General features: G+C 45.3%; 1 long non-coding RNA gene across 1 annotated transcript; it reads right to left on the bottom strand.

The window, feature by feature from the left end:
* Positions 1–27490: 27490 nt before the first annotated feature.
* On the bottom strand, positions 27491–49726 carry LOC146173053 (uncharacterized). Its single transcript, XR_014702359.1, has 3 exons — positions 49460–49726; positions 32430–32792; positions 27491–27818 (listed from the first exon to the last, which is right to left on the bottom strand). It is a non-coding gene; the product is annotated as an uncharacterized LOC146173053 (long non-coding RNA).
* Positions 49727–60417: the final 10691 nt, after the last annotated feature.

Here is a 60417-nt window from a genome sequence, read left to right as displayed (position 1 = left end):
ACGCATGACGCGGTATACTTCATGTCTCGGGCATTCAGTGCCTCCTTGGAAAATTCTGGATACCGATATTTTCGTTTCAAGCCGAATTTCGAATTTTTTTTTTTACGGCGTACTACTATAGCATTTTTTTTTTTTTGTTCGTACGGAATACAGCAACACCCTTGTAGCAGTTTTGTGTAGCAGCGCGAACAGAAGGCGGAAAGGACGTTGACAAAGACACGTGGAAAAGAGCGCTGACTTTCATCTGTTTATTTTGATGAATATGACATTTAGGTACAAAACGAAGCGCTTGCAGGAAAGGGAAAAACTAGGAAGGTAATAAAATAACACTAATGACACAGGATGCATGATAGAAACAGGGTGGGGATGGAAAGATGGAGAAAACACGAAACAGAACCTGATGTGCTATGAATATATTCCAGAATAGTGGCTTGTGTAGGTTTCTTACTTTCAAAACCTTTTTCCCTTTCGGGCTGGCACCTAGTTTTGTAATTAAGCGCGGTATACTCAACAAAATAAACAGATAGATGTCAGTACTCTTTTCAGTGTGCTTTTGCATCGACCTATGCGCACACTGTCCGCGTTGCTGCTACATAGTATACCATTAATGAACTAGCCCAACAAGGAACTATAGCGGAAACGTACGCGAAAGTGCGTTTGCAAGCCTCTCTACTTTTATTGGACAGGGCGGCAGTAACAACCCAGCTCGCTGTATTAGTTCACTCAGGAAACCTTAATTTCTTTCACTGTCTTTTTCTGTCCATTTGTAGTCATTGTGTGCATCCATTTTGCTAGCAGATGTTCGGGCGCCAGCCCAGCATAAGAAACAAAGGAAGGCACACGACTGCAACTGATGCATCCCGGGAAGAGGCGCAAAATGCACCGGAGATCTCAAGAACCATAACTGGGTTAATGGAAGTCGTTTCTTGGCAGTTGCCGTTGTGGTGTTGGCGAACTTGTTGAATATCACGTGATCAGCCAATTTCTACGCCAGAAGCTCGGCTTCTTCAGAGCGCTTTCAGGGCGGTGAGGCCGGAATCCTTCGTTTTCATTTACCAGCTATAATGTTTCAACCAATGCTTGAAAAACAATCGACATCAAGAAATGGAGGGAACCTCCTTCTGGTTTTGCGGCAACCTTATGAGGTTAGAAGGAAGACGTACTCTGTTCTCCTATCTTCGAAGACGCGTGGGTTGCTCGGAGAGATGGCTAGTCGACGTGGGCGTTCTGATGCTTACTGGATAAGAACGAGGGTTATACGGAGAATAAGGTCATGTATAAAAAATAAAATCCCCAGGTTTATCCCAGTTAAATGTCGTTATCTGAGTGTAAGCTCTGTGAAGCATGGCTAAACATCAGCCTGATGGCGGCGCCGAATCCTTGATGCATTCGGATCGACGCGCACCTAATGCATGGCGAGACTGTGCAACCAAGCGCCTAGTGACGTGGTGTCAGAGCGGAGAACATCCGAGCAAGCGCCGGAACTGCGCCTCTCCGCAGCAGGTCACGTGGAGTGACGTCACTAATAGCGCCTCCGCTCGGCATCCTGGACTGAGTACCGACCACGGCTCTCAAGTGTCCAGAAACGGTCACAAACACATCGAATCTGTAGAAAATAAAGTTTTTTGTTACGTTCCATTCCATTCCGCTCAGGCGACTCGAGGTCAAACGCGCGAGTGAATGACCTTGAGAGTTGCAGTGCGATAAGCAGAGCTGACGTTTTAAACTACACACTCTCGTCTTGCCTCAGTGGTGATTCTTTGTGTTTCCTAGAGGGACAGCGTAACCAATGCACCTATAGTGACGGCGCGTGGGCATTCAGGGCTCAACAGAAGGTCCAGTCGCACAATTTCCGCAATATATGTTTTATACTACTACTACCAGTAACCCCCCCAAAAAAACGTAGCATGATATAGCTGCAGTTATCCATCGCAGCAATCACTGGAAAGAGAGCAAAGCGTTTCATTACAAACCCGCCACTTCCACTGCTTCACAGTGTGCTCCTGAGATATCAAGAGTTTAATTCTACGTTATTGCTTTTTTTTCTCTAGTCACGAATTTCTGGTAGCTGGCCTAAGCCCTTGATGGTTGTACGTTCGCATGAAATTGCTGACAATTTTTGCCAAAGTGTTGAAACGAGTTATCCTAACGTTATGTTTCCGATCAAGCCTTTCCTTAAGGTTTATCTGGAAAATTAAAAAAAAAAGCTAAAATAGCCTTTTTGTCTTAAAACGACTTACCTCGGAGGACGTGCGTGTACAGTATACAAGCCAAGAAAACTTCTCTCAACATTTTTATGTAGCAAAATTCACAATGCCACAAAAACGTCCCTTTGTTACTCTTGAATGAGGGCAGATGCAGAATTTTCTCTTGCTGCTGCAGAACCACTACAGTCAAGCCGACCAACCACACGCACGGCTTTTGAACAGAGCAAATGAACTTGAAAACAGGCTGGGAAAGCCTTCCAGGAAAATGCTAAAACTCCGAAAGTTCAGTTTGGATTTCCATTTACGTATTTTCTCTGCGTGCACAAATGTCAACATCATTCAAAAGCATTAAGCAAAACACATTTTATTTTCTCTTTTTTAAAATGTATTAAAAGCGAAACTATCACATCGTAGTTTGTTAACGCTGCAATGTCGAGAGCAGTGCGTTGACGCAAACAACGCAAACGTTCATTAGGGTGCCTCCCCCGTCACCTAGAGAATTGGCGTGAACTACAGCTGCGGTAACCCGGATTCCTCTGCTTCGTCGACAACTTAGAGCAAAGGTCTTCATGTCAGATGAACTGTAGGACAGTTTTAGTTTTAGAGCGCAGCTCATTGGCGCCCGTTCCTGGGTTTTGCGGCGTCGGCGTTCTCCCTCGTAACCAACTACACTTTCACTCCTTCCTTCCTTCCTTCCTTCCTTCCTTCCTTCCTTCCTTCCTTCCTTCCTTCCTTCCTTCCTTCCTTCCTTCCTTCCTTCCTTCCTTCCTTCCTTCCTTCCTTCCTTCCTTCCTTCTTTCGTTCCTTCCTTCCTTCCTTCCTTCCTTCCTTCCTTCCTTCCTTCCTTCCTTCCTTCCTTCCTTCCTTCCTTCCTTCCTTCCTTCCTTCCTTCCTTCCTTCCTTCCTTCCTTCCTTCCTTCCTTCCTTCCTTCCTTCCTTCCTTCCTTCCTTCCTTCCTTCCTTCCTTCCTTCCTTCCTTCCTTCCTTCCTTCCTTCCTTCCTTCCTTCCTTCCTTCCTTCCTTCCTTCCTTCCTTCCTTCCTTCCTTCCTTCCTTCCTTCCTTCCTTCCTTCCTTCCTTCCTTCCTTCCTTCCTTCCTTCCTTCCTTCCTTCCTTCCTTCCTTCCTTCCTTCCTTCCTTCCTTCCTTCCTTCCTTCCTTCCTTCCTTCCTTCCTTTACTGCATGATTCAGATGTCCACAGAAGAAAGTGTCACTCAGAGAAAAACATCATATTTTGATGTAGTTCGCGTATATACAGCTAGTTTAATTGTCCGGATCTTTAGCCGATCGTCCCTTGGCTTTCGACGAAGGCCTGGCCCGGATCTAGTCCGCCCTCTTTTTTCTTTAAAACATATTGCTAGAGATTCGATGAGACATTTGCTAACTTTGGCTACCGCTTTTTCAAGTCAGTTTAAGACATTTGCGAAGGTTTTTTTATTCTCGTCTGCTGCTTGTGGCAATAGTCTCTTCGACGCGCAACGTTTCTACGTTGCGCGACGTTGCGCGACGAACAGATTGCAGCGACTGACTGATGCCGCTGACGCCGCTAGCGAGTGAAGAGAACGTGACTCTAGGTTTCGGCTTGTGATGCACGCACCGTGATCCGCTGATAGCGAGCCGGCGTTTAGGCAACCGGAGAGCACCCTCGCCACCACGCAGGAAGGGGGGAATAATCAATCAATCAATCAATCAATCAATCAATCAATCAATCAATCAATCAATCAATCAATCAATCAATCAATCAATCAATCAATCAATCAATCAATCAATCAATCAATCAATATTTATTTAATGTGCGCTGGAACAACCATGTGGTCTTCGTGCTGCAGCACAAATAAAAAAAGAAACAAAAATGAAAATGCACAAACATATTTACACACACAGAGAGAACACAGACAAGAAATTACACATGAAATTAAGACGAAAATTATCACGGAAAGAAAGCAACCAATGAGTAGCGTCACTTATATACACAGTCAGAGAATTGTTGAGCACATCACGAAAGAAAAAAAAAAAAGAACGGTAGATAGAGAGAAAAAAACAAGAAATAACTGACATTGATTATAGTAATATAGAAATATACATAAAATAAATAACAAATCCAGGCGCAACAAGTGCGTGGTACATAAAACACAGGCTAGAAATGCAGAATAATGCAATAAAGAAATAGAATTGAACACGGGACAGTAAGATTCGAATATGAAGTTTAAAGTTGAAATATAAGTAAGAAACGGATAATAATAATAATAATAATAATAATAATAATAATAATAATAATAATAATAATAATAATAATAATAATAATAATAATAATAATAATAATAATAATAATATTATTATTATTATTATTATTATTATTATTATTATTATTATTATTATTATTATTATTATTATTATTATTATTATTATTGGTTCACAGGGAAAAAAGGCGCAGTATCTGTCACACTTGTTCTGCGAACACCTGAACCGCGCCGTAAAGTAAGGGAGGAAGGTGGGACTCTGCTGCCGTCTTAAGTCATCCCGGTGTATATAAAATGTCTATTGACTATACGTTCTTAACCCACCGTTACAAAGTTCGCTAGTTACACTGACGATGTAGTTCATTCCTGAAAGCGTGCCAACCCGTCTATACCAGAGGCCGAGAAGACCGCGGCATAGCGACGACCATCGATGTTGACGATTTCCGCATGCTGTTGGTAAAATGTTCCATAAGTGTTTACTAAGGACGCGGGATCGAATTCCGGCTGTGGTGACCTCTTTTTGATGAATACGCCCGTGTGCTGTGCGATGTCAGTGCACGTTAAAGAACCCCAGGTGGTCGAAATTTCCAGAGCCCTCCACTACGGCGTCTCTCAGCCTGAGTCGCTTTGGGACGTTAAAGCCCTAAACCAAACCAAGCCATAAGTATTTTCTTGGCGTATAAACTATGCCAGAGAATCAGTGAGCTACGCAAACAACTCCTTTGTGTTACCCTGAGGAATTTATCAGGCTTCGAACTCTATAAGCACATTTATCTGACTATGCATTTCATCATTCCATTTTATACTGACAGTCCACGATCCACCTTATAACACATTTAATGGTCGCATTTTATCTCCCCCTTCATTTCTTTTAATCTACTCAGAATTCTTTTTCAATCTTTTCCTCCCCAATTCCCCTTCTTACACAGAGTAGCATGCCAGCCAAATTTTAACTCCAGCTAAAATCTCTGTTCTTAATTAAAGGGTCACTCTCTCTCTCTCATTTGTGTTCGTCGCCCAATTTTGCCTGGCGAGTCTTCCTACAGCCGAATCGTCAGCAGTGACCTCTTAGCCCACATTTAAAGACTCTGTGTGGGAAAAGGTCGCCCGGCACCTTCCGTTCTTGGCTGGGGCGCGCGCCGGACGGCAGCAGAGGGATTCTAAAGAGCTTCGTCTGTAGTTTGCCTTGTAACTGCACAGCAACATTGGTTTGAGCTGCTACTTGTAACCGGGCCTTCCGCTGCTCCATCACTGAACTTTTGCTAATGTCTTCATTTCCGCCGCTTCCCACGTTTCATTAAGTCACTTTCAAAATTTTAAACAAGCCCTAACGTTTCACATCAGATCTGCACAATGCAGTCGTTAATAGCCCGTGAAAAAAAAAAAAAAAAAAAACAGTACCCACGTAGTACAGGTAAACGAGCGACTGTAAACAACCACTAGTAAAATAAAGTGATATGAGCGTTCCTTTCATGATGTGATAACAACTTTATTTTTCCACCAGATAAGGAGGCCCCCCATCCCCGCCCTCGGCACGCAGGACTAAGGGACGGGAGCCGAGACCTCCGCGATCAGAAGCAGGTAAAGAGGTCTTGGCTCTTCGCGGCTTCTTCCGCCAGGCGGATGGCTTGTAGCTGTAGAGCAGGGACCTCGCTCCGCAGCAGAGCTTCCCAGGCTTCTCTACAATTTATATTTGTTTTAGCCCCTAGGGAGCTAGCACATTTCCAGATTATATGGTCGAGAGTCCCTCTCTCCCCACAGTGCTTGCATTTATCGTTTCTCCTATCGTCCATCTGAACATAATGTGCCCAGACCGGGTTTACAAAGTTCTCAGCTTGCAAGCGCCGCCATGGGACTGCTTCCCTATTGTTTAGACTTTTATCCGGTGGTGGCACCAGTCTAATGCTTAACTTGTAATTTTCGAGAATCTCCGTATAATTTTGCAGACGCTCGTCTATGTTCCGGCAGTCGGGCGGCTCCACAGTTACCCGAAAGTAGAGAGCTCTTCCAGTGTGACGTAAGGTCTCACTTGCGTTACCTTATCCAACGACACGCGGTCGAATGAAAGGAAACCGAACTGAAACATTATGTATCATGGTAATTTGAATGGCTTGATTTTCGGAATTTTTTCCCACCTCTCCAATATATACAGGAAAAAGGCAGAGTCTTCAATGAAGCACTGAGGTCGAGGTTTTGGGAGACGATTGTAGAGCGCCGAAATGCTAACTGAGTTCAGGACTTGTTTTGAGAACTAAATGTGAAAAGTGAAGCCGCATATGACAGGTAGCGTTAATAGCTATAAAGGTAATAAAATATCAGTTAATTGAAATTCAGCGAATATATTCAGGAGCATAACGGAAGAAAATGTTAAAGTTAGTGGTGAAAATCAATGGCCGCACAGAGGAGCATACATAAAGTTCAGCGCACGGTAAATACATTGCAAGGGGTAGCAATAAGATCTTATGATTAGCCAACTAATGTAACGACCCCTGATAGGGGATGATGGCGCATCGCACGCCCGTTGTCGAACACAACCAGCATTTCATTGAACGCATCAAAGTTCACCGGCGTTCTACAATTCGTTTACAGGAAAGGCGCAGTATCTGTCACTCGCGGAATCCCGCTATCATCCTCACGGTAGACAAAAAGAATTTTGAAGAGCGTTTCACGATCCGGGGTGAGATGAGGTCAAGTCGGCCATTTGTTCATGACAGGGCCAGAAGTTTCCTGGCCCGGATGGTCTAAGTAGTCAGTTCTGTAAAACGTTTATGCCTACCTTAGCACCTGCCTTACTGGAGGTTTTCAGTGCAGCGTATGACATAGGCTTTTTGCCTCGCACGTTCTATACTGATCACACCATACTAATCCCGAAAACCACAGACGCATATCGGTTGAAAACTGTCGCAGGGTGCCGTCCGACATCTTTATGCAACGTGGATTATAAGATATTTGCGAAGGTTCTTTCTTCTCGCCTGCAGCGTATGGCATTATATTTATTATGGCGACACCAAGTGTGTGGGATGAAAAATAATATTCATATTGCACGTTCTGTGATAGAAAGTGTCAGATGAGGTCAACCAAGTGGCCCTAATTCAGATTGATCTGGCAAAAGCTTTTGATAAGGTGCGTCATGATTTTTGTTTGCTGTATTGGAGAGTGCGAGCATTGGTCATGTCTTGCTTAAAGGCATTCAACTATGTTATAAAGCGGGCACTACAAGAATAATTGTTAATCAAAGCTTTATTCCGCTTAAATGATCTGTACGACTGGGCTGTCCGCTATCGCCTTTGTTATTCGTATCATATCTTGAGCCCCTAGTACCATCAAGAACAAAGCAGTTCGTGGCTTCTCACTATCGCATTGTGAAATTAAGATTTTGGCTTATGCTGATGACATTACCATTTTCAGTACTGATAAAGAAAAAACTACAGAAAATTTTCTGATGTTACGACAGAATTTCTGTGCGGTTTTTGACGGGAAACCTGTTGTTACAACAGAATATTCTGTAGTAACATCAGAAATTTTTGTAGTTACAACAGGGAAGTGCCACAGAACTACAGACAACAGAAATATACTACAGAAAAACTACAGAACTACAGGAAAGTACTACAGAACTACAGAAAAGTCTGATGGTTGGGACAGAACTACAGGATATTTTGTCGTATTTTTTACAAAGTTCTGTAGTTTTTTTCGACTTGACTGATATTTTGCGCGTAAGTAACCGTTTTTGTGATAGTTTGGGGACGTCTCTTAACCTTGAAAAATCAAAGGGCTTCTGGATAAGTCACTGGGGTACAGAGCCTAACTTTCTTTTTCCGGCATCATGTGGGACTCCAAGGACTTACAGTATTTGAGGGTTCCTTTGCATAAATATCAATATCAATTCTCATATCTCATCAGTTAGGCGACAAACCCAGGCATAGATGGGTAGGAAGCTGTCTCTATTTGAACGAGCACAAGTTTGCAATGTCTTCCTGATTTCTAAGCTTATATATGTATTGCGGGTGTTGCATTATGCAAGAAACAAAGTACGGTTCATGCATAGAATTTTCGCTACTTTTGTGTGGCGCTCTCAATGGGAGCCTATGCGTCGAGACAATTTGTTTCTTCCTCTCGATGCTGGTGGAGCTGGCCTTGAGCATTTGATTGTTGATAAGCTTGTTTCAAGGCTTTTTTTTTTAAACAGCAAGCCATCCCTTTCTCCTAGCTGTGTTTAATATACTATTAAGTGCGCATTTGAATGATTTGTTTACGTCCACTGGTCATAGAAGTAAGGGCCCTTTTTGGGGTTTTCTTGAGGAAGTTGCCGATGCATTCCATTTCATCAACGTACGGTTTTCGTTATAATACCTATACAGTCTATCCAGAAGACAGATGACAAAAGTTGTTATTGAGAGATTATTCCCTGTACCGATGCATTGGCAGCCTCACCTCCCCTTTCTAGACAGTAGTGTATTAAAGCGGGTTCAACGAATGTAGATACAATCAGCCGCAAAGCCTTTCTTTTTTAAACTTCACACCTATCAAAACGTGGTTTCGTGCAAAAGGCACTTTTGTGCCGTGGTAAGTAGACTGTCGCCTGTGTCAGCAGCCAGAAACTATAGATCATTGCTTTGTGTATTGCCGTGATGCAATGTTTTTTTGGGACATTCTTCAACGGACTTTCAAAAAGGACATTGATGTTACGCCCTGTACTATACGATTTTTGCCTACAATTGAAGTTTCTGAGCAACCATGCGACCTTTTTGTGCTCATGGGACTTTTTAGCCTGTGGAAGAGCCGCATGACAGATCGCCACGCAGAGCCACCACGTTTATCGAAGTTTCTGTTCAGAGAACAATGTGCTATGGTGCGGGGGATATATGCTGCGCAGGATCGACCTCCTGCCTGGTTACGTTTACTAGATGCATGCATATGTCTCCCGGAATTCGGATGTGTGGCCAAAGTGAGAACTCGATGCTGGTGTAACTGTGTATCGACAGGTTGCGGGATGCGACCTGGTTAAATTGGCTGGAAGTACTTCCATGCAATGAAAAAAAAAAAAAAACAATCTGGGGTGTGGCGCAGTGGTAAAGCGCTCGGCATGGAGGTTTGATTCCCGGTGAAGACAATTGGTTTATTAATTTATTTTTAACTCTCGCTCTCGAAAGCGTGACACCTCTGCTGACAACCTTCTGTAGACAACGATGAGACATTAAAGGCTTTCGCCTTACCTGATCAGCAACGCATACGACACCCCAATAAATCTGATGAGCCTGAAGAGAGGCTTGCGAAGCCTGCTATAGAGAAAGGTTAAAACTACAAAAGCCCAACTTAGCATTTCACATGCGCACTATCGGTGTATGCGCACACTTTGGCCTTATTAGGGCGTCAATAAAGCCCATTGTGTTTTTGATTTTTGCCAACATACTAGTTAAAGCGAAACCTTTGACGTCTTCTTTTGTTGACATTGCAATGAAGAAGACGACAATGACGGATTACGGGTTCCCTTCAGGTAGAGCTTGTTATCCAGCGTTCCGCTGTTTCATTGATAACTTCGTGGAAACAATATTAATCTCTGGCGCATTCCACATCCCAAAAAACCAACCTAATTAGATAAAGGAAGGTGGGTGGGGAGGGAGCTTCGCAGTCGCATGATTCTCAGGGATCTGGAAGAGGTAAACCGACAACCTGCAGGCCCGTCGCAGAGTAGACACCTGCTACGTGTTGTCCGACAGTGAGGCCCTGCCGTTTTCATTGCATACGGTTAGCAGGACGTTGAACGTTGGTTGGTCTCGTACGAGCGGGGTAAGCGCCATAACAGCTGGGGCCAACGCATGAAGCTCAAAAATCTGATGTTCTGTTTGATCGGCGTAGAAAACCTCCAGTTTCTTCATCATTAATCCTACGTTCCAACATGGGATATTTGGAAGACCAAAGTGAGCCGGAGCTTTCGGTCGTCCTGCGTGGGGGAGCTGCGCGATGAGTCATGCTGGCGTAAACAAGCCCAGCGTATCGTTGAAAACGTCACCGGTTACATTGGAAACGTGGATAATTGCTAGAGGCTCAAAAGACCAAGCGCCTCACGAAGGGCATCGATGACTGTGTTAATGTACTGCCTGCTGCTGGCAAAAAGTCCCACGATCGCTACTCGGTACTTAACCTAAATTTGCTTGAGCTGCAGAGAGTTGCGCAAGAACATCTCTTCGTTCATTAGCATCACTAACCTGGCGAGTTTGCCTCTAAACCTTTCGCTACGTGAAATCATCTGGGCGAGAATTCGCCGGGTAGCTTTCATTATGCGGGCCACTGCGCCAGAATGGCACGAGCCCAATAGGGCGGTCGGCCCCAAATTTAGCCGATAAAATTGGTATTAAACTGTGTAATGGGATGTTGCATATATTGCGACAGAAGGCCTGGTCGAGAAAGCAAGGTCGTGATGGCAAGGCAAGGGATGCCGTGTCTAGCGGATGTAGAACCCAGGTGCGTGCAGGAGTGGCGCCGCGGGACGATGACGATGTTATGTACAATTGAAAGAAGAATATCATGGAAGGCTCACGCAATCTGCCCTGGGGGTCAGAAACAGCCAGCCTGGCCGCTCCTAACTAACCGATGCACCGCGGCGCACAAATGGCTTCAAGCAAGAAACGTGCACAATTTCAGTTCCCCGCTGGCGTTGATCTGCTGGGGGATCAACAGGCGTGACTTTGTAGTTCACTGGGGGAGTTTGGCTGATGCCCTAGTAGGGTCCAAGGTAGCGGTGGTGGAATTTGTCACTAAGGCCAGGGGTGCGCAGTGGAGTATAAAGCAGTACTTTTCCACCAGGACTAAAAGAGACAACGTGATGCGTAGAATCGTAACAAATTCTGTGGTCTTCCTGGCACGCTGCTGTGTTGAGGCGGGCAAGATGGCGTCATCTGGCCGCACGGGATAAGAACTGGGCAGGTATTGATGCGGAGTAGTCGGGCGTAGAGAAGGAGAAAGTGCCGAGAATTGTAGTGGGAGGACGGCCATAAACGAGGAAAAATGGAGAGTAACCGGTAGTCCACTGTACTGCTGTATTATAGGCGAATGTGACGAATAGTTGGATAGTGCCCCAATTTGGAGATCCGGTGTGATGTGCATTGATATCATACCGATAGGGTGCGAGGAAATCGCTGTCAGACCGTTATATTGGGGATGGTTTTATGGTGGTGGATGACGTGTGAAGAACTTCGGCAACGACTGCAGACAAGAACGCCGTCCAGCGGTCGCTTAGGAGCACCCGAGGAGCGCCATGACGCAATACAATTGATCACAAAAAGAAACTAGCTACTTATTGCGCGGAACCAGTCGGTACAGGTGCTGTCTCAGCGTAGCGTGTAAGGTGGCCGACAGCTGTTATAATCAATAGTTACCCCCATCGGAGAGAGGTAGGACACCATATGAGTCGATGCCGACTACGTCGAATGGAGCGGTGGGACAAGGAAGGGGTTGCAGGAGACCAGCGGGTGAAGAAGGCGGCCTTTTGAGATGCGGCAGAGGTTAGAGCCGCAAACGCCAGTGCATAAAGAAGTCTTAAATGTGCTATATTTCTAGCTGACGTGTGCTGCTTCAAGAGAGCTGTATATAGTTCTAAGTCAGACAATTTTCTTGGGGCATCAGTCAAGCGTACGCACTAAATATAATCAATGGGACAGGAGCTTAGCAACACAGGACAAGTAGCAGGCCCGGGGAGCGCTCGAAACGTACTAGCCTCACCGCCCACCACAAACGGACCAAAATGAGATAATGCAGTATAGGGCATAACCTCGGGTCGACGCTTGGGCAACGTTACGACGCACTAAACCGTCATTTGCCGACATTTCAATAAAGTTATACCTACATACAATACCACTGTTTGTCACTTTTGTCGCGTGCACCACAGCTGTGAATAGAGGGGCTCGCATGTGATGACCAACTCTTCCCGTAATGATAGACTTAGGGTGAACGCTAATGGCACTATTGAAAAAGAAAGTGATATATCTTAATCCTCATAGTTCTTAATCATTGCATTTTCGGCGGTATTTACTGTCTTAAGATGAAGAAAAAATGAAACTTTTTTTTATTGAAAGAAGTAAAAAGCAGTTGGCAGTCAGTGCTTCATTGTCGTTCTCCTGTGTTTTTGTTTTGTGTGTGCGTCATTAGAGTAGAGCAATGAACTACCTGGGCCAACTAGTTCGAATTGCTACCATCCATCATCTTGCAGAAGCTAATCAGTTATAATACTCCACTTTCATGGACAACATCGTGAACAATTTATACACACTTGTACAGCATTTGCCAAAAACAGCCAGACAACAGGATTTTCTTCTCAGGCATATAGTAGAGGTCTTACGGCACCTCTGAATGCAAAAAGTGTTGGAAAGTACTGCTGAGAGTTCTGTTTAATCTGAACAGAGTTAGAGAATGAGCGATGCCACTGGTGCTTTGTTACACAGATAAGAAGATCCGGCGCCCACTTGTTATTTTTGACAAACACAGCGCTTATAAGGGTGGCCATGTTACAGAGACAGCAGATACATGCGGAAGGACCGCTAATATTGTTATAGGATCAGCCATAACACTGAAATTTGTTTTGTCGTCAGTAGCTGTTTAGAATATTAAGCAAGTAGACCAAATTTCTCTGTTAAGTTGTTTCAAATAACTCCTACACTACTTCGAGACATTAAACCCTGCATGCCATTAACCTTGGTGGCTCATAGTAATGAGCGGCGCATATAGGCTTCTCGCATCTGTAGAAGAAATTGTAACGACTATTGCCTTTGTAGCACCGCAATGATCAGCGCATAAGGCCCCTACCTGCAAGCGATCCTTCTTCAGCTGCATGAAGTTGCCCTTGAAGAGTGCCGGCTCGGGCCCTGGGATGCCGTATCGCCGGAACAAGTCCTGCTTCCTCTTCCGCCGGAGAACCCATGCCAGTGACGAAGACACCACCACCACCAGGCAAGAAAAAAGTCCCTTGGCCCACATCTCCACAGACAGGTCCCGTCACCTGCGCGCAATGATATATGGTGGGTGGTAGTCTTTAGCGGCATTAATCGGTGCCTTCTTTCCAGTAGGAGCACTCCTTGATCACCCCTGGCTTCAAAGGTCACATTTGTAGCTATGCGCGAACCACGAGAAAAAGAATGGCTCAGCTAAGCCCGATTATGCAAATGAGAGCTTTTTTTTTATTTTTGGTTATCCTACGCTGGAAGGCCCGGTTAGACTCATATTGGCCTGAACCTAGTTTACCGAGCGGAGACTCGTTTAAACATGGCCAACCACGGTTTGCCGTGGTTTAACTCCTCCATGTTTATTGCTTTCCATGCGGTATTCTGGGGCTGTCGAGCACAGTTCGCAGATAACTGCTCAGAGGCCCTGATTTAGCACTCCGAAAATCTGCGTTTAGCTAAATTCTTAATTTTTTAAAAATTCTTTAATACTGTTTTGCACGTGCACGCAAATAAGAAACTGGTGATTGCTGCTTTTGATCAGTTCTATGTGCTCTCACGTGACCCATGATTTCTTAGTTTTTTTAGTTGGCGCTACAGTTCCCTACGGGAAATTACTATAGATATGCGCCAAACGCATGAATTCGGTCTATGTGTCATCCGCATTCGGGTTTTTTAGTACAGAAGACCAGTCTTGGCTGATGAGTTTGTTCTTGAACGCGTTTATACTTTCGGATGTATTGCATTTGACAAAAAAAATATTTATTTTTTCACATTCGTCTCCACTGAATCTAAGTGATGGGTTAAAAAGGTGGGACAATGATAATTTATGTCAAAAGCCACTGTGCCTGCATTATAGACTTCTATATCAACATTAGTAAAATAAGATCTAGCGAAGATAATCTAGAACAAGTATTTCGAGTTAGTGTTGTAATTAGACAAGTGAAACCAGAAGAAACTATATAGTTTTGCTTTAATGTCACGCATACTGTTATTTTTCTCTAGCATGGTTATTTTAAAATACCCGCCGTAGAAAAGCCGAATGTTATTTCTATATGCAAATTGTAAGAGATATTCATAAAATTCATTAATGTGTGCAACATAACCAATTGGCGGGTGACACATGACAGAAAATATTGCATGTTTAAATTTTATAATGTGCTGGAGTTGTACAATACCACAGGGACATTTCGCATTTATTGTCCCTCGCAACTGTAACTGCGGCGCCATAACCCTGGCTAATTTTACGGTTATGAAAACATTATTTTAACTATTCATTTGCAGCATATTATTATGACAGCAGCAGGGCAGTAATCTAAGAGCAAAATTGTTTCAGTAGAAAGAAAATGTTATCTTTACCCCACCGCGATGGTGCACTGGTTACGGTGCTTGATTGCTGTGTCTAGTGATGCGAGAGGCTGAGGTGGCCGCTTTTCGATAGAGGTCAAAAGCTAGACTCCCGTGTGCTGTGCGACGTCTGTGCACGTGAAGAAATTTTCGGAGCCATTTACTACGGCGTCTCACCTGATTTGTTTGGGACGTTAAGCCCCATAAACCAAAGCAAACCGTCTTCTTTACAGATAACTGGACGCGAATTGATATGCGATCCTGCTTCGCATAATGGATAATCGAATTTCACATCACACGGCAGAGCGACAACTTGATAACCTTTCAAGGCTTTAAAGGACGACGCAGATAGTCATATTAACATGGCACTGGCAATCACGCGTTATCGGCATCAAGATGCCTGCCACTGTCCAGCCTAAAAAATCCCGTGATATTATACACAGATTAATCCGTCACCTGCATAATAGGCATAACCACGGCCTGCTTGGCTAGGATTTTTCTTTTGTACACACTCTATCCGATTTGTCTAAGCGCGCGAGCAGTACGATATACGGAACTAATTACGCCAAATCTCAATGTAGCTACTTTGTCATGCGCGATGTGCTCGAGCCTGTGCGGTTCGTATGAATTTGCGGTTCTGTTAGAGGGTAAATATAATCATTTAGTGTCTTTACCTGAAATAGGATTTCATTTTCTTTGCACCGCACAACATCGCTTGAGCCTTCTACACAGGTACCGTAGCGGCCCGACCATATCAATTTCCAGTGGCACTCGTTTTTTTTTTCTTTTTTTTTCGCTGCATTGCTAGACGTTGCTTTAGTGCGGGACACAGGTGGCCATTTGGATACATTGCATCTGAGGGTTTCCAGTCCTGAGGAAGGCATCACCTGGGTCAATGTCCGGAACCGGGTCGACGACCGGTCTGACTCCCTGAACCTTGCTAAATAAGAGTTCGTAAAGAGGATCCTCCATACATTTCACCCAATTAAACATTTTTCATAAGGGGTGTCAACGTTGACGCGAGCCTCTGAAAGCACAAGAACTGACCGATCGAGGAGGTAAACGGGAGACGGAAGCAAGCGGAGATATATCATGAGATCGCCATCTCCGACCATGCTCGCCCTCGCTATCACTGTGTTGAACCCGATGTCTCTCAGTATTCGCACCCTTTATTTGCTCACCAAACCGGCGGTTACAGGAAGTATCTCCTTCACAGTTACTGCCTTTGTCAGGCTCAATATCTCCATCATCAATACAAAAAGATGTTGATTCGTCAGCTGTGCCGTTTATTTTATTCGTGGAGCCTATCTGACCACGCATTCAGCTAGTATACCTTTTTTGCTACACCTAGATCATTTCTACTCTTGCGTGCTTCCCGCCATTCTTCCAGCGCAGCAGTTTTAGGCTCAGTGGCCGATGCGCTATCAAAACAATTTTACACTTCAAAGTCATTCGGCAAGTCAGTCGACGTGATTCCGTCTTTACTTTGACCATTTTGTTCACTTTGCTGTACCTGGCAGCTCTTTTCTGTTAGACGTTTTCCCAAAACGTGCCCACCTGGGAGCGTCCATGTATATCGCTCTCCTCTTTCTACCATTTCATCAACTGAGACTTATCTCTTTCAGAAAAACTTACAAGGGCACCCATATTTAAAGGAAAGGTTTAAATGTGGTAGACATTCAGCTCAAGCAAGGTTTGAAGGGTGAAGGGTGGCAGTTCCTGGCCCTACGGGACTGATATGGTAGGTCAACGCCGCTTGGAATTTTATCTGTTGTAGGCCGTTATTGCACCCGCCACTGCTTCGGTGGTGGACGACGGCTGTTGTTGTTGCGGCACGCGTCTTTCTCTCCCTCTTCTTTTTTTCTTTCTTCTCTATTTCCTCTTCTGTCCGCACGAGGCAGCGGAGGTGGCTCAGCTACAGAGCCAGTAGCAGGCCCGTGCATTTTCTTTTCCCTCTTCCTAGAGCCACAACAACAAGGTTTGATATTCTTTTTTGAGTTGGAAAGCTCAAGCAACCGCTCGAGGCCGGTCAAGGCCGGTCACTTCATGCAAGTTCCAGGGCGTCGGTGAACGAAATGGAACTCGAGAGCGCGGATAATGTACAATGAGATTAATAGTTTGTATAGAAAAAACAGTGTAAAACATGTACAGGATGATTTAGAGTGTACGCAGGCTAGCAACAAAATTGCAAGACATCACACGCGACAAAGAGGAGGAATACAAAAGTAAGCTTAGCTGTTCCCGGGAGTCAGCAATGCATACAGTATGTAACAGGCAGTAAGATACGAGAATATACTCGCAGTCAAGAAAAGTTTTTGTGGGCAATCCACATACACAGATCGTGGTGAAAGGTAATCCTGTCTCGAAGGCGGCCAGGTCGTTGCAACGAAAACGCGCATGTCGGCCCGTGTGATTCGGCCCAACCAGCCGCAGACGAATCACGCATCCTCTTCCGCCGTTTGCTTTGCACCAATTAAGTTGGCGTCGTTCACTGCGCTATTTTTTATCCAAGCGCAGATGGTCGGTGAAGGACCGGAAGGGGAGAGACTCTGATTACTGCTAGACCCTCCCCCACCTTCATCACATTCCAGCTCGTGTGTTCTGCTCTGGGCTCACATGTGCACAGTCCCGACATGAATATGCTTTTACCAAGCCATATAACGTAGGACGTGACCTCGCGGTGTCGGAGTAGCATATATATGCCTTGTTATCCAAGGGCCTCAGAGGGTATCCCATCCTCTCATATCAAAGAAGCTACGCAAGCTAACAGGTCCTGCCATCTCGACCATGTAATGTGCTGTCCTATCTTCATATATAACCCGCAGACCAATCAGCTCCTGGCCATATCAGCTTCCAATTATAATCATGACTCCATGAGCATGCATTTGTCATGCTCGTGATTCTTCAGTCGCAATGCCGACGGCCCATCAAATGCAAATCGTTATCTCTTCATCTTCGAACCTTCTTCCTTAAGATTCTCAAAAAATGCGTTCAAAAGTGAAACACGTATGTCCATTACTTATTTATTTATTATTCAAAGCTGCATTATCACTAAAACATTCATTCGCTTGACATAAAAAAGAAAGTAACAGCGCCAGACAGCACATAAAACCAGTAAAAGTCAGAAAGTATAGCCATCGCCTATCTATTTCCCGTACGTTCCTGTCTGTTCATGATTTTGTTTGATGCTGTGGCTTTTTTTGTGACCACGGACTCAAGATTACTGCGTTTTCAATGATATCTAGGAGCTTCGCACTCATTACGTAGAATAGCCGGAGCCTTAGACAAGAACACTGACGCCACTTCAGGTGCAGCCGTTAGATGGTTTCCGGCCATCCTTTCTTGAGGTCTGTTTTCGTACCGGTGATGTTCTACGAGACCAAAATGTGACCCAAGTTTCATCCTGGAACACTGCAATGTCGGCCTCTAAAGGATCCTCCGCAGGTAACCCTGTTAAACGAGACGTGATAACGCAGTCGGAGCATTTGTGTTGAAGTCGTTGTTTTGGCGGCAGGGGATGCGCTGGAATATGTACTCTTAGAACCTCCACTTGGCGCGGTGAATAATAAAGCTGAAAGCGTGCGGGGATTCCGATGCATACGCGGCGACCAGATGCGCGCTCAAATCAAGAAAGCTCGACTAAAGCCATATTCGCAGGTTCATCGAACTGGCTCCAAGTGTTTTTGACGTTTTGCACTGCGGACCGGTAATAGTGCTTGTATGGGAATGGTAACGATGGCAGGCGGATAAATTGAATTGAATTGTATTGCATTGTATATGGTGCTTTTTGGTTTCCGTATTTTGTAATCAGCCGAAATGTGTGCAATGGGAGAGCAGTGACGACTGCCTGAAAAACAACGGGGCACGTAATTGAAGGATAAAGTGCACGGAGGGGTGCTCTGCAATTCAGTTACCATCAGCCGGATGTGTCGCTAGTGTTTCGCTCATGGCACAAGGCTTGGGAAGATTAGAAGACTGAAGTGTAAGTTCTGGAATGAATATAAATTTGCGCGTTGACTTCCGAAGTTATTCTAAAGTGCACAGTAGTACGTATGTGCAGCAGTCGACATTTTGTGCTGAATATCAAAATTATGCTAAAGAAACGAACTGATGTCGCAGTTCGCCGCAGTTAGTTCTTTATAGGTTTTTCTGAAAGCCATCATTCTCTTCCGACGACCATTTGACCGATAGTGAGATGAAGCATTTCAAAGCATTCTATTTGCGTCATCACAACAGGAAACTTTAATGAATCCAGGTGTCTTTCGGGCACCCTTGCGGGTATTCGCAGCTTTTTACTATTTTTTTCTTATATATTATGAAGCCTATATTAGCAGCTTTAGGCTTAATCGTCCTGCCTTTCTTCAACATTTGGGGCGGATGGTGACCTGCGTACATAAAACGAAGCGGCTCTGAAACTACCTCGATTGCAGTGTGAAAATAGTTGCCCTCCTGCCGAGGATTGAAAATATCCAACAAAGATATAACAGACGCTCTATATTAGCAGCGCATTACATAGCGTTACCTATATAATTTAGCAGCGCTATATAAAATTAAATGTCTAAAATTGCACTGGTGATATACAGTGAGCCCTTGGAATTTTTAATGACAAATAAATAAATAGTTTTTTTCTTCCTCGCTTCAATCCTGCATACAGAAAGTGAAAGACCCTCTAAAAGAGTACAATGTTGGGCTATAGTTGGTGTTCTATAACTTCAAAAGCATATTTTTAGCGCAAAAATAGAGGACAACAGAAATACAAGACGAACACTGGCGCTACTGACAACCGATTTATTGAAAAAAAAAAAAAACGAGTCTGAAAAATATGTACCAAGTCTGCGCTAGCGCAATATAACAAGAAACTTCGTATCAGCTGCAGAAATAACATTAGATGCGATAGGAAATTCACCTGATCATTAGGCAATACAATAGATGTGTTACTAACCTAGTTCTGTCCCTCTTTCCTGACAAAGAAGGGCCTCCAAGGCTTCGCGAGCAGTTTTTTTGGTAACAATTCTGCCAGTGATCCATAAGCTATGAAAACTTGACTCATAACTGGCGCAAGCAGTGCAGTGGTCAACAACATTCGTGCGGTCCTTTTTGTCCAGATCCTTTGCATGCTTCCGGAGTCGGTCGCTAACGCAGTGCCCCGTCTAGCCGATGCACCTTTGTCATAGGAAAGGGGAACCTGGTACACGACGTTCATAGCGCCCTGTACAAAACACTTTTCATGTTTTTTTTTGAGAGCCCCGTTTCTTGAGGGCCAAAGTGGCACGAAAACAGACATACCGATAGACATCAGGGAAAGACTAAAAGCCCATACCAGAAAACATACATCCAGAACCTCATAGGAATAGAAGAATAAAAAAGCCTTACAGGAGCGCTACGGCGGTCTTACTGTTGTAGTCTACGTCGATGCAGCTGAGTACGAGGGCTGTCCAGCTATGATGACAGCAGTAGGAGATGAAAACTAAGGGCTGCTCTTCTCATACAAAATTAGCGAACATGGCGGAAGAAATGACTATAGTGCTTGAAATAAATAAGTCCTGAGCCAAAATATTAATCAATGATTCCAAGTCCGCGGCCAATAATTTTGTTAAAAGGAGTGTAGCGCACAGCGACGCTGTAAAGCGGAGGCGCTAAAATCGGCGTTCACAGTCGACGAAAGAAACTAAAGCTGAACGACACGTGTTCCGTGCCCAGTCACGGCACGGCCTGTCTGAGCGCAGGCCACTGTGATCAGGCGGTGACTGTTTTATCCAATTTATGATTGTGAGGTTCAATTCTTCTTTGCAGGGTGCTCGTTGTTGGTTTGGGGCAGGTCTCGACATCTTCTCTTGGACAGGGGACTTCCTCCTGATCACCCAGTCTTCTGATAGAGGATCTTCCCCTGGGCGGTTTCGTTCGGGGTATCATCAACAGCGTTCCTGTTGAGCTCGTCCCTTCGGGTGGAGGCATCATTAGGTTGAACAACCGGGATTCAGTGCAGGCGGCGTTGAAATTTATATCACCCCAATTTATGCACATCTCTGACGTCCGCCAGTTCGGCAAATGAGTCACTTTGTGCAGATAAGCGGACCAGGCCTGTTTAAAAGACCTAATCAAGCGTTCAACATTTGGAAGTCACTCGGTGAGCGCTTCTATTCCCCCGCACTTGGCATGTTCTAAAGGAATAGTGCGAGGTGTCGACTCGAGATTAAGTCATTCAGAGACCCTTAAGAAGCTCTTCCCTGCAGGAGTGATCTAAGTGCATCGTTGTACCCGGGCCATTGATGGAGGTAAGTCAATAACAGAGTCAGTAATTGTAATTTTTGCCGGAACCGTATGCCCACCAGAGCTGAAGGTGTGGACCCTCCTCTTCAGGGTTGACCAATTTGTGTCTCGGCCCCTGCAAGGTCGTAAATATTGGAGGCATTGGACACAGCGCAATTGTCTGTAAGTCTAATTCTAGGTGGTGTGTGTGTGTGTGTGTGTGTGGTGCGCACCATGAAAGAGAACACACCTGTGAAAAAGAAGAGATATGTTGTTTGTGTAATGGTGGCCATCCTGTAAACTACTCTAACTGTCCAGCGAGAGCAGATGAGATACATATTTTAGATGTTATAGATAAGCGTCGTTACTAGAGGCGGAATGCCATTACAATTGTGAAGGAAAATACACGTGTTTATGCGAGCGTTGCAGTGCGCCAGACTGCGGTGACGGATTCCAGTGTATCTACTGCCATAGTAGCGGCGGTAGAAAAGGTTGTGGCAAAGGTCGTGGATCAGTTGGTAGAATCACTAACGGCACACAATGCTCAGGTAATGGTGTCACAAATGTACCGCTTAAGCTAAACTCAAAGGTCTCGCAGATACCTACAGTGGATCCCGCTGCTGCTACCGATCAGAATGTAGAAATGCCTTCTATTTCTTTGCTGCACACGCAAAAAGAGCGCCCATCTCCAAATTCTGCCTCAATGCCTCGACCATGCAGTGCAACAGATGAGTACAGTGACATGATAGATTTAAATGCTCGAGCTCTAGAACGTTCACTGTCTCCCTTGGCTGGTACTGGATCTTTCTGCCCTCAATATAAATACAAAAAGAATAATTCCGACACGAAGGTTAAGCACAGTATTTTGGAAAAGGCACTTGATGCTGCAGGTCTTTAGCCAGAATTATCGCAAATCAAATGCCAAAGACAGTTCCTGGTCCTGACTGGGTCACGTCTGGGATGATTAAACAAATGTTTGACGAATTGCCGGGTGATTTACTGTAGCTTGTAAATTGCTCTACTAGGGCCCCAGGGATTCCGGATGTGTGGTGTCTATCAAAAGTTGCCACTGTTGTTAAAAACCAAAGTGAGGGGTTAGTGTTAGATAATATTAGACCAATTTCATTAACCTTGAATGTGGTGAAATTGGTGGAACGTGTGCTGTGTGGCCGAGTCATGCCCCTCATGGTAGTTGTCGCAATCTTGCTAGAGGAAAGCGTTGTCCGCTAAGCCTAGCCGTCGCGTATCGATGGCGACAATCCACATGTCAGCGCCGAAGTACTTGGTGTCATCATGCAAAATTGTGCAAATGTTTAAATGTTAAAACAAGTGTACATAGAAACATACAACCGTCATGTTAATGGCATAATAGTCATTGAGAAAAAAGGGCATTTTTGGGACACATTGATAGAACTATTGCAATCAAGGTGCTGTACACGCACCACATGCACCGGAAATACTTCCCTGCCGGTGAAAACCCTCCAGAACATTTTTTTCCTCCTGCGTCTATAGGAAGTGGATCCACTTCGGTGCACAACTACAGGCAATCACTTTGCGACACTGAACGTAGGCGCTTCCATTCGGGAAAGAACACAACACCTGCACCTTTCTCCCCACCGTAAGGAATCTTTTGAACACAACGCCCTGTTCTTCAGCTATTTCGCTACGCAGCCATCACTCAGTTTTCCTCTTCAGTCAAAAGTGGCGTCTAAACTATTCGTCCTGCATGTCAAACGCGTCTTCGCACGCGTGAGGTCGATACCGTCGCCTTCCTCAAGAGCGACCCTGGAAAACGGCGTATGGGGCTATAATTGAAACGATTCGAGCATAAAAACACATCTCATTATATTTAAACGTCATTTTGATTCAACCTTTATTGCGCCGTCCTGCAATGCGAACCTATTAGGCTCATATTCAAATTTTGACTGGGGGAGATGGTATGGAATTATTTTATAAATCCGTCCCAGGATACACTTCGCCCAGCTATAGCATTCCGGCTATAGCTGTCTGCGGGGAATGCACAGATAATCTTGGTGAATAAGTGTAAATTTATTATCGTAATGCTATCATGATGCCCTGGGCCGGCAGTGTTTTTCTGCTGTGTCTAAGCAGGAGGTAATGGTGTATTCATGAGAATCATGTACACTTCACCGCTGCGCAAAAAGGTAAGAGACATCAAAATGTCGCGTCGCGCTTCGTATGTTAAAGACGTGTATGAGTGCTCGTGTCAACATGGCAGCCTGCGGAATGAAGCGGGAAACGCATGTGAGCGAAAAAGTGAGCGAAGCAACAAGGCGGCGCGGCGAAAGCGATCATGGTTCGCTCCGTCGCCTACTGGGGAAGACGCATGCAAGCGACAGTGAGAAACCGAGCGAAACGGCGACAACGCTCTGTGTAGGTTGTGTGGCTGGCATTTGGCTGGCATAGTGGCTTAGTACACCGCAAAACTACTGCCAAATGCAACAACAGTCATAACGATTGCAAGAATTAAAGTTATTTTGCGACAACATGGCAAAGTAAAATGTATTTACAGCAAACCGTATCGAATGTGTGTGAACTTGCACTGTAATCGGCACGAATAGTCACGTGACCCCTTGTTTCTATTATTGTTTCGGTTGAGATTAGACGTTCTTTAAATCCTTGGCTATCCACCATTGTTCGTACAGAGCGAAATGTTTACGCGGTAATGCACAATCACAATGCAACACAGCAAAATAAAGAAAACATGCGAAATGAGCGGCAGTGACGTACGGTTACTTCCGGGCGAACGAGCGAAATTTTGAAGGGCTCCTTTTCGGTGGAAATAAAGTTTTCATTCATTCATTCTATTTCGGCAGATCCGAGCGACGAGCATTTCTGTTCGCGCGAAGGCTTCGCGCGACGCGTGCCGCCGTCGCGTTCGCGTTAGCGTGAGTTTTCGCGTGCATGCGATTCAGCCTTGAAAGCAAATGTAGCGTGAAAACAGTGCACTTTGCAATTTCACCACGTCCGCAGCTTGCATAGAGCAGGCGATTTCAAGGAACAAAATGACAAGGACAAAAAATAGCGGGAATACCGTTGAAGTTTGCTGCTCAGACCTTCCTGTGCACCGACCACGCATAAAAAGGTTCACAGCTCGTGTTTGGGTGCAGCCAATCTCTTCATCGCCTATTTTGCTCCGTTTAAAATATGACTGTATATTTTTGACTGGGCTTGCCGTTCTGCTTTCTGCGTATTTTGACGGTAAATGCTCACTCAGACGGCGAAATAGTATTCCTTGAGAGTTGAGAGTGACCATATATCTTTCACTCGCTGTAGCTGCGAGACTCCGGCAGTCATGACTCTATGGGTAGCGAGGTTTTACGCAAGTTATGAGAGGGCTTTATTTAACATATTTCCTATCTTGTGCCGCTAACATATATCGGTCTAACCTGCGTACTATTTCCCTTAACTCAGTGACTTCTAGGGGCAGCGAGAATGTCGAAGCCTTACTGATTTTTCATTTTGCCTATCTCCCTATAGGGACCGGGCGCCCGTTGTATGGCGCCACCGTCGCCTCGGTGGAACAGCGCCGCCCGCGGCGGAGTGCCGAAACAGCGGAATGGCGAGGCAGCTGAGCGGCGCAGTCGTTTCCGTTCTGTGAGGCGTTTTTGAGCCTGTCCATACCCGTCGTTTTGCGGTGTGGCTTTGAGAGCTTTGAGCTGCTTTGAGTAATCGCAAGGAGTCTTTTTTGACGGGGAAATCTTGAAAAAGAAAAGGGGCGTTCTCGGCAGGGTGTGCGTTTTTTTTTTGTTGTTGTTTTGAAACCGCCCGGCGCATGGTATTTCTGTTATATATACTCGAAAATGCCGCGCGCGTGATTTCACCATGCGCTAGGAAACCTTCGTTAGGCAATTGTTAAGGCGACTTCGAAAACGGGAATTGCGCCTGCACTGCGCGTCTATCTTGTATTAGGTCTAGTCTGAATCTGCCTGAAGATCAAATACCGCCGAGCCGTGTAGCGTGGTAGTTGTAATGGTCAGCGTTCATGTAAAATGAAAAAGATTCTGCACCTGTCTTTTTTTGGTAATAGCTAGGCTCAAACGATTCAGAGACATTCCAGTTTCAACCTTGCAGCGAGAGCTGTAAAAGGAGAAAAATAAACAAGCAAGACAAAAGTAGTATCCTATTTATGGTTGGAATAGCAAACACACATATACTTCCAGGACTTCCTGCACAATTACGCTACAATAGCTCACTGAACCCGGCCTTGAGACCGTCAAACTTAATCATAATATAAGCCAAATGAGTAATACCACCTCAGCATCATTTTCACATATACGGCAATGCTCTTGTTGAACACGTCGGAGCTGCTACATATAATTGACTTAGAAAATATTATACTATGCATGCCTTTCTCCCGACATGCTGCGTAGGTTGTGAAAAAAAAAATAAATTTCCTGCTAGCGTTCTCACAGCGCAGGAAGTTCAATGCGATTGACCGCACCTGCCTTGAACATCTGAAGGCAATAGTCCAATACTGTCAAACTGTTAAATACAATCGAAAAAAAAAACACAGAGTGATGTGTTGGAAGATAAGCCACCGACAACTAAGAAAGCGTTCTATTGTTAAATGAATCCCTCTGATGGCTCGTTCGCTAAGATGGTCTACTTTCTCAGCGTACCACGAACATACGGGGCCGATACCTAGCTGACCTCGATACCTGATGAGTGTGAGCGGACACGACCATGTATGTAGTTTTCTATTTGCACGTAAAGGGATCCGGATAACTGAAAGCCATTCCTTTTACAACTTTGTCACTGCAGCTTGCTGGACTGCTGCTGAATCTGTTTACATTGGCCATACCTAGAATCAATTTCTGAGAGAGGTAAAACGGTCTTGCCATACTACGCCACAATCAAGAAATCTCACGTTCACTAAAACGCCGATGAGAAACACATGTATTTAGGCGGGCCAGGAAATGGACACTGCTGAGAAAATACGCAAAGCCGCGTCAGATGCAACGTGAATGGGAAAAAGAAACTGCTACATGGCCTTCGAAATTAAAAAAAAAAACGTGCTACGTTTATGCTCGTTTCCACAAATTAAATTGTATTTTTTTCTTGTTTGACATTTATATGAAGCCGATAGCAGATTTTGTGACCATGCGGTATTGACTGAGTTGTGAAATGAGTGATTTTATTAGGTGAAACGGACATGCCACAAACAAATGTTAACAAATTCCAAGAGTATCAACACAGAGCTAGCTCTCAGCGCATTTTCGTTGGTTGACAAACGAAAAGAGGAAAAATGACAGGATCATGGCAATAGGGATTGTTCATGTCTCCTATCTGCTCTTCTGCTAAGAAAAAAAAGTAAATTATCTTTGACTATGTCAGCGTAAGTATGCGCACAAACGTCTCTACCCATCACTGAAGGTCGTAACGCAGCCCGAACGACGATGGTGGAGCTGCCTTTTCTTTTTCCGTGCTGGGGCTTTCTTGTACACAGGCGGGGAAATGCTAGCGTTGTAACTTACGCTGTTGGGTTACTTCGATTTCCAATTGTCAATAAAGTGACTACAGATGAAGGAGTGCGGCTTCGGCTCCGAGACTCTCGTGCCGTCACTCGTGGGGAACAGAAGGCACAGAGCATCCGGTAGCAAGCGAAATTTTAAAAATTCGGCGCTTTCCATGACCACACAGTAACCAAATACGTAGATTCGTGCCTTTGCCTTTCAAAGAACCATGCTTAGGTCACCCGCCACTCATGCTTCTGTGGAAACCAGTAGAAATGAATCGACTTAAAAACGTCCGACGAGTTTGCGTAGCTGCCAGTGGAGCCAACAACGCACCGCGTTTCTCCAGCCTTGTTCGACCAGACTTCATTTCACTGGACATATGCACACAATTAACTAGCCCAACTTTCTGTTCTCTTGGGGATATATTCAGGCACAACGTCATCTAGACCTTAGGATTTCCAATTTCCACACAAACCAACGACAAACAGTAACCTCCAATGCGCTGGCAATGCGCCGGCCCCGGCCGGCGCATTCCTGTGATTGAGCGATGTGCCGAGAGGCGGCGCCACCCGTTCAGCTGTCCGGTCCCTATAGATGGCACTTCTGAGTGTTTAACTGTACAAAATGAAATGAGCAGAGATCCTGCACGCGTTTTTCAGGTGTTTGACTTCCTTCTGTCAAGTTCGATCTCGTTGTTTCTGTATTTCAAGCGAGACTCGTTCACAGCTATGATAAACAAGTCTAATTATCCCAGTGGCAATCCAAAGACAAAGATGCAGAAATGGAGGTTTTACTAATGAGTCTATGGAGTTATCTTATAGCGGAATTCACATGGATCAAATGACCAATCGCTCTTGTTATTTTTATTGAACTTTTATATATGTGTTATGTTTTATACTAAGCTGTTTCCAAGCTCCTCGAGTCTTCATGTTCAGCAACAAAGAAGTCTTTCTTCTTTCTTCTGCAGTTCTCAGTATAATAAAATGTTTTAAAGGAATATCAGCGTATATGTGAAGTAAGAACGCGCTTGCCATATTGCATAAACTTTATTTTAAACAGCACGGAAACTTGATACAGGTTACATTAAGGATTTAACTTTTATGCAGCGTCGGTGCGCTTATACCTTGGTAAAACGTTTCATTGAAGGTTCGTCTTAGTTCGGTACCATATGTTCCGTATGTTAAAAAGGCGATCAGCCAACGCCGAAAAAGCTCCATGTCATTTGCATTCAGAGGCTTAGGATTGCTGACTGGTATGTCCGTAGATTGATCCTGACCAACGACTACTGATGTCGACTCATTGATTGAAAAATAAGTCAAGTTGAAATCAAAATTATTTTCGAATCCGATGGAGTCTACAGAACCTGAAAGAAAAAAAAAAACATTTTAGAGAAATGTAAGTAAATATTTGAGCAGATATAGGCATATAACTGTTGCAGATGGTTTTTCTACGCTTGTAGTACACATCCCGCCGCATCTCTCGCAGTCTGGATGAATACCGCCCACCACGAGCTACCTAGTGAGAAAATGCACTAGAACAATATAACAGCTGATCAAGTGCCGGACAGAACGTCCTTTATAGGGCCCCCACAAGAGGGCTCACAAATTTTGTTCGCCACTGTGTGTGAGATGAGACAAGATTCGGATGGGGGGGGGGGGGGGGGGGGCATATTTAGGTCTCCTTTTAAGGCTATGATGAGACAGCGTTAATATATTTTCTCGCTGTCTCCACATATGGATCCTCTTTCGCTTGAATGTACATTGCTATCGGCCTGATCAATGTTTCCTTAATTTCTGTTTCTGTAATCACACAGATACTCATTGCTATAATCATAATGCTACCGCTTACTCAAAGGTGACCCGGTATAGCTATCATCAGCCGGAATATACACACTGTAATGCGAAGGTCTCACACATATCCCTCACATTAACTATGCCACATTATAGCTAAGTCTACTCGATCACAGCAATCTTCCTAATCTCATTCGTCCACCTGACTTTCTGCAACTTCTTGCTATGCTTGCCTTCCCTTGGAATACATCTTGCAGTCCTTAATCACAACCTCTTATCTTGCCTTTGCATTACATGTTATGCCTGTATCATGTCTTCTTCCTCTGACTAAAACGTCACTTCGATTAAAATGCCAGAACGAGGGAGGAAGCGATCAGTTTTTCTCTATCTCCGCCGACGTCGCCACGACGCGGCGGCAGCTGCTTCTTTATGAGATCTGTAAACGGGAAACTCAGAATCACTCCGCTCGGTGCTAAATCTAGCCACCTCCAGCTGTGAAGCTGGAGGTGGCTAGGTGGACAAATCACGCTGTTTACGGGGAAATTAACAGCCGAGGGTCGCTGTGAATAGGCGCCGGTTTACAATAAAGCGCAAACCATTTCCCCTTCCCTCTTCATGTGGCATCTCTTTCAGTGTAAGCGGCGGTTGCAGGATAAACCCGAGGCAGGCTTAGATAAAAAAAGGACGACTGACGCCGGGAATCAGAGAGAGAGAGAGAGGGATTTTAAAAATTGAGTGAAAAGCGTGGGTTGTAGATGTTGTATTCTTGTTTTATACAATTTGTTGTTGTTGTGTTTGAAGTACTGTGTTCTCGTCCGTTCTGTAACTAGAGCAGTGCGTATCGCCGCGAGAACTCGCTCCATATTGGCGCCCAGTTGGCGACCAGCATGCCCTGTTCACCCTTTTGATCACATGGGTTTTGACATTTACTGGTTGGTTGGTTTGTGGGGTTTAACGTCCCAAAGCGACTCAGGCTGTGAGAGACGCCGTAGTGGAGGACTCCGGAAATTTCGACCACCTGGGGTTCTTTAACGTGCACTGACATCGTACAGCACACGGGCGCCTTGCTTTTCGCCTCCATCGGAAAGCTGCCGCCGAGGCCGGGATTCGATCCCGCGTCCTTGGGTACAGTAGTCTAGCGCCTTAACCACTGCGCCACCCCGGCGGGGTTTTTGACATTTACTGTCCTCTGCCCTGAATATTCCCGCTGGTAATCGACGGGTCACCGTCGTCGTCGATCACGTGACCCGTTACGGCTAGACATTCGCACTTCCGGCAGTGACAGCCATAGGCGACGGTCATTTCTTCTCTTCGGTGTCGTCCAAGCGCTTATATCAGCTTGCAGATTCATTCATCAAGCGACTACAGGCGACCACCAGCCAACGAGCAGCAGCAAAGAGAGGTCCAACTGAATCCTTGGTTTCGTTCTGTATTATGCATCTGATTCTGGGCGCTGGAATAGGGACTAGATACTGTCATTTGTAAAATTTTTTAAAATAGCTCTAGAACACGGACAGATAGAGACAAACACACGTTTGTGTTTGTCTCTTTCCATCTGTCTGTGTCCTGGCGCTGTTATAAAATCATGTTCAACCAACTCGCCCAACAAGCCACTCTGTAATTTCTAACGTTCCCGTACAACACTGCCAACTAAGCAACAGCTGGCTTTTCGCCCTTGTTCTCTTAAACAGAGGTGAACCATCTTGTGCCCTCGACACGATTTCGCCATACCATCAAGATGCCTCTGAGTATACTTCTCCGTCAGAAATCGCAGACAAGGCCGAGGAATGTTATTAGCTACTCGCAGGTTTACCTCCGACACGCAAGGCTATCGCGAAGATCAGCACAGCAGCGGCAAACATGTTTCAAGTTTAGTCGTGGATGCCAACAGTAAATTTGCTACCAAGTAACATGGTCCTTACCGCGTCGTGGAACTCACGTACCAGTAGAGAACTATACCACTATACCTCATCGAGCTAGTCATCCCTTCTTTCGAACAGCGCCGCCATAGTCGCAAGATTCTTCACGTTAGCCGCCTCAAGCCTTATTACAATCCTCTTGTCTGTTTCCCATTCGCGCAGACTAGTGGAATGAAAACGTTGAGGAGTACAGTGGTGCGGCACTCCATCACCATCGCTGGACTGCCGTGCGCATGTCTTGCGCTGAAGCCATTGCCTCCGGCTGATTGTTCTGTTGCCTCCAAAGTGTTGCAAACTTTGTCCGTGCACACTCCATATATATATATATATATATATATATATATATATATATATATATATATATATATATATATATATATATATATATATATATATATATATATATATATATATATATATATGGCGCTGGTGAACACTCTCAAGGTTCGTATACAGACAACATAAATACCCAAGCAAGTAGCAGGGGGGACAGCGGCCGATGTAGCTCAGTTGGAAGAGCACTGGACGCGATATTCGGAGGTCGTGGGTTCGGTTCCCACCATCGGCACGTTGTTTTTTCTTCTACTTTGTGTTTATCTTTACCCTAAAAAGATTACATTACTAATTTCTGTGATTATCCAAGTAAACATAAAAAGAAAAAGACATAAAGTACCATCCCCAACGCTTTCCTTGGCCTCGCCGACTGTTGGCTTCCTTCCTTCCTTCATATATATATATATATATATATATATATATATATATATATATATGAATACATCGAATACATAGGAATATATATATATATATATATATATATATATATATATATATATATATATATATATATATATATATATATATATACATCGCACACGGGCGTATTGCTTTTCGCCTCCATCGAAAAGCGGCCGCCGAAGCCAGGATTCGATCCCACATCCTTGGGAACAGCAGTCGAGCGCCGTAGCCACTGCGCCACTCCGGCGGGGTATTGGGGGACCGATCAATATATATATATATATATATATATATATATATATATATATTTCATAAAAGTCTTCCAGGATCCAGAAATATGTATAAGATGAGGTAGGGGCGCACAAACGAAAACAACGGTTTATTTCCGACGTTTCGGCCGGGGCCCGGCCTATAAGTCCTTGCGACAACCAGGGAGCAGCGCATGGCCGGAGTGGCGTCGGCCGCAGCGCTGGTGGATGGAATTTCTGCAGTAACCTGGCGGCTGGCGGCGTATGGTACTGCATTTAACCGGTGCGAATTAGTGTACTTTCGCGATGCAGCTGAGGGCAGACCTTTTTTGACACACATATTCCATTCAATTGTCAACATGCTGCACAAATTATCGATGCTGTAAAGACGAAATGGGTCTACAGTATGCTGTTGCTGCGCAGTCGGTCGGTACTGGAAAGTTGACGCCGTTTATTTTATGTGCTGCCCCTGCAATATGATCTGAAGCAGAAGTAAAGCGCCCTCAGTACGATGTTTAATCAGATCAGTTCGTGCGCTTTTCGCACTCAGACGCCGACGCGCATTTTCAGTAAGACGCCACCATTTTTTTTTTTCGGTTAACGTCGCGAACCGAAGCGTCAAGCTCAGGGGCTCACGCATTCAGTGTACGCAGCACTCGAGTAGACGACGTTTGCAGCTACCGGAAGTGTGTCCATGACGCCGCGGCCGTCTTGGCTGCAGCCAATGGCAACCTATCGCTCTCTGTGGTTGTGAGGTATGAGCTCACGGCACGACCGGCTTGAATGAAGCGGTGCGCGTACCATTAATGTAATTATGTTTCTTATGCGTGTTCCTCTAGATCTTATGTGCTCCCGGCAGAATAGTTCCAAATCTCACCACCACGCGAGAACTGAGCACCCCGCGAATTTAAAAAAAAAAAAAAAGGTGTTTTAAAAACTAATAATAAATTGCTGGCTTTGTTATCAGTGGCCTTTCTAGCTATTTCATGGTCCCTTTAACGCTAGTGGTGAGAAAGGACGGGCTCTGTACGAAGCGTCAACTCCAAATGAATTTTTGTGCATAATATATTCTAACCGTTTCGCTACTTTCATTTAGCCTCTAGAAAATATGCCCGTTTCTTTACGCTATACAGGTTTGTTTCTTCATGTGTTCTCAAGTCAAACAAAAATACAGATTTAAAGAACCACTGAAATACAAAATCAAGGATATGCAGCAAAATCAATGAAAAAAGAAATTGCTTTGTCGAAGCTGAGTCTAGAAGTTTAAAGTATAGCTACTTACCTGCCGAGTAATAGAATTCGAAGAGCCCTCTACTGTGCACCTTCAACTTGTGCACAGTCCCAGAACCAGCGTCTCCGGAAGCTTCTAATGCGACGCAATCTAATCTGGAGAACTCGACTTCGCATGTCACTTCGCAACGCTCGTTGTTTAGGCCGACGACGCACGAGTTTGTTCTCTTTAGTGTGTCAAGTCCATTCAGAGATACAAAAGTTACATTTGCTGCGCTGAGGGATTTGGCAGTAAAGTTCTTGAAATCACTCAAGAGATACGTTGGTTCTTGGGGCATTCTCTGGTAGATCGTTTTGTTCATAATAGAGAGTACTTTGTCGACCTTCTGATCGGATTCCGATTCCGCGTTGCTGCCTGCAACCATGCACAAAAGCGTCAGAACATGAGCAACCTTTCAGTGCATGCATTTCAATGCATGAATTCGATAGTGAGGGGCAAGATAGCAGGACTTGGAACATTTCTTGTCTAGGCGTTTAAATGCACTATAAAAAAATTTATCGTCTTTGTCATGTGCTAACCGCATGATGCTGACATAAGCATGCAAGGCTAAACAAAAATTACTTGATAATTTCAGCATAGAAATTAAGGACGCGGACTTCTGTTAACAAAAAAAAAAAAAAAAAGAACAATCCAGAAAACGCCTAGCGCTGCTTCTACTAAAATTGTTTCGCATCGATTCCAGTCGTCGCTATAGACAGATTAGTCCCTTACTGGAGGCATTATGGATTGAGAGAGGCATGCGAGACTTGAAAAAAAAACAAAAAACAAAAGCGGTCACAGACGCAAACTTGAAGAACAAGCAATTCAACAATTGCTTCAGATAAAAGAAAAGACATCAATATGCGAACATGTGCACCGTGGCTTAGCTGATGCAATGCTTTTATGAAAAATTTATTCCTGTGGGGAATAGAAGAAAAAGTTGTGAATGATGAAGTAAGTACCAAGAAATATGTATGGAATACTGAAGTGTTTTCAAGGCGCCCAAAAGTGCGATGTGCGTACTCGACAATTCCTATGGAAATTTTCTGCATTTTTTTACAATTTCTGTTGAGAGTTTCTTTTCTTCTTCCGAAAAGTGGGCAAAGCAATAGTATCCATGACTCGCGATGCCGAATATACCTACAGTGGCTGAAAAATTGATCACTAAATTTTTTCTCATACAGTTCGGTTCCGGTAAGCACTAAGATCACGCGAGAGATAAAAAAAAAAAAAAACTAGGATATAACCGGGGATATTCATTCTTTTGTTATTTTTACTTTTGGGAACGCTTGCATGGGAACTGTTGTGTAATAAAAGGAAATAAGCAGGGACCATATTGCAGTTATTTCACGTCTCATGCAGCCTCAGCCGACGCTTCGCAGCTGAAACAGAAGCTGCAATGGGCTAAAGTTCAATTATATTTTATATGTACCATTTTCTGCGCAATCTCCGAGGTATTCTTTTGAGTAAGGTGTTGCAAATCATTATACAACACACAACGAAAGTTTGCTTGCTCTACACTTCTTGAACGTTTAAAGGCGCTATCGTGGGGACAGCAGTGGAGCAGTGAAGCAGTGAAACCTGAATAACAATCGACAAGTCTCGAACCTGCGTATTAACTTCTGTTTCTCGCATTCAGAGTCGACTGCGATTCTTGTTCGAAACTATACCCAAATTACACCTAAAACGGAGCAACGAAACGGCCTATTTGATTGTGCTCTTATTCATTCGCACAAACATGCTGCTATTTTCGCGCATGAGCAAACAAATGATCGCGAGCCGGTGAACATCTCGCATGAGCCCCTGAGGCACTGAAGCAACTCTCCACTCGTCACAGTGTGACATCAAGCACAACATCTGAGACGTGCGTTATAAAGCACTTAACAGAAAACAGCATAAGGCAGAAGCATTACAGGAACCCAAGGCAAAGCATGCATGTCAGCTTACCTGGTCGATGCATTAGGCAGTTAAACTATCACCACCGGCTGGACTCACGGACTCACTAACCCCCATGGAGCGAATTTCAACCGGAAACTAGTAAACTGTGTGCCAGCGGCCAGGGCCATTAACGTAGATCAATCTGGGAGAGGTATTTAACGCGACAACGTTAAAAGGCCCCTTTAAGGCCGCGGTGGTCCTTTTCCAACTCTCTAGGCGCGCCCGCCTTAGGAAGCGGCGCAAGTGAAACCATCGAGAGGCATCCACAACGAAGGACGGGAGACTATGCAATCTTGTCCGTGGCACTGGGCATCTTCACCCACGCCGACAAGGGCCCAAGGCCGCCTCTCAACAGATCACAGAGGAAGCCGCGAGAAATTTTTGAGTACCAGCGAGCAGGCCATGCATTCCACCACACGGACTCAGTCCTCCTCACATCGTGTCCTTGAGAAGGGCGCACGTGCAGCAGACCACGGCTTTCAGAGATTTCAAGGTCTCTCTAGCGTACCGGAGGAGCGGAGCACAGCTTGCGAGAGCTGCGGTGTTTTTTCTCTGTCCCAGCACCGTTTTTGATGCTGCAGCATCCTGCTGCGGCGTATTCTAAGATTGCTACCCAGTGTTCTAAGCCCATCACCGCCCACGAGCTTCTCTTGGCCCTCATCTGGTCTAAGAAGAGACAGCCAGACAGCTACAGGTGCGGATAGGATCACCTTACAGATGCTGCGAAACCTGGACGCCCCCGAAAATGCCCGCCTCCTGGAGGTGTTCAGAGGCATCTGAGAGAGCGGTATCGTTCCTGAGAGCTGAACCATGACCATCATGTTCCCCGTCCTAAAGACGAAAAAACCTCCTCAGTACCTCGCGTCCTACCGCCCGGTTTCCCTGACATCAGCTGCCCACAAGACCATTGAGTCTGTGCACTGGAGCGTCTCTTCTGGATCAACCGGGGGAGGAACTTTCTCCCAGAAAGCCAAGTCACTTTCCGGAGACACAGATGCACTGCGGACTCCATCTCGGATGCGGTGTCTTCCCTGGTGGAGGCAAAACACCAAGGAGACGTCGCCCTTATCTCCCTCCTGAATGTCCAGTCAGCCTTTGACTGCCTACCACATGAGATCATCCATCACGTCCATCAGGCCTTACCTGGCGGTCAGAGATAGCCTGCGGCGTTGCATACCGGCCTTCATTTCTCATAGCTCTTTACAGGTTAGGGCTGGACAGACCCTCAGCTCACCTCGCCCCATCAAGACCGGAGTGACCCCAGGGGTATGTTCTCCACCCGTTCCTGTTCAACCTGGTCATGGCGGGCCTGCCGAGCGCCATCAAACACGGTCGCCATCATAGAGCCCTGACTGCTATCTATGCTGACGACGTGGCTCTGATTTCGAACACCAAAGAGACAGATGGTCTCCGCCAAGAAAGCCCTGGAGTGAGCCCTCGATTCTATCCAGCAGTCAATGTTCTCCAAAGGGCTCAAGCTCTCGGCTTCAAAGTCGGAGGCCTTAATGGTCCATCTATTGGGAGCATGAGCCTCAGCCCGAGCTGCCACCCTCATAATCAACTACCGAGCTGCCCTCCAGGCATGCCTGCGCAGTGCCCCGCACTCACGGGTGGGAAAACTGACGGCTGCCTAGTCGGACCTCACCGGAGCCACCCCAAGGTACTCGATACTTCCTTCACCGCCAACACGTCCCCCTTTGCAGGTCACCCTAAACATGGATGGGGTCAAAAAGCGCCGCTTCCCTGCTGCTACCCTTGGCCAGGCGGCGGCTGCCCTCATGGAAGAGGGCAAATGAAGCACCCTCCTAATAACCGACGGCTCGGTACTGCCATCTATGGGCAACGCTGCCGCGGCTATGAAGGCCCTTCAGATAGGGTTTCCAGCTCCTGAAGGCTGTCTTTCCCGGTCAGTGTGCATGGATGGATGGATGGAATATAGGAGCGTCCTCTTTGAAACGGGATGGTAACAGTAGCTATCATGCTCATTTTTCTCCCTATATTGTAATTATTGATTTAGATTGGTTAACTAAACCATCATTCCATTTATTAAAGTTTTGTTTCTTCATTACTAACATTATGTCACTTCTCTGCTTTTAAGCCACCAATCTTCCAGTGGTTTTTGCTAGTTTCCACCGCCGGTTTATTCACCCGGCCACTGGTATCTCTAAACCCCAGAGCTTCAGGAGCAGGGACTGCGCCTGCACCAACTTCCGGATGGATACCATTACATTCGAGTATAATTGTTTCACTGAAGTTACCACATACAGCACATGCGTCATCTTCATTGCTAAATTTCTTTTTGGAGCTGCGTGTTCTAAGGCACCCTGATCTATTTTCAAAAAGTAGGGCACTGCCTCTTGAGTTATCAAAGAAATCTTCCTTCCTGATCTGCATTTTCTATTTTCGGTATAATTTCACACACTGTTTCTTTTCCATCGAATTTATCAAATTTTTACCTTCTGTGTTTTTCACCTGTTGCTTAATGCTCTTTATTCCTCCGTCCTGGTGACTAGCATACTTACTAGTTAGTTTACTAGTTCTTTTCCTCCATTGTGAGTCAACGCCTTTTAGGTACAGGTATTTAAATACTTTAGCTGCCCATCTGTTACTGTCCAATTTCCTCAGGCGTTCCTCATATAATATTTTACTCTGAGCTTCCCGTACTTCGAAAGATGCCCAGCCCATATCTCTCTGTACCGCCTCATTTGTGGTTTTGCTGTGGGCACCTAATGCTAATCGTCCAACGGCTCTCTGATTTATTTCTAATGTCGACTGTACCTCTGCTTTTAGGCACAAAACCGCAGTTCCGAAAGTAAGTCCGGGCACCATAATTCTTTTCCAAATACCTCTCGAAACCTCATACCTGCTGTATCCCCACAATGCCCTATGCTTCATTATCCCAGCATTTCTTCGCCCTTTGGCCTAAGTGATTGCTCATGCTTTCCAATGTATGCCAATCCTTCGTTTACCCATACCCCAATATATTTATATTCTGCAACTCTGGGTATTTCATGGCCTTGTATTTTAAGACCCTGATCAGTTGAGCCGTTGAAAATCATCAGACCCGACTTAAATGCGCTAAAACTGAAGCCTAGAGCGTCCCCTTCGTCTCCGCAATACTTAACTAGAGTTTGCAATTCTTCCAGACTCTCAGCTAGCAGTACAATATCGTCTGCATACATCAAACCAGGGAGGCGCTGCTCTACCGCCTTTCCACCTAATCTATATGACAGGTTAGAACCTAGGTTACTGTCTTATATCCTCCGTTCCAGGTTTATCATATAAAGCATGAACAGCATCGGTGATAGAGGACAACCTTGTCTTAATCCTTCGCATACTATGACATCTTTCGTACTTATCCCTTCCCATGTAATTTCTGCTTTGTTATCCCGGTATATTTCCTGTAGGAACTCTATTATCTCATAACCGATACCTTCTTCTTTTAATATGTTTCCATAGGAGTTCCCTGTTTAAGTTGTCGTACACGCCTCGTTTATGTCCAGGAAGGCCAAATACAAAGGTCTATTTTCCACTCTAGATATTTTGGTGCATTGAGTAAGCACGAACAGGCTATCATCTAAGCGCCTACCATTTGTAAAGCCATTCTGAAGTTCTCCGAGTATCTTGTTACTTTCTACCCATGCTTGCATGTTTAATTTCACCGCCTGCATGGCCAACCTGTACATAACAGATGTTATGGTAATCGGCCTGTAGGATTTTATGTGCATGCTTTCTGCTTTCCCTTTATAAATCAAATTCATTTTACTCTGCCGCCAGCTGTCCGGAATTTTCTTATTTGTTATCACTGTTTCCAGAGCTTTTAACAACGTTTCCTTACTTTTTGGACCAAGTTCATTAATCAACTTGATCGAAATTTCATCTATTCCAGTAGATGTGTTTTTAGGAATATTTTTTTCTGCCTTTTTCTAGTTTAGATTGGTCAGTTCTAAGCTGCTTTGTATTCTGCTACCTTGTGTTGCTTCCTGATTTGCGGAGATTACCCCATCGTCGCTCTTAAATGACTCGGCTATAACTGATGTAATGTAGTTCACTGCGTTGTCTCCCTTTAAACAATTTTCCTCGTTATCTTGAATGCGATCCTGCTTTCTTTCATTCTTCTTCCCTAGCCAGCTTATATGGTTCCAGAATTTTCTTACTCCACCTCTAGAGGCATCGTGTATGTCAGCCATCCAGCGATCTGTGGACTGCCTTATTGTACTTTGGACGAGGGCCCGTACCTCAAGTTTCTTTTGTCGATATGATTCCCATTTTTGGTCGATTTCCTCCTGAGATACCTGTGCTTTCTTTGCCACTCGGTGTTCCCTTGAAGCAGCCCGTCGTTGTTCAATAGCTTCCCTGATTTCCTCATTCCACCAGCTCCGTGGCTTCCTTTTTCCATTCCAGCGGTTTGCTACTTTAACCTCCCTAATTTTTCTCCTTATGAGTAGTTCTACCTGTTCATAATCCCAGTCTTCCATGGGGCTTCTCTCTATTGCTTCCTCTTTGTCTGCTGCTATCTGATCGTCGTTTAATTTTGCGTTTACTTTTTGTCTAAGTTCCATTTCTCTTTTCAGCAAGGGCCCCATCTGCAGACTAATACGTTTATGATCACTTCCCAGACTACACTCCCCTTCTTCGTCTATTTCCATTTTTGTGAATTTTCTATAAATTTCCTGCGACATCAGACAGTAGTCAATGGTCGTCTGCCTGCTGCGGAATTTCCACGTGATTCGGCCTTTAAATTTTTTTTCTCTATTTACTATAACTAGATCGTGTCGCTCACAGAAATATAGCATTAGCTTACTGTTACAATCCGTGCATCCATCCAGATCGTCGATGTGGCTGTTCATGTCCTCCAGCAGAATAATATTGGCCCAGTCTCCAAACTGGCCTATATTGTCACTGAGACATTGAACAAGATCCTTGTTTCCTTGCCTGCATTGGTGTCTTGTTCCTAAAAAACTACACCTAGCCATGTCCTTATGCCGGCAATTGTTCCTGATACCCAGATATGCTCTTTACAAGATGATTTAATTATTTGCCAATTTGTTCCCTGGTGTATCAACATACCTACCCCTCCACCCTTTTTTTTCGTTCTCGTTCTGTTGCACCCTTTCCAGACGTAGCCTTCTATAAACGGCGGATCTTCTAGATCCCTGAGATGAGTCTCGCAAAGAGCGTACACAACTACTTTGTCATCCTTCAACAGCTGCTCTATCTCTAGCCATTTCGCTCTTTTTCTACCTCCTTGCATGTTTATGTAGCTGATCCTAGTGTTAAATTTATTTTTGTACTTTTCTTTCTCGACCTCCTCCTTGCCTTTTTTTGCAGCCGAATTGTCAGGACTCCACCTGGCGGCGGACTACCTCGTGACCTGCCAGATCCCATGACCCATTGCCACCCTGTGCGAATCGAGGCTGGCTTTGCATCTCCTGGCCAAACGCCACTGCTCCCAGTTGTCGGCTTGTTACCTACGAGCTCGAATCCAGGCCCTGGAGGATGCAGGCTCCTTTCTGTCGCTGTACTGGGTTCCATGTCACAGTGGCATTCAGAGCAATGATGCGGCCGATGCATTTTCTAAAGCGCCACACACCGATGGGACATTTTTCGCTAATTGTGTCTCCCTGTCTGACTTTTCCAGGCCCTCCCTCAAGAAGGCTGTAAATGCCCTCCACCCTAATCAGCCCATCGCTGAGGGGAAGGCCTTTCATTGCCTCTCGGACAAGTTTGTCCGCCGGGAACGAGCACTTCTCTTCAACGGTGGTTGCCTTCCTTGTCGATCGTTTTCGGTGCGAGCGACGTCATCGCACCTTTGCACTGTCTTCTCTGTGCGTGGAACCATCTCGCATCATTTGCCTCAGTACTGCCCTCTCAGTTTTTAGCCGAGGGCAGTCTCGCGAAGATGAGTCGTGGGGGCCACTGCAGTTGGTACACTTCAAGGCGTTCGCTCGGCAGGCATCAGCACTGTGTGCTTCTGAACATCTGAGGCACACGGTGGGGTTGCTACACACAGCGCTCACGTGGCCTATATTCATGCATTTCCTGCATTGTAATGGTTTAGGCACGAATGGTCAAACTGAATGTCGAAAGTGCCCGACCATAACATGCGCTGGTGTACAGTCACCCTTGAACGTAAATTTGATGCATGTTGACTTTCCAAGGCGCTGAACTTGGACTATGGTAATGCTATCAGTCACCGCCTTGATCAGCTGATGCAAGTCAACGTCACTGATGCCAATGTCAACGTTGTAAATGACGCCAGCCGTGGTCCCGCTGTCCTGGAAACTAAGAGGGCGAACGCTGATATTTCCGAGTTTGGTTACTGCGGCTAATTTGTCGAGTGCGCTTCGCTCAGCGACATCAATGGCAAGGATATTTTTGTAAGGATTTATCCTCACGTCTTTGATGGCCCCCGGTACGAGACTCTTCAAATACATGGAGGTAGCTTGTCTGTTTGGATGGTCCAGGTTGTCCGTCTGATTTTGCGGTACAAATAAGGCCGTGTGTGCTGGTGCACTTCGCGCCGTGATGGCCGTAGCCGTGCGCGATGAGGACGACTTGGCGGCTTGTCGGCGCAGTCGGCGCAGTCGGCGTTTTACTTTTTTAGTGACAACCGGTACGAACCCGTGGTCGTCGGTCGATGAGTCGTCACTGAGCGCCGAGGACGCATCAGTGTATAAATAATGTATCAATGTATCAATAACGTATTAATAAAGGTAATGAATCAACAAAAATGGCACAGGCTGTATGATAGAAATAGGGTTTAAGGGATGGAGAGAACATGGAACAGAGCCTGATGTGCTAGAAATATATTCCAGAATAGCTTGTGTTTTTTTTTTCTTTCAATGTTTTTTTTCCCTTCGTGCTAGCGCATAGAAACTTTTTCTGTTCATTTGTAGTCATTGTGTGTATCCCTTTCGTTTGCAGATGTTCGGGCGCCAGCCCAGCATAAGAAACAAAGGGAGGTAAACGACTGCAACTGATGCATCCCGGGAAGAGGCGCAAAATGCACTGGAGATCCCAAGAACCATAAATGTGTTAATGGAAGTCGTTTCTTGGCAGCTGCCGTTGTGGTGTTAGCGAACTTGTCGAATATCACATGATCGGCCAATTTCTACGCCAGAAGCTCGGCTTCTTCAGAGCTCTTTGAGGGCAGTGAAGCCGGAATCCTTCGTTTTCATTTACGAGCGATAATTTTTCAACCAATGGTTGAGAAACAGTCGACATCAAGAAATGGAGGGAACCTCCTTCTGTTTTTGCGGTAACCCTATGAGGTGAGAAGAAAGACGTACTCTGTTCTCCTATCTTCGAAGACGCGTGGGCTGCTTGAAGAGATGGCTAATCGACGTAGGCGTTCTGATGATTGCTGGATAGGAGCGAGGGTTATACGTAGAATAAGGTCAGGAATAGAGAATAAAATTGCGGATGTTTATCCCAGTTAAGCGTGGTTATGCAACCAAGCGTTTAGTGACGGGATGTCGGAGAACATCCGAGCAAGCGCCGCAACTGCGCCTCTCCGTGGCAGGTGACGTGGAGTGACGTCACTAATCGCGCTTACGCTCGGCATCATGGACTGAGGATCGACCACGGCGCTCAAGTGACCAGAAACGGTCACTAACATATCGAATCGGCCTTACCGGAATGGTGCAGTGGTAAGACGCTCGACTACTGTGCCGGAGTACCCGGGTTCGAACCCGACCTCGGCGGCTGCGTTTCGATGGAGGCGAAACGGAGCGGCGTCCGTGTGCTGTGCGATGTCAGTGCACGTTAAAGATCCCCAGGTGGTCGAAATTACTACGTAGTCCTCTATTACGGCTTCTCTTGAACCAATTATTATTAACACATTGAATCTGTAAAAATATCTTTTTCCATTCCATTCTATCCCACTCAGACGACTTGAGGTCAAAAACGCGAGTGAATGACCTTGAGAGTTGCAGCGCGATAAGTAGAGCTGACGTTTTAAACTACGCACTGTCGTCTTGCCTCTGTGGTGATTCTTTGTGTTCCCTCAAGGGGCAGCGTAGCTAATTCACCTAATGTCGAAGCATGGGCATCGGGGGCTCAATAGAAATCCAGTCACCCAATTTGTCGAATATATTTTATACTACTACTAGTACCAATCACCCCAGTTCTAGTTAACACTGCCGATTATTGGCAAGGTACGCACAGTGTCGAATTACCATAAAGAGAGCGCAGAAAGCAATGCATCGAGGTAGGTGCATAATAACCTCATAAACATCTAAAATAATCTACCGAACGAACTTGTGTAGCATAGCTGCCATTACCCACCGCAGCAATCACAGGGAAGAGCGTAAAGAGTTTCAGTGTAAACCTGCCACTTCCACAGCTTCACAGTGTGCTCCTAAGGTATTAAGGGGGTTTAATTCTACGTTATTGTGTTTCTTCGCTAGCCACTCATTCCTGATAGCAGGCCTAAGCCCTTGATGTTTGCACGTTCGTATGAAATTGTTTCCAATTTTCGCCAAAGGACTGAAACGAGTTACCTAACGTTGTTATGTTTCCGATGAAGCGTTTCGTTAAGGTTTATCTGGAATATTACAAAAAACTAAAATAGCCTTCTTGTCCTAAAACGACTTACCTCGGAGGATGTGCGCGTACAGTATACAAGCCAAAGAAACTCCTCTCAACATTTTTATGTAGCAAAACTCACAATGCCACAAGAACGTCCCTTTGTTGCTCTTGAATGAGGACAGAGGCAGAATGTTCTCTTGCTGCCACGGAAGCACTACAGTCAAGCCGACCAAGCACACACACGGCTTGTAAACAGAGGAAATGAACTTGAAAACAGGCTGGGAAAGCCTTCTAGGAAAAAGCTGGAACTCCGAAAGTTCAGTTTCGATTTCCTTTTACGTATTTTCTCTGCGTGCACAAATGTCAACATCATTCAAATGCATTAGGCAAAACACATTTTATTTTTATTTTTTAAAATGTATCAAAGGCGAAGTTATCACACCGTTGTTTGCTAGCGCTGCAATGTCGAGAGCAGTGCGCTGACGCCAGCGACGCAAACGTTCATCAGGGTGCCTCCCCCGTCACCTAGAGAACTGACGTGAACTACAGCTGCGGTAACACGGATTCCTCTGCTTCGTCGACCACTTAGTGGAAAGGTCTTCATATCAGAAGTGTAGGACAGTTTTAGTTTGCCTGCAATTGTACATACATATTTTGCTCGAAATATTTGCCTCAACCTACCGAAAAAGAATAAACAGCTGACGAGCTGCGCTCAAATTTCGCATTAGGAAATCGTCGGCAATTTTTTTTTCCACATTTTTTTTTCGCTGAGCTTTCGTTGATCGTCCGCTTCATACGGAAGGCCACAATAATTATCTTCATTATCTGCGACACTTCCCACGCACCACCCTTCAAGTTGGTGAAGGTGTGATACGCGACCATCATTGTGAAACTCCACTGCCGCAGGATACTATTTGCTACGATTGAAGAAAAGGGCCCGGGTTCAGGGTTGTCGCAGCCGGCCACCTGCTTTGTTTGGTGCCTCCCAGCAGCCGTCTTTTCCAGAGAACACAGCAGAATATGGAAGATTGGTTGGGCTCGTACGAGTACCTGAGCCGCCATAACCATCTGCGACGCCCACGATAAGCTAAATAGCACGATTTTCTACGACTCTCCTTTCTCTCTTCCCTCACTTCCCCTACGGCGCGGTTCAGGTGTCCACAGAAACAAGTGTGACAGATGCTGCGCCTTTTATTTCCTGTGAACCAATTATTATTATTATTATTATTATTATTATTATTATTATTATTATTATTATTATTATTATTATTATTAATTGGTTTACAGGAAAGAAAAGGCGCAGTAGCTGTCACATTTTTTCTCTGAACACCTGAACCACACCGTAAAGAAAGGGAGAAAGGTGGGACTCTGCTGGCGTCTTAAGTCATCCCGGTGCATATAAAAATGTCTATTGACTATACGTTCTCAGTCCACCTATAGTCAATAGACATTATATATACACCGGGATGACTTAAGACGCCAGCAGAATGTCTATTGACTATACGTTCTCAGTCCACCTTAGCTGGGTTCGAATCCGACCTCGGCGGCTACGTTTCGATGGAGGCGAAACGAAGAAGGCGTCCGTGTGCTGTGCGATGTCAGCGCACGTTAAAGATCCCCAGGTGGTCGAAATTACTCCGTAGCCCTCCACTACGACTCCTCTTTATCTCTTTCCACTTTCACTCCAACCTTCCTCCCTTTCGTTACGGCGCGGTTCAAGTGTCCACATAGCAAGTGTGACAGATACAGTGCCTTTCCCTTCCTGTGAACCAATTATTATTATTATTGTTTTGAGAACTAAATGTGAAAAGAGAAGCCGCATATGATAGTTAACGTAAATAGCTACAAAGGTAATAAAATATCAGTTCATTGAAATGCAGTGAGTATATTCAGGAGGATATGGAATAATATGTTAAAGTGGTGAAAATAAATGCCGCAGAGAGGAGCATACATGAAGTTCAGCGCACGGTAAATACATTGCAAGGGACATAATAATAATAATAATAATAATAATTGGTTCACAGGAAGGGAAAGGCGCAGTAACTGTCACACTTGCTCTGTGGACACCCGAACCGCGCCGTAAGGGAAGGGAGGAAGGTGGGAGTGAAAGTGGAAAGAGAGAAAGAGGAGCCGTAGTGGAGGGCTACGGAGTAATTTCGACCACCTGGGGATCTTTAACGTGCGCTGACATCGCACAGCACACGGACGCCACTTCGTTTCGCCTCCATCGAAACGCAGCCGCCGCGGTCGGGTTCGAACCCGGGAACTCCGGACAGTAGTCGGGCGTCTTACCACTGCACCACCCCGGCGGGGCTTAAAAAAAAATCTCAAAACGTCAGTTCGTGCTCTAAAGACTGCTTATGCTTATGTCTGTGATCCCCGCACGGGAAAGAAATAAGAAAAAGTCCCAGCAAGAAGATCTTTGTCGCAATAGAGCCAGTTAAGTTTATAGACTGCTGAGTAGTGGGTCGTGTACATCTGCACCCCCGAAGGCTGTTTAGTCTTTGTCTTGATATTTTTTTTTTCTTTTGCGGTTCCTCGAGTCGCACTCGCCCCAACCGTCCGACTGTTCGAAAACATTTGGGGCAAACTCTGCTCGCAAAGGATCGTCAGGCTGTAAAGAAAAACGGTGCCGCAGGCAAGGTTCCTGAAAGGAGGCGCGCTAGGCAAAGGGACGGAGCCTATGTGTCGTGCTCTCCGCGCATTGTGCGTATGCAGACATTTATGGCCCTTTTCTAAGAAAGCATGCTCTTGGGCGGTTGACAAGTGTAGCGCATTGAATGCTACGGGCGTACAGCGCCAATTAAGAACACTTGAGAGCCGTTTTAATGAAATGGCATGATTAATTAGTTGTTTCTCACACCTCGCCGTTCGCCAGCGTAGCACACATGCCGTGTGCATCTGTACTGTGCGCACGGCTGGTGGATGTGGCATTTAAAAGTGTCTATTATTTTGTTGCTGTTTGGGGGATTGAGGCTTGCTGTCCTTTCTTCGCGGGGAAGCGCTAAAACAAATTCATGGAAATACACAATGGTGAGTAAACAAACTCGCGAGCAGCAGAGTGCTATATTGGTCATTTCAGCTGGAAGAAAACTTGCTGATCGGCTTATATTAACTCTTTCTCGATTGGTCACTGAGGCAGTCCCAAGATCATGTCGAGAAAAGTGATTTAGGCAGATGCTTGGGCGCGAAAATTACGGGGAACACCTAAGCTCCGCTTTGAGGGTATGACGCGATAGCATATAATTGCCCGCTTTAACCAAGCCGTATCAACGTGCCTGCGTGGCCAATAGGAGTTCGATCAATGTAAGGGTCCTGGCACGCTGATTACAATATTGCCCTCCAAATGAAAAGAGAGGCCCGAGTTGGCAGCCAGTTAGTGCTCGGACATGTCAGCTGACAGCTGCCGCCTGACAGCGTCAAGCTCATGATTGTTCGCTCACAAAGCCAAAGCCGACGCTGGATTTTCGGTAAACGCGGCCTTTAACGCTATCCCTGTTAAAAGGACACTTGAGAAGGGACGCTTGGTGGATCGTCGAAGGAGAGCTAGAGGCGCGGACTGGGTTGAGCTTTGTGTTGGCCGCGTTCCGAAGGACGATAAACTGCTACGAGTGGCACAAGTTGGCCAGACAGGATGGGGTCTTCTTTCGGGTTAAGTCGGGCATTTCGTTCCGGATAATTCCATATAGTAGTAACGACCTTGGTCGTACAGTAAAAAGTGGATGCACTGTAAATAAATTCAGTTGTACATTTTTGCTAAGAATTACATCCAGTAGTGCCATCTTCCTGCAACGCGCGCGCCACACGTCCGACGAACCACATTTCCACCGATGACCTGATGTGGCAAAACATTGCCAAGTCTGAGCGAACCCGGGAATTTCTTGTGGGAAGCAATTACAGAACCTCACAGCCACGACATACAGGCGCCATGTCTCGTGTATAATAAAAGTGAACCTAGTCTTGCTGCCAAAACGAAGAATTTCATTTAAAAAAAATGATAATGATAATTGGTTCACAGGAAGGAAAGGCGCAGTATCTGTCACATTTGCTATGTGGACACCTGAACCGCGCCGTAAGGGAAGGAAGGAAGGGAAGTGAAAGTGGAAAGAGAGAAAGGGGAGCCGTAGTGGAGGGCTTCGGAGTAATTCGACTACCTGGGGACCTTTAACGTGCGCTGACATCGCACAGCACACGGACGCCACTTCGTTTCGCCTCCATCGAAACGCAGCCGCCGTGTTCGGGTTCGATCCCGGGAACTCCGGACAGTAGTCGGGCGTCTTACCACTGCACCACCCCGGCGGGGCTTAAAAAAAAATCTCAAAACGTCAGTTCATGCTCTAAAGACTGCTTATGCTTATGTTTCAATTGTTTGACAGATTCTGACATGTGCTTGTTGTGTGTGGGACCCTGCCAAAAAACTTCTGACTGACAGACGGAAAACCTTTATTCAGGCGTAGGAATTCAGGGCACGCAGGCCCACTGGCGCCCGTGTGCTGTGCGGTGTCGGCGCACGTTAAAGATCCCCAGGTGGTCGAAATTACTCCGTAGCCCTCCACTACGGCTCCCCTTTCTCTCTTTCCACTTTCATTCCCACCTTCATCCCTCCTCTTATGGCGCGGTTCAGGTGTCCACAGAGCAAGTGTGACAGATACTGCGCATTTACCTTCCTGTGAACCAATTATTATTATTATTATTATTATATTACGTGTTAGTGAGCGATGCTACGATGAAATCAAGTTATTTTAATGCGATGGAAAATGATTGGACAGTTGCCGTTACAATTTTGATGGAATTTGATGAAAAATGGCACGGAGATAATGAGGCAGTGATAAGGAGGTGGTGGGCGAATTGTGTGTTGTCATGACCGCGAAACATTATTGAAGCTGTGCAGGGCTGTCTTATAAATTACGCAGTGCCTCGAAGCGTTTACATGGCCACATCCAACTCTGGCTTAGACACCTCGAAAATTGATCGGGGGTTGACCTTGCCTAAAATGTGGTTTGGAAAAAAAAAAAAGAGCGATGCTTTTCACGTGTCCACATTAGGAATTGGCCGGCCCATCATGCTGTCTTTATCCAAGTAGTCGTTAGTGGGGTCAACTCCTTGAACGAGCATTAAAACCATGCTCTTCCAGAGCACGGCCTGTCATTTTCTTTTTCTGAACAATAGCGCTGGTGACATTATAATTCCCAATTAAGATGAGAAAAGCCCCGCGACTTCTAGGGCGTCGCATGACATATGCCTATACGGCTGGGTGCGTTCAAAAAAGCTGTTTTAAGTATCGCGTTTTGATTATGATTTTCAGTGGTTAACCCCGCCGCTTATTTCAATCAGCGAGGTACGGTAAGGCTGGTATTTAAAACAAAGTAATATTTTAAGATAAACTGAGGGCACAGTCACTGCGCAGGAAATCAAGAGACATTCTTGTTGTGTGAGCCGAGATCATATCCAGGGTAGTTGGTCTAACCACTTTTGTACAGTTAACTAAAGTGTTTTTGACAACACGGCTAACTGCGAGATAGCGAGTATTCTATTCGACTGTTATGAACGACCAGCTGCAATATCAAGTTATAATTACGCGTCTAAATATAACATTGAATGATTACCTGATAGAATTAGCTTATCAGCTTGCCACGATAAACGACCAATATTATCCAGTTTTACAATGTCTTCCTTGCTGAGGCACGAAAGCTGTCTTCGAACCGATACACGTATTTTCAGATATTATGCAGGGGCCCCAATCCAATGATCTGTCAGAAAGAAAAAAAGCAAGGGCCGCAGTGAAAGAAGGTAGCTCGAGTGGTGGAGCTGGCATCAAGATCGCAAATCGAAGCGCATTTACAAGCACACCATCGAGAAGAATACCGCAAATAACAAAGCCGTGGCTACAAGATGGTTGGTTTCTGGGGTTTAACGTCCCAAAGCGACTCAGGCTATGATGAAAGACGTCGTAGTGGAGGACACCGGAAATTTCGACCACCTGGGGTTCTTTAACGTGCACTGACATCGCACAGCACACGGACGCCTTGCTTTTCGCCTCCATCGAAAAGCGGTCGCCGAGGCCGGGATTCGATCCCGCGTCCTTGGGAACAGTAGTCGAGCGCCGTAGCCACGGACCCCGCCGGTGTGGCGCAATGGCTACGGCGCCACCCCGGCGGCGTCCGTGGCTGCAAGAGGTAAGGCACACACAGTAGTATAGGGAAAAAGTGGTCTTTTTATCGTGCATCGCCTTTTCAGCTGGTTATGCACAGCCAAGTCGTTGTTGCTAGCCGACCTAAGCAATTCACTGATTTGTTCCTGTAAAATTGTTGAGTTGAAGGGAGTTTCCGAAAGTTGCGATGTTTCCGATGGAATGTTTCATTTGTGTTCAGTGTAATATGGAACACTGGAGAAAAATAAGCCTCTTGGACGAAAAACGACTTACCTGGGATGATATGCGCACACCGTGAACAAGTCAGGAAAACCTCTCTCAGCATCTTCGCTTGGCCTCAACTAATTGTGTTCGTGGAAAGCGTCCTGAGGTTAATGTCGTATTGGGAAGAGTTTATATTTGCGTGCGAAAAACGACTTACCTTGGATGATATGTGCGCACAGTGAACAAGCCAGGAAAACCTCTCTCAGCATCTTCGCTTGGCCTAAACTAATTGTGTTCCTGAAAAGCGTCCTGAGTCTAATGTTGTATTGGGAAAGAGTTTATATTTGCGTGCTGCCAGAGATACAATGAAAATAATCTAATTAACAACGCATACGACTCCGCAGAAAAGCTTATGAGCCCGAAAAGAGGCTCGGGAAACCTGCGATAGAGAAAGGTTACAACTTCAAAGGTTAAACTCGGCATTTTACACGCGCACCGTCGGCGTATGCGCACTACTTTGGCATTATTAAATTGTCAATAAAACTCATTTTGTTTTTGCTTTTTGCCAACATGGTAGTTAAAGCAAAATCTTTGATGTCTTCTATGGTTGACATTACAATGAAGAAGACAACTATGCGCTGAAGCCAACGACGAGGTATCTCTTCAGGGTGCCTTCTCTGACGGATTACGGGTTCCCTTCATGTGGAGCTTATGATCCGCCGATCAGCTGTTTTACACTTGCGTTCTGCCAAAGATACAATGAAAAATAATGAAAAATGCGCACTACTTTGGCATTATTAAATTGTCAATAAAACTCATTTTGTTTTTGCTTTTTGCCAACATGGTAGTTAAAGCAAAATCTTTGATGTCTTCTATGGTTGACATTACAATGAAGAAGACAACTATGCGCTGAAGCCAACGACGAGGTATCTCTTCAGGGTGCCTTCTCTGACGGATTACGGGTTCCCTTCATGTGGAGCTTATGATCCGCCGATCAGCTGTTTTACATTTGCGTTCTGCCAAAGATACAATGAAAAATAATGAAAAATGCGCACTACTTTGACATTATTAAATTGTCAATAAAACTCATTTTGTTTTTGCTTTTTGCCAACATGGTAGTTAAAGCAAAATCTTTGATGTCTTCTATGGTTGACATTACAATGAAGAAGACAACTATGCGCTGAAGCCAACGACGAGGTATCTCTTCAGGGTGCCTTCTCTGACGGATTACGGGTTCCCTTCATGTTGAGCTTATGATCCGCCGATCAGCTGTTTTACATTTGCGTTCTGCCAAAGATACAATGAAAAATAATGAAAAATGCGCACTACTTTGGCATTATTAAATTGTCAATAAAACTCATTTTGTTTTTGCTTTTTGCCAACATGGTAGTTAAAGCAAAATCTTTGATGTCTTCTATGGTTGACATTACAATAAAGAAGACAACTATGCGCTGAAGCCAACGACGAGGTATCTCTTCAGGGTGCCTTCTCTGACGGATTACGGGTTCCCTTCATGTGGAGCTTATGATCCGCCGATCAGCTGTTTTACATTTGCGTTCTGCCAAAGATACAATGAAAAATAACCTGATCAACAACGCATGCGATTCCGCAAAAAAGCTGATGAGCCTAAGATACTCGGGAAACCTGCAATAGATAAAGGTTAAAACTAAAAAATCCCAACTCGGCATTTCACACGCACACCGTCGGTGTATGCGCACTACTTTGGCATTATTAAATCGTCAATAAAGCTTATTTTGTTGTTGCTTTTTGCCAACATGGTAGTTAAAGCGAAATACTTGAGGTCTTCTGTTGTTGACATCACAATGAAGAAGACAACTATGCGCTGAAGCCAACGACGAGGTATCTCTTCAGGGTGCCTTCTCTGACGGATTACCGGTTCCTTTCAGGTTGAGCTTATGATCCGCCGATCAGCTGTTTCATTGGTAACTTCTTGCAAATATATTCATCTATGGCGCGTTCCACTTCCCGAAAAACCAAACTAATTAGATAAAGGAAAGGGGGTGGGGAGGGAGCTCAGCAGTCGCACGATTCTCAGGGCTCTGAAAGAGGTAAACCGACAACCTGAAGGCCCGTCGCAGAGTAGACACCTGCTACGTGTTGTCCGACAGTGAGGCCCTGCCGTTTTCATTCCATATGGTTAGCAGGACGTTGAACGTTGGTTGGTCTCGTACGAGCGGGGTAAGCGCCATAACAGCTGGGGCCAACGCATGAAGCTCAAAACTCTGATGTTCTGTTTGATCGGCGTAGAAAACCTCCAGTTTCTCAATCATTAATCCTACGTTCCAACATGGGATATTAGGAAGACCAGTGTGAGCCGGAGCTTTCGGTCGTCCTGCCGTGCGTGAGCTGCGCGATGAGTAACGCTGGCGTTAACGAGCCCAGCGTATCGTTGAAAACATCACCGGTTGCATTGAAAACGTGGATAATTGCTAGAGGCTCAAAAGACCAAGCGCCTCACGAAGGGCACCGATGACCGTGTTTATTTACCGCCTGCTGTTGGCGAAAAGTCCTACGATCGCTACTCGGTGCTTAACTTAAATGTGCTAGAGCTTCAGCGAGTTGGGCAAAGAGCGTCCCTAGCCTAGCGAGGTTGCCTCCATCTTTACCGTCACCTTTCATCTGAGCGAAAGCCTCTGGGCGAGAAGAATTTGCAGGGTAACTTTCATTATGCGTGCCACTACGCCAGGCTGGTGTGCCCTTCAAGAATGGCACGCGCCCACGACGGAGGCATGTAGGCGAGACAATTGATAATAAACTGAGTAATGGGATGTTATATATATCACCATCACCATCATCATCATGACTATACCCACTGCAGGGCGAAGGCCTCTCCCATATTTCTCCACTTAACCCGGTTCTGTGCTAGCTGCATCCACTTGACCCCTGCGCACTTCTTCACCTCATCCGCCCACCTAACTTTCTGCCGCCCCCTGCTACGCTTTCCTTCCCTTGGAATCCAGGAATATATATATATATATATATATATATATATATATATATATATATATATATATATTGTGGAAGAAAGTCAGGTCGAGACGGCAAGGCAAGGGATGCCGTGTTTGGCGTTTTATTCCGATGGACGAAACCCAAGCGCGTGCCGGAGCCGGCGCCGCGGGACGATGATGATGGTATGTACAAGAGGAAGAAGATCATGGTATGTACAAATGAAAGAAGATCCGTGGAGGGCTCACACAATCTGCCCGGGGGGTCGGAAGCGGCCAGCCTGGCCGCTCCTAATCAACCGATGTACCGCAGCGCACAAACGGCTTCAAGCGAGATACATGAACAAGTAGAGTGCATATTTTGGCAGCGTAAAATTAAGACAGGACTAAAGGAGAAAGACAAGGGACAAACGCTGAACTTCAACTGGTTCAGCGTTTGTCCGTTGTCTTTCTCCTTTAGTCCTGTCTTAATTTTACGCTGCCAAAATATGCACTCTACTTATCAAGACCAACTAGCCCGTCTTTCTACGTCACATGAACAATTTCAGTTCCACGGTGGCGTCGGTCGGCTGGGGGATCAACTGGTGTGACTTGGTAGTTTACTGGGGACGTTTGGTTGATGACCTTGTAGGGACCAACATAGCGGCGCTGAAATTTATCACTAAGGCCAGGGGTGCGCAGTGGTGTATAGAGCAGTACTTCGTCACCAGGACGAAAAGAGACCACGCGATGCTTCGAATCGTAGCGACTCTTGCGGTCTTGCTGGCACGCTTTTGTGTTGGGGCGGGCAAGATGACGGGATTGGGCCACACGGGATAAGAACTCGTTTTTTTTTTCCGCTGCATTGCTAGACATTGCTTTAGTGTGGGACACAGGTGAACATTTGCATACATTTCATCTGAGGAATTCCAGTTCTCAGGAAGGCATCACGTGGGCCAATGTTCGGAACCGGGTCGACGACCGGTCTGACTCCCTGAACATTGCCTGATAAGAGCACAAGAGGATCATCCACGCCCTTCAGCCTATCCTTCTCTTCACATAAGGGGCGTCAACGTTGGCGCGAGCCTCAAAAAGCACAAGAACTTATCGATCGAGGGGGTACACAGGAGACGGAAGTAAACGAGGATATACCATGAGATCGCCACCACCGGCCAGGCTCGCCCTCGTTATCACTGTGTTGAACCCGATGTCTCTCAGTACTCGCACCCTTTATTTGCTCAACAAACCGGAGATTACAGGAAGTATCTCCTTCACAGTCAGGCCCAATATCTCTATCATCAATGCAAAAAGGTGTTGTTTCGTCAGCTGCGCCTTTTATTTTATTCGTGGAGCCCTTCTGACCACACCTTCAGCTAGTATGGCCTTTTTTGCTACACCTAGAACATTTCTACGCTTGCGTGCTTCCCGCCATTCTTCCAGCGCAGCAATTTTCGGCTCAGTGGCCGGTGCGATATCAAGGGAATTTTAAACTTCAAGGTCATTCGGCAAGCCAGTCGACTTGCTTCCGTCTTTACTTCGACCATTTTGTTCACTTTGCTGTAGCTGACAGCTCTTTCCTGTTAGACGTTTTCCCAAAATGTGCCCACCTGGGAGCGTCCATGTATATCGCTCTTCTCTTTCTACCATTTCATCAACTGAGACTTTATCTCTTTCAGAAAAAAAAATTTACAAGGGCACCCAGATTTAAAGGAAAGGTTTAAATGTGGTAGACATTCAGCTCAAGCAAGGTTTGAAGGATGAAGGGTGGCAGTTCCTGGCCCTACGGGGCTGAGACGGTAGGTCAACGCCGCTTGCGGCATGGTTTAGCCAGCCACCGAATTTTATCTTTTGTAGGCCGTCATTGCATCCGCCACTGCTTCGTTGGTGGACGACGGCTGTTGTTGCGGCGCGCGTCTTTCTCTAGCTCCCTCTTCCTTTTTCCTTTCTTCTCTATTTTCTCCTCTGTCCGCACGAGTGGCTCAGCTACAGAGCCAGTAGCAGGCCCGTGCATTTTCTTTTCCCTCTTCCTAGAGCCACAACAAGGTTTGATATCCTTTTTTGAGTTGGAAAGCTCAAGCAACCGCTCGAGGCCGGTCAAGGCCGGTCAGTTCATGCAAGTTCACGTGCGTCGGTGAACGAAATGGAACTAATATACAATGAGGTTAATAGTTTGTATGAAAAAAACAGCGTAAAACATGTACAAGAAGATTTAGAGTGTACGCAGGCTAGCAACAAAATTACATGAATGCACACGAGACAAAGAGGAGGAATACAAAAGTAAACTTAGCTGTTCCCGGGAGTCAGCAATGCATACAGTATATAACAGGCAGTAAGATACGAGAATATACTCGCAGTCAAGAAAATTTTTGGTGGGCGATCCACATACACAGATCGTGGTGAAAGGTGATCCTCAAAGTTCGATATAGCTCGAAGGCGGCCAGGTCGTTGAAACGAAAACGCGCACCTCGGCGCGTGTGATTCGGCCCAACCAGCCGCAGACGATGCACGCATCCTCTTCCGCCGTTTGCTTTGCACCAATTAAGTTGGCGTCGTTCACAGCGCTTTTTTTTACCCACGCGCAGATGGTCGGTGAAGGACCGGAAGGAGAGACTCTGATTACTGCTAGACCCTCCCCCGCCTTCATCACATTCCAGCTCGTGTGTTCCGCTCTGGTCTCACATGTGCACAGTCCCGACATCAGTCCCGACATGAATATGCTTTTACCAAGCCATATAACTTAGGACGTGACCTCACGGTGTCAGAGTAGCATATATGCCTTGTTATCCAAGGGCCTCGGTGGGTATCCTATCCTCTCATATCAAAGGAGCTACGCAAGCTAACAGGTCCTGCCATCTCGACCATGTCATGTGTTGTCCTAACTTCATATATAACCCGCAGACCAATCAGCGCCTGGCCATATCATCTTCCAATAATAATCATAACTCATTGAGCATGTACTTGTCATACTCGTGATTTTCAGTCGCAATGCCGACGGCCCATCAAATGTCCATCGTTGTCTTCATCTTGGAGCCTTCTTCCTTAATATTCTAAAAAAAATGCGTTCAAAAATGAAACACGTATGTCCAATTATTTATTTATTATTCAAAGCTGCTTCCTCTACGAGAAGTAGCTGCATTATCACTAAAAGATTCATTCGCTTGACATAAAAAAGAAAGTAACAACGCCAGGCAGCACATAAAACCAGTAAAAGTCAGAAAGTATAGCTATCGCCTATCTCTTTCCTGTATGTTCCTGTCTGTTCATGATTTTGTTTGATGCTGTACCTTTTTTTGTGACCACGGGCTCGAGATTACTGCGTTTTCAATGATATCTAGGAGCTTCGCACTCATTACGTAGAATAGCCGGAGCCTTAGACAAGAATACTGACACCACTTCAGGTGCAACCGTTAGATTGTTTCCGGCCATCCTTTCTTGAGGTCTGTTTTCGTACCGGTGATGTTCTACGAGACCAAAATGTGACCCAAGTTTCATCCTGGAACACTGCAATGTCGGCCTCTAAAGGATCCTCCGCAGGTAACCCTGTTAAACGAGACGTGATAACGCAGTCGGAGAATTTGTGTTGAAGTCGTTGTTTTGGCGGCAGGGGATGCGCTGGAATATGTACTCTTAGAACCTCCACTTGGCGCGGTGAATAATAAAGCTGAAAGCGTGCGGGGATTCCGATGCATACGCGGCGACCAGATGCGCGCTCAAATCAAGAAAGCTCGACTAAAGCCATATTCGCAGGTTCATCGAACTGGCTCCAAGTGTTTTTGACGTTTTGCACTGCGGACCGGTAATAGTGCTTGTATGGCAATGTTAATGATGGCAGGCGGATAAATTGAATTGAATTGTATTGCATTGTATATGGTGCTTTTTGGTTTCCGTATTTTGTAATCAGTCGAAATGTGTGCAGTGGGAGAGCAGTGACGACTGCCTGAAAAACAACGGGGCAGTTAATTGAAGGATAAAGTGCACGGAGGGGTGCTCTGCAATTCAGTTACCATCAGCCGAATGTGTCGCTAGTGTTTCGCTCATGGCACAAGACTTGGGAAGATTAGAACACTGAAGTGTAAGTTCTGGAATGAATATAAATTTGCGCGTTGATTTCCGAAGTTATTCTAAAGTGCACAGTAGTACGTATGTGCAGCAGTCGACATTTTGTGCTTAATATCAAAATTATGCTAAAGAAACGAACTGATGTCGCAGTTCGCCGCAATTACTTCTTTAAAGGTTTTTCTGAAAACCATCATTCTCTTCCGACGACCATTTGACCGATAGTGAGATGAAGCATTTCAAAGCATTCTATTGCGTCATCACAACAGGAAACGTTAATGAATCCAGGTGTCTTTCGGGCACCCTTGCGGGTATTCGCAGCTTTTTACTATTTTTTTTCTTATATATTATGAAGCCTATATTATGAACGGCTCTGAAACTACCTCGATTACAGTGTGAAAATAGTTGCCCTCCTGCGGAGGATTGAAGATACCCAACAAAGATATAACAGACGCTCTATATTAGCAGCGCATTACATAGCGTTACCTATATAATTTAACATCGCTATATAAAATTAAATGTCTAAAATTGCACTGGTGATATACAGTGAGCCCTTGGAATTTTTAATGAGAAATAAATAAATAGTTTTTTTTCTTCCTCGCTTCAATCCTGCATACAGAAAGTGAAAGACCCTCTAAAAGAGTATAATGTTGGGCTATATAGTTGGTGTTCTATAACTTCACAAGCATATTTTTAGCGCAAAAATAGAGGACAACAGAAATACATGACGAACACTGGCGCTACTGACAATCGATTTATTGAAAAAAAAACGAGTCTGATAAATATGTACCAAGCCTGCGCTAGCGCAATATAACAAGAAACTTCGTATCAGCTGCAGAAATAACATTAGAGGCGATAGGAAATTGACCTGATCATTAGGCAATACAATAGATGTGTTACTAACCTAGTTCTGTCCCTCTTTCCTGACAAAGAAGGGCCTTCAAGGCTTCGCGAGCAGTTTTTTGGTAACAATTCTGCCAATGATCCATAAGCTATGAAAACTTGACTCATAACTGGCGCAAGCATGCAGTGCAGTGGTCAACAGCATTCGTGCGGTCCTTATTGTCCAGATCTTTTGCATGCTTCCGGTGTCGGTCGCTAACGCAGTGCCCCGTCTAGCCGATGCACCTTTGTCATAGGAAAGGGGAACCTTGTACATGATGTTCATAGCGCCCTGTACAAAACGCTTTTCATGGTTCTTTTGAGAGCTCCGTTTCTGCAGGGCCAAAGTGACACGAAAACAGACTTACCGATAGACATCAGGAAAAGACTAAAAGCCCACTTATACCAGAAAACGTACACCCAGAACCTCATAAGAATAGAAGAATAAAAAAGCCTTGCAGGAGCGCTATGGAGGTCTTACTGTTGTGGTCTACGTCGATGCAGCTGAGTACGAGGGCTGTCCAGTTATGATGACGGCAGTAGGAGATGAAAACTAAGGGCTGCTCTTCTCATACAAAATTAGCGAACATGGCGGAAGAAATGACTATAGTGCTTGAAATAAATAAGTCCTGAGCCAAAATATTAATCAATGATTCCAAGTGCGCGGCCAATAATTTTGTTAAAAGGAGTGTAGCGCACAGCGACCCTGTAAAGCGGAGGCGCTAAGATCGGCGTTCACAGTCGACGAAAGAAACTAAAGCTGAACGACACGTGTTCCGTGCCCAGTCACGGCACGGCCTGTCTGAGCGCAGGCCACTGTGATCAGGCGGTGACTGTTTTATCCAATTTATAATTGTGAGGTTCAATCCTTCTTTGCAGGGTGTTCGTTGTTGGTTTGGGGCAGGTCTCGACATCTTCTCTTGGACAGGGGACTTCCTCCTGATCACCCAGTCTTCTGATAGAGGATCTTCCCCTGGTCGGTTTCGTTCGGGGTATCATCAACAGCGTTCCTGTTGAGCTCGTCCCTTCGGGTGGAGGCGTCATTAGGTTGAACAACCGTGATTCAGTGCAGGCGGCGTTGAAATTTATATCACCCCAATTTATGCACATCTCTGACGTCCGCCAGTTCGGCAAATGAGTCACTTTGTGCAGATAAGTGGACCAGGCCTGTTTGAAAGACCTAATCAAGCGTTCAACATTTGGAAGTCACTCGGTGAGCGCTTCTATTCCCCCGCACTTGGCATGTTCTAAAGGAATAGTGCGAGGTGTCGACTCGAGATTAAGTCATTTAGAGACCCTTAAGAAGCTCTTCCCTGCAGGAGTGATCTAAGTGCATCGTTGTACCCGGGCCATTGATGGAGGTAAGTCAATAACAGAGTCAGTAATTGTAATTTTTGCCGGAACCGTATGCCCACCAGAGCTGAAGGTGTGGACCCTCCTCTTCAGGGTTGACCAATTTGTGTCTCGGCCCCTGCAAGGTCGTAAATATTGGAGGCATTGGACACAGCGCAATTGTCTGTAAGTCTAATTCTAGGTGGTGCGTGTGTGTGTGTGTGGTGCGCACCATGAAAGAGAACACACCTGTGAAAAAGAAGATATATGTTGTTTGTCTAATAGTGGCCATCCTGTAAACTACTCTAACTGTCCAGCGAGAGCAGAGGAGATACATATTTTAGAGGTTATAGATAAGCGTCGTTGCTAGAGGCGGAATGCTATTACAATTGTCAAGGAAAATACACGTGTTTATGCGAGTGTTGCAGTGCGCCAGACTGCGGTGACGGATTCCAGTGTATCTACTGCCATAGTAGCAGCGGTAGAAAAGGTTATGACAAAGGTCATGGATCAGTTGGTAGAATCACTAACGACACACAATGCTCAGGTAATGGTGTCACAAATGTCCCCGCTTAAGCTAAACTCAAAGGTCTCGCAGATCCCTACAGTGGATCCCGCTGCTGCTACCGATCAGAATGTAGAAATGCCTTCTATTTCTTTGCTGCACACGCAAAAAGAGCGCCCATCTCCAACTTCTGCCTCAATGCCTCGACCATGCAGTGCAACAGATGAGTACAGTGACATGATGGATTTAAATGCTCGAACTCTAAAACGTTGCCTGTCTCCCTTTTCTGGTACTGGATCTTTCTGCCCTCAATATAAATACAAAAAGAATAATTCCGACACGAAGGTTAAGCACAGTATTTTGGAAAAGGCACTTGATGCTGCAGGTCTTTAGCCAGAATTATCGCAAGTCAAATGCCAAAGACAGTTCCTGGTCCTGACTGGGTCACGTCTGGGATGATTAAACAAATTTTTGACGAATTGCCGGGTGATTTACTGTAGCTTGTAAATTTCTCTACAAGGGCCCCATGGATTCCGGATGTGTGGCGTCTATCAAAAGTTGCCACTGTTGTTAAAAACCAAAGTGAGGGGTTAGTCTTAGATAATATTAGACTAATTTCATTAACCTTGAATGTGGTGAAATTGGGGGAACGTGTGCTGTATGGCTGAGTCATGCCTCTCATGGTAGTTGTCGCAATCCTGCTAGAGGAAAGCCTATAGCAGTTGCGCATCGACGGCGACAATCCACATGTCAGCGTCGAAGTACTTGGTGTCATCATGCAAAATTGTGCAAATGTTTAAATGTTAAAACAAGTGTACATAGAAACATAGAACCGTCGTGTTAATGGCATAATAGTCACTGAGAAAAAAGGGCATTTTTGGGACACATCGATAGAGCTATTGCAATCAAGGTGCTGTACACGCACCACATGCACCGAAAATACTTCCGTGCCGGTGAAAACCCTCCAGAACATTTTCTTCCTCCTGCGTCCATAGGAAGTGAATCCACTTCGGTGCACAACTACAGGCAATCACTTTGCGACACTGAACGTAGGCGCTTCCATTCGGGAAAGAACACAACACCTGCCCCTTTCTCCCCACCGTAAGGAATCGTTTGCACACAATGCCCGGTTCTTCAGCTATTTCGCTACGCTGCCATCGCTCAGTTTTCTTATTTAGTCAGAAGTGGCGTCTGAACTGTTCGTCCTGCATGTCGAACGCGTCTTGGCACTCGTGAGGTCGAGGCCGTCGCCTAACCTCAAGAGCGACCGTGGAAAACGGCGCATATACATTGTTTTTTCCATACGTATGAACTATAATTGAAACAATTCGAGCATAAAAACACACCGCATTATATTTAAACGTCATTTCGATTCAACCTTTATTGTGACGTCCTGAAATGCGAACCTATTAGGCTCATATTAAAATTTTGATTGGGGGAGATGGTATGGAATCG

Source organism: Amblyomma maculatum, chromosome 11 (assembly GCF_055883805.1).
Source record: "Amblyomma maculatum isolate TAMU_Amacu chromosome 11, ASM5588380v1, whole genome shotgun sequence".
Lineage (NCBI taxonomy): Eukaryota > Metazoa > Arthropoda > Arachnida > Ixodida > Ixodidae > Amblyomma > Amblyomma maculatum.
Note: the sequence above shows the minus strand (reverse complement) of the source record. Positions and strands in the feature narration are given on the sequence as shown.